General features: G+C 40.0%; 2 protein-coding genes across 2 annotated transcripts; one reads left to right on the top strand and one right to left on the bottom strand.

The window, feature by feature from the left end:
* Positions 1 to 9,129: 9,129 nt before the first annotated feature.
* On the top strand, positions 9,130 to 14,657 carry Ermn (ermin). Its single transcript, XM_032903317.1, has 3 exons — positions 9,130 to 9,393; positions 10,012 to 10,104; positions 13,357 to 14,657. Exons 1-3 carry the CDS (start codon positions 9,162 to 9,164, stop codon positions 13,869 to 13,871), a joined length of 840 nt encoding a protein of 279 aa, XP_032759208.1. The 5' UTR covers positions 9,130 to 9,161; the 3' UTR covers positions 13,872 to 14,657.
* A 7,767-nt stretch (positions 14,658 to 22,424) lies between these two features.
* Positions 22,425 to 63,170, bottom strand: Galnt5 (polypeptide N-acetylgalactosaminyltransferase 5). Its single transcript, XM_032903316.1, has 10 exons — positions 61,237 to 63,170; positions 46,800 to 46,966; positions 44,077 to 44,196; positions 36,435 to 36,570; positions 35,751 to 35,870; positions 35,009 to 35,126; positions 33,368 to 33,691; positions 29,226 to 29,306; positions 26,116 to 26,277; positions 22,425 to 23,426 (listed from the first exon to the last, which is right to left on the bottom strand). Exons 1-10 carry the CDS (start codon positions 62,649 to 62,651, stop codon positions 23,286 to 23,288), a joined length of 2,784 nt encoding a protein of 927 aa, XP_032759207.1. The 5' UTR covers positions 62,652 to 63,170; the 3' UTR covers positions 22,425 to 23,285.
* Between the last annotated feature and the right edge of the window lie 8,919 nt (positions 63,171 to 72,089).

Below are 72,089 nucleotides of genomic sequence, written 5' to 3'. Positions count from 1 at the left end.
TTGCTTCAGGGTCTTGTATCACTTGCATAGTAGTTGTTACTCTGTGTGGGCATAAAAAGCAACACCAGGCACTAACATGGCACAAATGATCGACTTTATGGAAAATATACTGGGGGTAAGAAAGTATTATTATTTGAAGCAAAACCTACATAGTGATTGATATTAAGGATGTAAATTTCTAGGTTTTTGTTACATTCTTCCTAGTTGGGATGTCATTTTATTTTAGAGTTTTAGTTCTTTAAGTAAACAAATCTAGATGGTCATGTCTTCTGAGAGTCATGGAGTTGTATAATCCTCAGAAGTATTACTCAATTTCTTCCAGCAGATTTAATGAGTTATTGGTAGGAGTAGTGACTTTGTTATGTGTCTTCTCCCTGATTTGGCTAAACTACATTTCCCAGAATGTCTTTCCCAAATTTCCAGAAAAAGAAAAATAGGGCAAAAGGAGAGGTTTTTGTATGTGCTTTGTAAAACTGAATTGAAACAACAGCTATATTTGTAGCTCAAAGACTGTGTTGATTTATTGACTCACCGAGCGCATGGCCTATCATCTGTGCCTGCAACCTCTCCACCTTCCTTTGCATCTAACATCCTCATCAATGAGTCCTGGGCTATGATGAGAAGAACCAGATTCACCCAGAGAATATTCATATATCAATGGAGTAAAAACTATCCTGTTGCTCTCTCTTCTATCCTGTTTAACAGAGATCTTCCCTTATACGCTTTCTGAGAAGAAGACTTAAGCTTCTATTAAGATGTGACAATGGACTTAAAGAAGAAATTATTATAATAGCTAACAGATATGAATGCCCACAGTTATGAATTGCCTATGGCATTCCTCAGGCCCCTTCAGATAGGTGACAGTATGTGCATAGGTGGATAGATAAACCAGAGGCTAGTGGCACATTAAGATTTTGTTTGTTTGACTTGTTTCATTGCTTTGGCAAAGTACCTAAGATAATATGAAAGGATAAAAGATGTATTTAGACAAGGATAATCATGGGCATCAGTCCCTGTGACTTAACTTGTGTGCGTGGGCAAAGCATTGTGGCAATAGGAGTGTGTAACAGAGGAGAACTATCTATCCAGCACAGTAAAGAGGAAGTGCTCACACAGTGGGGATTGGGGATCTGGTAAATCTTCAAATCAGACACCCTGTGACTAACTACAGATAGACTCCACCTCCAGAATTCTCTCAGCTAATTTTCAAGAGTTCAAAACAAGACCCTAGGGAGGAACATGTCTTATTAGAACCACAATATTTTTCATCCGACTCTCAATGGTTGATGATTATGCCATATTGAAAAAAAAATAGATCTGATCTGTCTCTGAGAGTTGAGATAATGGTAACAGTTCCTACATTGTTCAAATCTCCAATTTTCCTCTAAGACTCAAGTACAAACCTATGTAAAATGGAAGAAAACTTTCATTTTTTTCCAAGACACAGTAGCACATGCCAAACACTTCTTTTTCATATAAAAGGAGCATAGATATAAGGAATAGGATTAAAACAAGACTTCAACTCAGCAGGGAAAACACTGAGTTCTTTAGCTCCCCTTCTGACATCTAGTACATGTAGTGATAGGATCCTGGTCTCAACTCACTAAAGCAGTTTCATCATTAGGTTATTGCCACCTGGATCCCTCATGGCTTATCTTTTGGTATGGGTTATTCCTTGTCCATGGCATTCCTCAGCAGACATCATGTATTCCTGGAATCTCTCACACTCTAGAGTTTCCATTGCAGCGCAATGTTAATGTTCTCATTAAACAGTTTTATGTATCACCCTTTCAATTGCTGCCTACCAGAATTCTGATACCCCTATGTACTGTCTGCTCTCTTAGGCCTTCATCTGAATCTTGGTGAAGCTTCGATGACTCTGAAGCTCTTACACAATGCATGTCTATAGAATCAGAACCGCATGAACAATGTCAGGTCCTGCTGTCAACTTGAGCAATGTCCAGGCTTTCTTGGATCAGGGCTGCAACTGCTTTTGAATACCTGGGTGACTAAACCCGGGAAAACAGATAGATGTGGGACTGCATGTGAACAGGTGTTCTCAGTGGCTCTCTTCTCAAGGGAAAGTCTTTAAATTTATAGTTCTGAATACAGATGTGGACAGTAGGTAGGGTCAGTCTAATTTCTGTAAGACTGGCAAGGAATTTTTTTCAATTATCCTAGTAGAAAGTACTTAATTCTTTCTAAAAGAAAGAAAGAAAAAAGAAAGGAAGAAATTTGTTTTTATTATTTTAAAATTATAGGTGTATATGTGGTGGTTTGAATAAGAATGGTTCTCACAGGCTCATATATGTAAATCTTCATCATCAGGGAGTGGCTCTAAGTGAGAAAGGTTAGGAGGTGTGACCTTTTTCACCCTTTGCCACTAAGAATAGTAGGGAGCACTTGTTTTTTCCTCGACCCAGTTTGGATCCCCAGGACCCATATTGTTGCTAACAACTGTCTGTAACTTTAGTTCCAGGAGATCTCACACCCTCTTCTTGCCTTCATGGGCACATGAACATGACACACAGAGATGCATACAGGCAAAACCTGCACAAAACACAAACACACAAACACATAAACTAAAACTAAGTAAAACTTTAAAATAAAGATAATAGAGGTAAAGCAAAAACACTCCGAGAGAAATTATATAAGCAAAATCATGTTTCACACAATGAACATTATAGACTAGAATTTGAAAGAATGACCAGTCTTCCCAGCCGACTCCAGATGTTCGGTTGCAGATTGCAGCAGTCAGAATAGTGAGTGATCTGTGTGCCAGCTGAACTGGCCCACTCCCTAGACTCAGTTCCCCAAGGCCCACTCTGCCATTGCCCCCTTCCATCAAACCATTAATCCAATTGTAGCAGTTTTCAGCTGCTCATGAGAAGGTCACAATCAGTCAGAACAGAGACACCATGCTGTCCCAAAATCTAAGTACGTTGGCATATTCCAGCCCTTAATCTGTTGAGAGACACCCTTGTGCTTCAGAGATCCAACAGGTGGCCAGAAATCCAAATCACTGCACCCAAAAGACCAAAGAGGAAACAGAAACCAAGAAACAAAACACCCATCCAACAAAGACAAACTCAGAAATCAGTACCTAGACCTATAATCAACTCAAACTTAGATCGTTACACAGCAGAGTAAGAGCCCAACCAACAACACTGAGAACAAGATGGCACCACAAGAATCCATCTATCCTACTGCAAGATCGAATATTCCAATATGGTTGAAGCCAATAAGAATGACCTTAAAACTTTTTGAAGATGATAGAGGTTCTTAAAGATAAAATGATAAATCCCTTAAAGAAATCAAGGAATAGACAAACAAAAAGTTGGAGAAAGAGGAAGAAATCCCTTAAAGAATGCCAAGAAAGCCAAGAAAAAGCAAACAAGTGAAGGACTGTTTGAGACCTGAAAATGGAAATAGAAGCACTAAGGAAAACAAAGTGAGGGAAATCTGGAATTGAAAAATCTATGTAACCAAACAGAAACAGCATCACTAACAGAATATAAGAGATGAAATGAAGAATTGCAGGAATTGAAGATATGATAGAAAAAATTGATTCATTCATCAAAAACAAACAAAAAACAAACAAACAAACAAACAAAAACCAAACTGTTAAATCTAAAAAGTTCTTGTGACCAAACATTCAGGAAATCTAGAACACTAGGAAAAGACATAACCTAAGAATAATAGTAATAGAAGATGACCCCTAGCTCCAATGCCCCAAAAATATTTTCAGCAAAATCATAGAAGAAAATTTCCCTAACCTCAAGAAAAAGATGCCTATAAAGAAGCTTATAGAACACTAAATAGATTTGTATAGGAGAAACATCCTCCTGCCACATAATAATAAAAACACTAAATTTACCGAACACTGAGAGAATATTAAAAAATGCAAGGGGAAAAGGACAAACAACATAGGCAGACCTATAAGACATCTGACTTCTCAACAGAAATTCTAAAAACCAGAAAGGCCTGGACAGAGATGTTTTGCAGATTCTAAAAGACCGTGGATGCTAGTCCACACTACAATAACCTGCAAAACTTTCAATAACCGTAAAGGGAGAAAATAAGATATTCCATGAAAAAAACAAATTTCAGCAATATATATCTATAAATCTAGTCCTACAGAAGATACCATAAGGAAAATTCTAACCCAAGGAGGTTAATTACACCCAAGAAAATATAAGAAAGGAATAATTCCACATGTGTGCAAAATCAAGAAGAGAAGATAATACACACACACACTCACACACACACACACTACCATCACAACATAAAAATAACAGCCAGCAATTAGCAATCATTGCTCATTAATATCTCTCAACATCAATGGTCTCAATTCCCTAATAAAAAGACACAGACTAACAGAATGGATAAGAAAACAAGATCCAATATTTGACTGCATACGAGAAACACACCTGACCATCAAAGATAAACATTATCTCAGATAAAGAGTTAGCAAAAGATTTTCCAAGTAAATGGACCAAAGAAGCTGGTATAGCTAGTCTAATACCGGAATTGATTTTGAACCGAAATTAATCAGAAGAGATGGAGAGAACACTCCATACTCATCAAAGGAAAAATCTACCAAGATGACATCTCAATTCTGAACAACCCAAATGCAAAGGCCCCAAAATTTGTAAAAGAAATTTTACTAGAGCTTAGATCATACATCAAACACCATGCATTAATAGTGAGAGGTTTCAATACTGCTCATTCACTAATGGACATGCCATCCAGACATAAACAAGACAGAGAAATAATGGAACTAACAAATGTTATGACTCAAACTGACCCAACAGATATCAACAGAACATTCCATCGAAACATCTTCTTCTTAGCAGCTCATGCAACCTTCTCCAATACTGACAAAACATTTTGTTACAAAGCAAGTCTCAACAGATACAAGAAAATTAAAATAGCTTTCTATATCTTATTAGACCACTCTGGATTAAAACTGAACTTAAACAACAGAAAGAGAAAGCCTATAAAATCTTGGAAATTGAACAACTCTCTACTCAGTTACCACTGGATCAATGGAGAAATAAATAAAGAAAATGGGCTGGCATGATGTCTCAGTGGCTGCTCTTCCAGAGCACTGGCTGCTCTTCCAGAGGTCCTGAGTTCAATTTCCAGCAACCACATCGTGGCTCACAACCATCTGTAATGGGGATCTGGTGCCCTCTTCTGGTGAGTCTGAAGACAGCTGCTACAGTGTACTCACATATGTGGAATAAATTAATAAATCTTTAACAAAAATAAAGAAAGAAAGTAACTCCTGGAGTTTAATGAAAATGAATCCACAACATGTGCAAACCTATGGCACACGTGAAAGCAGTGCTAAGAGGAAAGCTCATAGCACTGTGAGGTCTCATATTAGCATCTTAATAGCACACGTGAAACCTCTATAACAAAAAGAAGCAAGCACAACCAATCAAGTAGGCTGGGCCCATAGGTGCTCACACAGAATGAACTGAGAACCAGGAAACCTATATGGGACTGACCTAGGTCCTCCACACGTATGTTACAGCTGTGTAACTTGGTCTTCTTGTGTGACCAAGGGGAAACAGGATCTGGACCTGCCTCTTGCCTGACTTTGAGATCCTTTCTTCCTATTGAGTTGTCTTGTCAAGGCTTAATACCAGAGGAGGTGCCTCGTCTTGTATATGTCATTGCTGGTTGATATCTATAGAGGCTACACATTGTATCCTATTCCCCTGGTATCCATTATTGTGTATGACAATTTATCAAATATTTTCAATAGAAATGAAGTCTGGTCAGCCTAAGTTGACAAAATTCTGTATTAATTTTTCTTTCTACAACCCTGAAATGCTTTAAACTCTACAAATAGTTAAAGCATTCATTAGAAATAAAAACAACCACAGGCAAATAAACTGAATTAAATTAATACAAGGGTACAAGCATATGCTATACTTACTAGAAGTAATAGACACCTAGAAGTAGGAAAGACTGTGTTTAGAATCTGTAAACTTTTCAGTGACTCTGAAATGAGGTCCTTGGCAAAACCCACTGGGAGTAATTGGAGATAGGACCTTTAAAACTAATGTGAGCATTTGTACAACTCTGTTTGCTACTGATTATTGGGTTGAATGAGGGTCACTTCTTTCTCTTAAGGATCTTAGAGTTTAATATGTTCCCATTTGTGCCTGAACTTCAGTTTCAGTTTCCGTATACCCTCGTAGATCTCCTCCAATATTTTCTCCTTTATAGGCTTGCTGGTTATTTCTTGTGAAGACAGATCCTTCAATGTCTCCAGCATCTCTTGCGTGCATCCTGGAAGGGTTGGTACTGCCTTGGGCCTTCTCTTGCCCTCTAGTGGCTATAATTCTCACATATGCCAAGGTGGTTAAGTATCCCTGTGGGAACTGTGGTCAATACAAACATCTGTGTGAAGGCAAGAGATGGCATGTAGCCTCATCTATAATATGCACCCTTAAAAGTGATAAGCATGGGGTTGGGGATTTAGCCCTTAAAGGTGATAAAAAAAAAAGCACAAGAGAGAAACACTCATCCAACAATTTTAGGGGCAGAGACCCTGTGAGTGAACAGTTCTAATTGTTTCTCTTGACTGAAAGCTGGAAATGTGCTCGGTCCTGTCTGCAGTTCTGTCCTCACTGGGGCCAGGCATGCCAGATGGAGTTGTGGTACATAGTTGTTTATTTTTCCCTTGGTCAGCATCTGTGTCTAGAAGGTGAGTGTAAGATATGTCTAAAGGTGAAAGGAGACACATTACATGTTGACCAACTGGACTGAACACCTCCCCTGCCTCACATTAGTTTCTGCACTTAGTTCTGTCAACTGTCCCTAGATTAGCATCTCAATGGTCTTTGCATTTCCTCTTGTTTGAACTCCAGCTACACAGGATCTCACAATGTGGAAATTTTTCTGTGACTGTGAGATTCTGACTGTCTAAGTTAAACCCTTCCTGTGGTGAGATGGTCTCCACTGAACTCAAAGCCCCGCCCCATTACCTTATTTCATCAGTGGGATTACCAACTATATAGCATCCTTCCCATTTAGCAAAGAGTGTTCAAGAGGGGGAAAAGCTGATGATGACAGGAGAGGGGGCCTGCAGTCTCTCCTAGAGTTTTTTCCTGGGACAAGATTAAGCAGATGATGTCACAGCGACATGTTTGGTGTCTCTGACATATAATGAAATGGAGTCATCTTTAGGCACATTGTTAAATTTTTTAAAAAATTAAATTTTAGTTTATGTGTATGGGTGTTTCACTGATTTTTATGTGAGCCATTTCTAGAGCTGCTTCTAGCAGAAGAGTCCGTGGAGTCATCTGAAGCTGGAATTACAGATGTTTGTGAGCAGCTGTGTGGGTGCTAGGAATTGAGCTCAGGTCCTCAGGAAAAACAACCAGTGTTCTTAATCAGTGAGCTGTCTTCTGCCCTCTTAGGCATAATTCTAAAGGTGACAGATTTACAATACCCCCCCCAATTTCTGTTCTTGATTTCCCATAAAAATGCCCTCAAGTGTATTCTCTTGGAGGTAGAGACTTCTTCACTTCTCCACACATAGTTAAATTTTAAAAACTGAATGCCTGTTGCCAGAGTTATTAGGCAGTAATCTCTTCAGTAGACCAACTGAAGAGTCACGTGTGGTAAAGAGCAGAAGAATTATTCAATGTGGGAAGAAAAAAAAGATCCAGTCATCCACTCAAGTTCATCTTGAGGTGCTAACATGACCTATGGGTTAAATGGGAACTCTGTCTAACTGCTGCTATGTTGGCCAATCCATGGTTTTACCTGCCATGGTCATGGTTCCAGTACCCCCTGAAAGGTGGTCTAGTAACTTTACAGAATTGTATGAAAACTTTTCCTGGGTGACAAGTGCCTTTTCTGGCTGGCACCAGGCTTCTCTAGCCATTTTCTCATTCCAACAGGAAAGTCCTGAGGAAGTTCCAGTTCCTTGTGGTCTACTGTCTACTAGTTTGATAATTGAAAGGAAGGGCAAATGCTTCTCTTCAGACTGTCTTCATGACTTCCAGGATGTTTGTCTCTCTAGGTCAAGGTGAGTGGTGCATGCTGAGAACAAAAATAAGTGAGCTTTTTTTACCCTGCTCAGATGAAGTTTAGATTTGAGTTGGTAAAAAGTCATCACTGTAGAATTACTTAATCATAACCAAATAAGGTCTAAAGGGAAAAATGTGGGCTAGGGAAGTATCAAATTACCCAGAAATTGAGGGCTCAGAAATATTGTTTGGACCAAGGACTTGGTCTTGGGAAGGACTGAGTCTTCCAGAAAAGAGAAAGAATGTATTCCTTTAAAGGAGAAAGGGGGAGTGAACAGCAAATTAGTTTTAACCAATCACTGGAGGGCAGACTGCATCACAAATACCAGTATGAAATGCAAAGGATAATTCTGATTGGAGCAAGGGAAAACTTCATGGGAAAATTATACCAGTATTTTAATGGATGGGTTGGGCTTCTGTAGATGTGAAGAAACTGGAAAATCAGCGTCCTGAGAGCACACCGTGAAATCTGTTGCCAAAGTCGTTTACACTCAAGTTGTCATGTTTACAGGTCCTTGAAAAGCTGGTTTTATTCTTTAATAGATGAGAAATGATGCCATTGTCTACTGCAACATAGCTGAGGTTTTCCTCTGAACCAAATCTGTTCGGAAATGTTAAGCTGGTTACACAGAACTAATGTGCCTCAAGGTGGTCATTCTCTCTGGATTAAAGCCTGGGAACAATTGTGACTCCTGTTACAAGGAAAATTACAATGGGCCATTATGGAAAGGGACAAAAATCTCTGTTCCCAGAGGGGGACTGACAAGCGGCAAGTCCCCCTCTGCATGCCAACACAAAAGGCTGATTGCTTCAGATTGCTTGTTTATGCAAATCAAAGGCAACATTAATTCTGAGACTGGAGCTGTGAGGTGGTGGGGATGTTGCTGATTGGCTGGATTTTGTTCCCGGGCTGGTAACCAAACTGACAAACCCTATCATATTCATTCCGAGCCCTGTAAACATTTAGAAAGAATCTTGCTATTGCATGTCAGACTGAGAGTTTAAGGTTAGGTTTTAGAACTGTAGGAACCACAGCATTAGAGCTTATCAAATATTTGCTCCCCTACTTTCTCTGTTGCTTCCTTAAATCAGACCTAAGGGAGCATCATGACAGATACTCCTGTGACACTGAGTGGCTTGGAGTGCAATGGGGACAGACCACCTGAGAATGGCCAGCAGCCTAGCAGTCAAACCAGGAAGACAGCTGATGCAGATGAGACCCAGACATACTACGGGGTTGAACCCAGTCTTCAAGATTTACCTGCAAAAGAAAATCAAGAAGAAAGTGGAAACACTAAAGGGAACGTACTACCCAGAGGGTCGGAAGATGAGAAGATTGGTAAAGTATTCCTTTTTTCTCACTTTATTTTTTTTCTGACTTACAAGCTTCTTGGAAAAAATGTATTAACTAATATTTTATTAATAAGCTAAACCCAAGAAATACAGTCCCTTTTCCCAATGGGGGCTTCCTACCATACTGACTCATAACTTAGGCTTCTCTGATAGCTCGGCAGTCCTGCTGTTTTCTGTTCTGAACCCCTGACTGTTTTCACTAGAAGAAAACTGAATAAAAGTAGCCACCTTTATTGAGCTATTACATAATTTTTAAATAGCAATCCAATGTTAACTACTGCTATAATTGTCAGAAACACAGATCCATTGTTGTTTGAAAAAAGAGAACTCAGAATTGTAAGATCTATATATGTCTAAAGATGTCTTAATCTATCTATCTATCTATCTATCTATCTAGATGTCTCTGTCTATCTATCTATCTATCTATCTATCTATCTATCTATCTATCTATCTATCTATTATATATCAGCTGAGTGGTTATCATTGTGGAAACTAATAATTAAAAAAATGCAATCAAATTTTAAAAGAATCAGAAAAATAGAATGACTTGTGGACCTTTAACCATACGTACTGGAATTGTTACATTGTTTGTGTTTCTCCCTAGAAAACACAGAAGAGAACCTCTTCGTTGTTCACCAGGCCATCCAAGATCTTTCTCTCCAAGAAACAAGTGTAGAAGACACGGTTTTCCAAGAAGGTAATGGGAATCTTAGTCTCCCAGCATAACTGTCTGGCTGGATGTGACATCATTGCATAAGATGTGTGTATTGCATGTGTGCTGTAGAGAAGCAGTCCCAAACAGTGACTTCAAAATCTCCAAGCTGCTAAGGGCAGATACCTAAGTCATGCCTCACTTTACCCAGCTTTCTACATGGCTCATGTCCCGAATTGTATGGGTCAGTCTGACTGGCTGGCATGACAAAGCGATAGCTATACCTTGGTAGGTTAGCCCACTATATCAAGCGTTCTCTTTAATTTGGTGCTCCACATGAGTGTCTGGCAGCTTCTGCAATGGTTAAGAAACAGGTTTAGTCTAAAGTTTCCTATTGACATTCGATCTAAAGTAACTTTATAAAACCAGCTACTATGTGGGAAAATTAGATCTGAAAGAAGTACAGAATAGTTAACTATTTTTTTGTCCAAAACATAGAAAAACAACATGCCCTGGAGTGGTAAGAATCATTTTGTGATCTTTACACAACTGTGGGAGAAAAAGACCAAGGAAGCAGCAATGCCAAATTTCAAGTAGCCAGTAGACCAAGCTACAAAATCCTCTAAACATTTCTTCTAAGGAGATATTTACATTCACCTAATTTCTGAGCTCAGCGCAGGATAGAATTTATTAATTAATCATTCCTTCCCTCTCTAGAAGCTGTAAACAGCTTATCTTCAAATTGAAGCCAGCATGTGGCACCTAACCAATTTAGTTTAGGACCCTACCAGGCAAAACAAGGGGGAACCCCCAAGGGACAAGAGAAGACCAGGTAAATAACAGATGTGAAGAACAGGGCGGTGATTGGGAATTTCAGAGTCTCTCCCCTTGCCTAGACAATTCCCAGACTCTCTGCTGGCCACCATGTAAGCAGTTATAGAAAGCAGTTGCTGGTATCACAGAGGAGTCACAGATAGACCATCTCAGGACAGGCGGAGGGAAAAGTTAAGACCCCACAAAATGAATGACATAATTTAGTTGCCCTGTCTTTCTGTTTTTAATGTGTCTAGTCCATCAAGGCAGGGCTCAGTCATCCACCTATAACTTCTTCATCAGTAATGAGATCCTCTGCAAACAAAGGTTACTAGGACTGTGCCTTTCCATCAAGTGGAGGAGTGGGGCTCTCTTCCTATGTGACATGGTGTCACCAGTGAATTTGCCTCTGCTGGCGCCCTTTCCCTCTTAGCACAGCACACTTCAGCTCTGTGACAGAGGTGCTGTGCCTTTTCCTTTTAAAATGGCAAACAGCTATGCAGTCTACTAAGGAAACATGCCTGCCAAAAATCAGATGCTAAAAATATTGAGGAAAAAAAAACATTAATCAATTTAAATGGAAGGATGATTTTTATGCATGATAGACTTGGGCCTGAGTTTTGAATATGAATAAAAAATCAGTGTGTGTGTGTGTGTGTGTGTGTGTGTCTGTCTGTCTGTCTGTGTGTCTGTGTGTGTGTGCATGTGTTGTTTTGTTTTGTTTTATTGCTGGAAGAACACACCAAAACATAGCCCAGTATCACCCAATTTCCAGTGTACACTTATTTGCAGTGTAGAGACTATCAGGTGGAGGATCGACAGCAGTAGTTTAGGACAAGTGTGAATGGTAACTCATGCTTGTGCCTCTATCATGGTCCATGAGTCCATCTTGGACTCAGAGAGAGAAATAAAAGCTTTTGATAAAAGCAGCCTTACAGGGAGAAGTGTTGGGGGAGAAAGAAGTTGGCAACAGCCGTTCACTTTGTTTATAGGCTTTTGTGGCATAGGAAGAGAATGGTGAAGCCACACACTGTAGCCATGTTCTCTATGCTTTAGGTAACATTTTCCACATCAGCCTGCTATGTGGGCATATTAAGAAAAACTTCTGCTCTCTTGCCATTCATTCTTATACATCAAGAAATGCTAGAGAAATGTGTTAATATGATCCAGCTGCTTAGAAAAAACTATAGTGCTTTAAATCTTCTAAAAGCCACAACATGGGACCAAATAACCTGTTACTCTGCTGTCATTTGGGGCAAAAGAAGAACCTAACATTATATGTGTAAAACATTATATGTGTACGAGCCCAACATAAGCTTTAGATCTGGATCTCTAGAAGTCAGTAGAGATCCTAAGCCATGTCGTGTATGACCCAGTGGCTCACTTATGAATTCATGAGTTCTGAGTACCTAGGGACCTGTGATCTTCTGGATCTTTTTAAAATATTTTATTTTTCTTTTATGTATAATGAGTGTTTTGTCTGCATGTATATTAGTGCCCTCATCTCTCACCTGGTTCCTGGAGACCAGAAGAGGGCATTAGATCCTCCAGAACTAGAGTTACACAGAATTGTAGGCTACTATGTGGGTGTTGGAACCAAACCCGGGTTCCTCTGTAACAGCAAGTTCCTGGAACCACTAAGTTATCTCTCTAGCTTCCCTTTACTCCTTTTAATTTTTTTTTTAAATTTGGTGTTATTTCATGTATATGAATGATTTACATGCATGTGTGTTTGGGTACCATGTGCATGCCTAGTGCCCACAGAAGCCAAAAGAAGGTATTGGATGCCTTGGAACTGGAGTTAGGAATGGTTGCGAGATACCACCACGTGGGTATTGGGACTGAACCCTGGGGCTCTGGAAGAGTAGCCAGTACTCTTAACCATTGAGCCATTTTCTAGCCTCACACAGAGACAGTATCTATGACTGAGTTTGACTAGACATGGGCAGATATCATTTACACACTGGAATAATATGTTTTAGCCTAAGGTATTGATTGCATTGTCCTTGTGGGATCTATTTGTAGACGTGAAGTAAATCCAAACAGTTTTACTGAGTGTGTACATATGTGTGATCTGCATACATACACATATACATAAACACACATATAATTTTTGCAAGAGAAGAATTTTCAGTGTGCCTCAGAGAACATTAATCTTCTAAACACAGCAGTCAATGGCAATAGAATTCCAGTCAAAGGAGGTTGTGTTGTAGATGTTACTGAAAACACATAATACTTGTTGCCATTTTAAAAGCTTAAATGATGAGATAATTATTTAACTATATGAAATGCAGTGTTTTGCAAACACTTTTGACTGTAAAACCTATTTGATTGTCTAGACTTTATCAGGCAACCCCAAGTCACAGTCCAGATGGCACAAGTTGGAATCTCTGTGTCCAGAAGAATGGTTTAGAGTATTACTGAATAGCAGTTAGGCACTCTGAAAGCCCAGCATGTCTCACCCACTAGTTTATTTTGCTGCAGGGCATCCGTGGAAGAAGATTCCTCTGAACAGCCATAACCTGGACATGAGTATACAGAAGGAAAGAATTGTCCAACATCTAGAGCAGAGAGAAGATGAGAGTGCAGCCCACCAGGCAACTGAAATTGAATGGCTGGGGTTCCAGAAATCTAGTCAAGTTGACATATTGCATTCTAAATGCGATGAGGAAGAAGAAGTTTGGAATGAAGAAATAAATGAGGAAGATGTCGATGAGTGTGCTGAGGACGAGGGTGAAGATGAAGTTCGAGTAATAGAATTTAAGAGAAAATACAGAGAAGGTTCTCCACTAAAAGAGGAAAGCCTTGCAAGGGAGGACTCCCCCCTAAGCAGCCCTAGTTCCCAGCCTGGGACCCCCGATGAGCAGCTGGTGTTAGGAAAGAAGGGAGATATCGCCAGGAATTCTTATTCCAGATACAACACAATATCCTATCGGAAAATCAGGAAAGGTAACACCAAACAGAGAATTGATGAGTTTGAGTCAATGATGCACTTATAAACTAACTGGGACTGAGAAATGTCAGGAGCGTTAAAGAGAAGCTAACTTCTAACTTCCTTCCACTGAGATATCTTCCATTGCCTTATTTGCAAGATGTGCAAGCTTAGTATCTTTTTCACCATAAAGCAATGTGGAAATAACCATAGACAAAACGCATTCTGGTAACTTCAAACCGACAAGCTTTAAATTCATTCCTGGGTTTTTGCTTTAAAAAACGCATAACTAATATAGCATCAGGTAAGCATTGTCCCAGAGCCTAGCCTGGTAGAATTTGTCTTTAAAAACAGTAATAGTAAGAGAGGCAGTCAAGGGAACGAGGATAGTAGACGTGATTCTCATAATTCTTTTGGTGTCTTTCTTTCTTCAGGCCAATGAGAAGCCTAACATTAAACCCCACCTCCATTAAACATGGTTTTATAAATCCTATTTTTTTTTTGCTTTTCTATTTATTATAAAAAGTATTGTATCTTAAGTAGGTTTCCTTGGCATCTACTGAGTAAAAATTCAGCAGATCTCCTTTCTAGGTGCAACTGTTCAGTGAATTTCCTCACTAAAAGGCTAAGCAATTGTCAGTCAGAATTCTGTTTGCTGAGTGCTGGTCCCAGCTTTGTGCTTGCAACATGAATTAAACCCATTGCGAAGTTGATCCAGAGAGAGCCTAGATGACTGGTGAGTCACAGATTAGAGATTTCTATTGGATGGTTTTATTTTGTTACTGAAAACAAAGTCTTGTCTAGCACAATGAAATCATTAAAAATAAAAATGGCAATTTTAGCACAACTTTAAGAAAATGCCTTACTTCATTACCGCACTTTCTTGTATTAGGAATATCTTAAAATTGTTTTTATTCTTCTAGAAATGAGAGACATTGGCAGTCATAACTGTACTAGTTACTATGAAAATGGAAAAATAATTATCTTAGACTATTTTAGAAGTAGGGTGTGAGCATATATTTTTAGGGGAAAAGCTGATAGTCATGGGGAATATTTAATTTATTGGACCAAAGCCCAAATCAAGAAGCTTAACACTGCACCTGTGGAGCATCACCCGAGCCAACATGTCAAATAAAGCATTGCATATTTATGACAAGAGTGTATTTATACTCTTGGATAGCTTACTCCACAAATTATCATTTTGTGATTCTGTATATATGGCTCTGAACTTTCTGTGACCACAAATTAAAAATATCTTTTCGTTCCAAATAGGAAGACAATTCCTCATTGTCTGACTGTAATACAGCCTTTATTGTGCTATTCGTCCTTTTGTTTGCTTCGTTCTCAGTTTGTGTAAAACCCTGGGCTGGTCCTGCTTAGGCGATTGCTTATTTATGTGTAACAAATCCCACACATTCTCATGACAACTTCCTTAATTCTTCCTGGTCACATAATATATTTCCATAGTATCATATACTATTATGGAGAATTTAAAAGACTCGCGTTTGAATTAGTCTGCTTCTTTTATTCTTCAAAGCAATCCTTTACAACCCGACCAAGTAAAAGAACTGGTACCCTTAGAGTGTTGAGCCTGCTAAATTCACTTAGGACAAATGTGCATTTTCTGAGTAAAATGAGAGAAATGCTGTCTTCGTTGGCTAGAAGATTGATAGACTGGCTCAGTCTCTCAGTTTTAATTTAGAGCCTTTGATTATTCTATAGAGACAACCTGTATGCTTCCTTGGATTCCTGATGAGTTCTGGCATTTTCTACTTAACCTCAAAGCCCAGTTTTATGTAACAGGACTACGCTGTTGATCTACCCATGTGACAGTTGGTTTGTTAGATGGAGATGATGTGTTATTACAGAGCTTACATGTGATGGATAGTATATTCTTAAAGGTGTGATAAAGCTATTAGCTTCTATGATACTCCATAGCCTAGGATTTTCAGCTGTGTCCTTTTACCACAAAATTTACCAATTGTGAAACATTCTGCCCACAAAGACTGTTTTAAGGAATGTTCAACTGGGATAACATTTACACTCCTGGACGAAGCAATGCAGAATCAGGAGAGCATTGGCAACATTCCTTGGTATTATTATACTTTGCCATATCCTATCACAGTACTGCAGAGCCCGAGTTAACACCTGGATAACATGGTGGTGGTAGGTGGACATTTGGGTCTGTGAAATGTGGAAGAAAACAAAGATCTTGTTTAGATTGCATGGGACATATTAATATAGTTTAAGCTCATCTGGGTCATTATCAATTGATTCCCACTCATGAAGATTTAGCTGAGATTTTGTGATTCAAGTTTCAGGAGTGGGAAGGATTCTGGTACCTGATACCTGATGGGGATTGTGTGACTGCTGGCGTGTCTTAAATGACTTAATCATCTTTTGTTGCCAGATGAATGGGAATTGACAACAGCTTTTTGTCTTTGTGAAAATGAAATTTCCTTTTAATTTAATACTATATTTAAAGACATGAAATTTGTCTGGTTCAGTATCTATCATCTATCTATCTATCTATCTATCTATCTATCTATCTATCTATCTTTCTATCTATCCATCTATCTATCTGCCTACCTATCATCAACCTACCTGCTGTTAAATAAAGAACTTCCTTGTCTGATATCCTTTTAATAAAAGTTTGTGTTCTTTGTTTCAGGGTTTCAGCCTATATTTCTTTAGAATTTAGTGAGAATTTTTTTCATGGAAGCAGCTCTTTAGAGAATCAATCGATTCACTTTACAAAAATCAAGAGAATACCTAACTGAAATTAATGTACATTGTTTGTGTCTAGAAGATCTTCAAATGATTATATGCGAAACTGTGAGCCCTTCTGGTGGCTAGATACATAATGTGCATGAAAATGAGAGTTTGCCTTAGATGCATATTGGCATCAACAATATCAAAAACACACATTTATCGTTGTAGCCCTCAAGGTAATGCGCTTAAGCTCTTCTGACACATTTGTCGTGTTATTTCTGCACTTTACATATGGTACTACTTGTGGTATACCTCCAACTCACATTAAGTGTTTCAAAGTGATCAAGGAGAACATTTAAAATAAGTAATTATTGAGGAGGATGAAATTCTAGAGTATAATAAATAGGAACTATGTTTAATGATATGATAAAAGCAACCACTTCTCTTGAAGCCTGAACTTTCATTGCTTTATAATAACAGGGTTATAAAATCTAATGCCAAATGTTATAGTTTCCCATATTAAAATAGCAGGTCATGATATACTATGAAGAACATAATGTGTGTTCAACTCTTGCAGTACATGGGAAGGCTGAGCCAAGCACACACACACACACACACACACAAACACACACATACACACACATACACACACAAACACACACACACACACACACACACACACACACACACACACACACACACACACACACACACACACACACACACACACACACACACACACACACACACACACACACACACACACACACAAACACACAAACACACACACACACACACACACACAAACACACACACACAAACACACACACACACACACACACAAACACACAAACACACACACACACACACACACAAACACACACAAACACACACACAAACACACACACACACACAAACACACAACACACACAAACACACACACAACAAACACACACACACACACAAACACACACACACATACACACATACATACAAACACACACACAAACACACACACACACACACACAAACATACACACACACACCACGTGTAGTGGGCACCACAAGTCAATCACAAGATAACTGGTAAAACACCAGACAAATTGGTGACAGCTAGTAACTCGCTTCCAGCTCAGGAGAATAATAAAAATGAAGTTTGAATGTAATTTTAATTTTTTCCCCTGTAAAATTAAACTTGTGCATCTGATTCCTTTCCTAGAATAACCTCAGTGTATCAGAGGCAAAAGAAGCAGCTATCTAGAAAAATAAAGTTAACCCAAATATTTCATCTATGTTTTGTTGTTGTGCTTCCATTTACAAACTCATTCAGGAAATCAATAGGAAAAGCATTCCCTTGATCTTCTCTTGCCCCTCTCCCTTCTTTCTTGAATGACCAGTTCCTACAGTTAGTGTATAAACCTAGAAAACCCTTCTCAGTTTTTTTTAAAGAACCCTACAAACTCCATGAATGTAATTTCATGTGACTTTCAATAATGGAGACACTGTGGGCAGAGCAAATCTACTTGAAATTCTTTCTGCAGAGGATCCTGAAGGGAATGCATTTGAGTTCAGAGAGCTCCAGATGCTTGCTTGCTTTGTGCTGTAACAAGAGACCTAAGGATTTTTTAACCCTTCCCAATTTAATGTATGGAATAGATGCACACACACAATGCATGTTTACACACAAGGCATTTGTTCTCTCAACTGCCGTCTTCACATGGTCAAGGAAAGCTTAAAATATTTATTTTATTATGTTATCAAAAGTTTTAACTTCAACATCTAATACAAAGGTTTTATCTGTGAACCTGTAATCAATGTTGTTGAACTGACTAGTTATCTGTCAATATATATTAAATTTATTTACATTCATGTGATGGTGATCACCATTATTGGGAACTCCGCATATTCAAAGTCAGTCTGCATGCTGGAAAATGGCAATTTTCATTTTGTTTCTCCAAGAGAAGACTCACATAAACTTGAAAAGGGATCCTGATGGAGACAGCTACTGCCAGTTAACACCTCAGGCTAAAACAGAGATATTAAATCTGCTTCACCATGGAGTTGATTTACTGTCTTTCATACACAGACAACATTTGAAACACCACCCACCAAGCCTCAGAAAGGACTATAACACTTTATGTGGCTTATGCAAAATGTCCAGGGAATGAGCATTTGTCAAAAAATAAACATTTGCACAATAGCTCTGGTTAGCATTTCTTCTTCGTCTAGGTATCTGGCTTGCAACAATTACCGGATACCCTGTGCAGCTGTTGTAAAATTCTTATGACATAATCTGCAGAGTGAGTTGAAGTTAAAAGCTGTTGTTTTTGTTTTAAATTGAAGGAATTTTTTTTTTAATTTTATTTCCCATCTCTGTTAAACAATGAACCAAGTGTCAGCTTTGCTTAAAGGCTGGAAGGAAGGTTGGTACTGTGATTCATGGAGTAGCAGCTTTCTACATTTCTGTTTGTCACTTTGGTCCAGGAGATGGAAAAGCAAAAGTCCTACCTCACATGAAGGCTGTACACCATTACAAGACCTACGAGTGTTTTCACAGACATCTACACGTCAGCTGCTCATTTAGAAAGGTCCAAGGTTGACTTTCTGCCTATGAAATATTCACGAAAGACGATACAGCTTTTTACCCAAACTCATTTCCTTATTTTTAATCTGTAATCCAGGGTCTTACCTGAGCTCACCTATATTGATAACCTTATCACTTTAAAAAAGAATGATCGTGACATTGTGTAGTGGAAATACTTTTGAAAATATCGGATAGAATGATCATTGGATTTTGTCTATTGTTGATGGGATGATCAAATCTCTTCTTGGTGTAAGGAAGGGACAGATACCTTCCTCATCATGTAGGAGGAAGAAAGATGTATACAAGCCAATAAGACAAGCATGCAGAAAACATAGGAGAGTTTAAGCGTTCAATTATAATTTTTCTTTTATTTTGTATAGTTTTGTGGGTTTTATACAAGTTACTAAGGTCATTGTATGAGATGTGACTTCTTGGCTGTATTCAAAATAAAAGTAGAATTATTTAGCAACAAGAAGCAAGCTGGTGCTCCCTGGCTTGTCTCAACCTCCTTACCTTGCCTGAGCACTCCTTGAAAATCATTGTAAACCATTCGTGAAATCAGGTCAGGCCGGGAATGCTGAAGTCTTATCCACTGTAAGTGATGTCCATGACCCTCTCTAATCCTTAAGCCAACACTAGAAAGAAGGTTTTCTAACATCTACAAGCGTGCTTCCAACGTAATACGGGGGAAGCTAGTGATGCATTGCGATCATGGCACAGGGTGGTTTTGCAGTCCCGTGAATGACAGATAATTGAATGTCAGCAAGCAGAACTGAGAAAATTTGACGCTCGTGATAAAACAGCACTGTAGCAACAACAGCTGTGTCATCCCACGGGAGAGGAAGGGGGGGGAAGCTCTGCATAAGTGGTGAAAGAGAAAGCTGCTGTGTGTGCTGAAGGGTGAGGAAGTACTTCCAGTATTCAGGAAGTAAGTATTTCTTTTTTTTTAATTTTTTATTGGATTATTTTATTTACATTTCAAATGTTATCCCGTTTCCCGGTTTCCTGCCCATAAACCCCCTATCCCATACCCCCGCCCTGACACCCTATGAGGGTGCTCCCCGACCCATCCACCCACCCCTTCCGGCCTCCCTGCCCTGACATTTCCCTACACTGGGGGTGGGGAGGGGTCAAGTCTTGACAGGACGAAGGGCTTCTTCCATTGGTGCCCAACAAAGCCATCCTCTGCTACATGTGTGGCTGGAGCCATAGGTCTGTCCATGTGTACTCTTTAGATGGTGGTTTAGTCCCTGGGAGCTCTGGTTGATTGGTATTATTCTTCTTATGGGGTTGCAAACCCCTTCAGCTCCTACCATTCTATCTCTAACACCTTAGTATTTCCATCAGATTAGTTCTGTCAAATATTAGCAAGGCTACCCTGTCTTCAAGTTGACAAGACACATAGGCACATTTCTAAGAAAGGCAATAGTTTAAGCCAAGTCAAGGAAACGTAAAGCCCCATCTTTCTACCAAAGTATTCTCTTGGACCACAGGGTGTTCCATGAAAGCTTAGTCATTATATTAAAGGATGCTGTAGTAGAATTTTTATATTCATTTTGATCTTCAAAATATTGGGGGGACAGTGCTTCTTAAAAAATATTGGGGTATCAAGTCTCTATAGCATTAGGCATATCCTCTCCCACTGAGTCCAGACAAGGCAGTCCTCTGCTACATATATGCTGGGACTTCAGACCAGCCTGTGTATAATTTTGGTGGTGGCTTAGTCCAAGGAGGAGGGATACCCCAGGAGATACCTTCTCGGAGGCAAATTGGGGGAATAGGGGAAGAACTCTATGGGGGGAGGGCAGGAAGGGACAACATTTGGGATGTAAATAAATAAAATAATTCATTAATAGTAATTTTTAAAACGTTGGCAGTGGATTTGTGGATCAGAATACTGGGTCGAATGGTCACTGGGTTTCATGCATTGTTGATGATGATGATAAGATGAGCACACGCAAACCCCAGAAGGATGTAAGCACCCAGTAACATTTACTTTATCTCCCTCTTTTCCCTCATTTTTTTGTAGCTTTGTCGTTTTATCCACATTGTACAAACTTTCTCTCAAGACTAGGCCCACAGAGATTGGTAACTCATGAATAATTCCTTGCATCTTTGGGTAAGTGGGAAAATGTATGGTGGAAAGTTTGGTACAATTTTACTTCCAAATAGATACACAATGTTACAAATAAAGTCTTTGTTCTATGGGTAGTCCTCAGAGGTAGCTTTATATAACAAATACTTCAAGGTACAGTTAGACAGTACGCAGAGTAGAGGAGACAGAAGGCTCTCTTGTGGGGAAATGACATTTACTTTCCTCACATCCAAGGGTGGATCTAACCAAAGAATGACTCATCTTTTGCTAAAAAGACTTTTCTTTGAGGAAACTGTTCTTGGACAAAATACATACTCTGCAGACCAATGGACAGGGGAATATTCAAGGTATCTCAGTCATATGAAAGTGACATGGTCCACTAAGTACTGTCTGGTCAATTCAGTTAGTCCATTGGCAAAGAATTGTGGCTTTTTTCTCTCCATAAGACTGTTTTGGTAAGAATTATCTCATTTTCAAATTATTCTCTAATCATCCCTCTAATCATCAGTTACTGGAATGAGGCCTCTTAGATATGCTGCATATGCTATAAATGGTAAAGGGAAAATGTTTCCTTTTCCTTTATTCACAGAGTCATTCTTGTTTGTAATTAGTTGGAGGATAACATGTCAAATAGGAAAACAGACAGAAAATGCTTATTTTTCATGGGAGTGAATATTTAAACCCACCAGCAAGCATAAGCAAGGCCATGCTGCAAGGCACAGCTTCAGTAAGGAGGTTGGTTCATGTCCTTTGAAGACCTCTATGGGCAAACTAAGAGCCACAGTGCACATAATAGAGTCACACCCAGAGATCTGAATTCTTGCCCTGTTACCCACAACTGGCCTGTGAGAGTTATCAGATAGGCAATTGGTTTCCTAACATCTGGTTCCTTACCAAAAGGATTACAACAGACCCTGGTCTCTAAGCGTTCTTCAGCAATTCCTAAGGATTGGTGTACTTAACATGAGAGATCCGTTCGGATGTGGAAACATCCAGCTTCCCACAACAGGCCTAGGTTATCCTCAGGTCCATGTAAGTAAGGGTTGTGCTCTGTCTTTCCCAATCAGAAGCACTGTATCCCCTGTCTTCTTCTGTCAGGTCTCGGACAAGCCTTCACTCATCTCTCCCCTCCACGTTGCTTATATCACTTTCCTCCTTTTAAATCGGTGTCTGCTTTGGCATGTTTTAGAATCTATTTCTTAGAATGCTTCATCCAAATGACTATTGCCAAATCTAAAGTAGCATTTTTATTGTTTTCATATTTTTAATTTCTGTCTCATTTTTCAGTATCACTTCTGCTGTAATTATATCGACTCCTCTCATTTAACTCTGTGTGGGAATGTTCAATGGCTAGGTGCAATTCTTTGCTAATACAGTGCAATGAGACCCAACAGCTTCTCATTTACCTTAAAAACACAGAAATCTAAGAGATTATTGCTATGATCGGGTTTTTAAAACTGTAGCATTATGAAAGAGGACAAAGTGAGCTGAAACAATACATAGAATTAAGTACATTAAGGCTTCTTCCTTTTTGATTAAATCCCCCCAATAGCTTCAAATTAAGAAAACATTCAGATCAAGACCCCCTATTAGGAGGGGTCATGGAGACCTGAGCAGACTGCTATACACTGCCAGGTAAACATGGAGCTCTTTCAACAAAGTGGTGTCTCTGTGCAGCTAGCTATGTCTTCCAGGTGTGGGAATCCATGCAGATGAATTTGGTGAAATCAGAATGTGGTTGGGTTTAGCTCCATTCATGGGCCATGACAGCAGTCATGGGCATGACATCCTTCTTTGTTTTCAATTCTGGTTACCTGTGAGAATCCAGAAGGAAGACTTGCAGTATGCACCCCAACACAGGTTGGGACACAGACACTTCCAAAGGCCACCCAGAGCTGAAGAACAGCAGCCCAATGGCAACTTCTTTCCCTGAGTTATTGTTTGATGATTCAAATGTAGTCATTTTCAAAAGCCTTCCCTTCAAATGCTATTAAAATGGAATTTAAACTACTATGGAGAGAAATACAGTCACCAAGTTTTTGTGTTATTTTCACAGAATCTAGTGGTTTAACTAGATAAAGTATTTCTCATTAGACATCGTAGTATTTTTCAAATTTCCACTTTTGTTGTGGTTCCATTGGGTTACAAGCAGCCAGTTTCAGGGTCTTCTGAGAGAAATTCCCTTCCATACATAATAACTGCTGATAGTTTTCAAAAACAATGTGGTCCACCTGAGGAGAAAGAGGACATGGGAATGAGCTACAGACTAAACTTGGCAACAGAGATATGAAGATCTAATAAGCAAATTATATTTCCAGTCCCCCAGGAACTCTTGTGAATTAAATTAGTGACATGAGCAGAAGCTTGGGAAGACATTAAATTTGTCTCTGTCTCAAACTAAGTGATCCAACTTCTCTGCACTGTAACGCTTTCCTTCATCAGAAAGTGAATGGTGATATGGCTGATAACTACATTATTTAAAGGAAAAAGTTTGATTGTTACTTAGTGTATTGGGTGGCTACTTCATGGATGGTGGCAAAGAAAAAAAAACCATGTAGTGTGACAGAGAGCAAGCTTGTTAATTTATTAATCCCACCCATGTCTTAGAATGTACATTGGTATTGGCAAATGCTAGAAATGACACATTTTGTTTGTGAGCTCCTTATCTGGTAATATAGAGCGCCAAATGTCCAGTGCTCAGAATTAGTTAGAAATAGAGAAGGGTATTCAGATGACCTTAATATTGTTCTATATTTATTAAAAGTGAGAGATAGTCTACTTAGAACCAACATGGCTTTGTGGTTTTTAACTTGTAAATCACAATTTCACATAAATATGACCGTGATCATTGCAGTTATTAATAAATTAGTTTAATATAATTTATTAAGCTAGTTTAATATAATATATAATAATGTGATTAATTTTTTACCCCAAAAGGGAATGCTTTTATGCTAAAGCATTTTAAATATGTTTCCATAAAATATTATGACTCTTACAAAACCTTGGAAATATGACTCTTGTATTATATTTAAGGTTGTGTAAAGTAGGTAGCCTTGAAGCAAGTCATTCATTATTCTCTAGACAGTGTTCTGTGGTGAATGACAAAGGTAACTAAATCATTTCTTCCCCATCAAAAGACACATAAGGACCAGTGATAGGGAGGACTATTATGCTCCAAATCTGGCACTGGAATGAGAGGCAAAGTCCAGAATATCAGGGGAGGACTGACGTAGGGAGCACTTAAAACACAAATTTAGATGTGTGGAATTTTAACTAGTCACTGCTATCTAGAGTCAAACTCTGAAAAGGAAGACCTTGTTTTCCACAGTCCCTTCCCATTTCTCTTCTTCTTTAAGGCTTACATATCTTAGGGACTGCTTTAGCTGTGTCCTGAATGCTATTCTCCAAGACTGATGGATTAAAGACATGTTCCCCAGGGTGGAACTATTGGGAGATGGTTAAGTATTTGAGAAATGAGGCTTCCTGGCAGATCCACAGAGCTGATTCCAACCTCTCTCCTTTAATTATTTAAGGTATTTTTCTGAAGTGATAGTAAGGGGCTTAAGAGAATTTGTATGATAATTATCAAAAGAAAAAAGAAAAGGAGAGACAGACAGACAGACACACATACACACATACACACACGGTGGGGGAGGAGAGAGAGAGAGAGAGAGAGAGAGAGAGAGAGAGAGAGAGAGAGAGAGAGCAAAAAAAAATGTCTGAATCAAAGGAAGGACACCCTAACCAATGGGGACACCCCTCAAATAAAATGAGTTTCTGTTAGGGTCAGCTCTGGACAGAATCATGACTTCTATATTGCCTGGAGACTTAGTTTCTTTTCTCTTGCTATGATAAAATACCAATAAAAACAACTTGAGGGACAACAGTTTACTTCAGCTCACAGTTCATGTTGATATTCCACCATGGGTGGGGAGTTTTCCAGTGACGGGAGTTTTGTGGATCTAGTCATATTTCATGAAGAGAGATTAGGAGTTCAATCCTATATAGTTCTTAGCTCATTTTACTACTAAGGAATAGTCCTACTCACGAGGAAGCTAGGTCTACTCACGCCAATTAACATAATCAAACAGTCTTCCCTAGGCATGCTCAGGAGCTAACTGTAACCACAACACACGTGCCTGCAAGACATCCCATGACTGCAGGCTAGTGAGAAGGCAGGAATTTGAGAAGACAGTCTTGAGGCTATTCCTAGCATCTCAAGATTCTGAGACAAAGCTTATGACCTTGAGCCTACTTTGAACAGGACAGAGAAAAATGGAATGGATTTGAGATTGAACGCAGCAGCACTGGGGTAGCTTGTTTAGAGAACCACTGTGGTGCAGACATTCTCAGCACCAAATGCAAAGCTGGCAACAGACACACGGTCACCTTCCCTTATTTGGTCCCTGCAGTGCCTGGAGAATCTTATCTGTGGATCCACACAGGTGAGGAAAAGACTCCTTTCATGGAACGAGGGCAGAGAGAGGAACCGGAATCATTCTAGACACCAAATTTTGTAGGAAGCTTACAGTTTCTTGCATTCTTTTTCCATGTATCCCCCCTCTAGACTTTTCTGGTAACCCATGGGAATAAGTTTCAGCAATACGCATGACATTGTTGTTTGATTGAAACAAATTTTAGAATCTAGGATAATGGTACCAATATGGTGGAAAAAAATGGGTGCCTGTAATTTGAACCACTCAGTTGAAAGACATTTTGGGAAAAAAAAAAAGAGCAAACAAACTTAAATTAAAATGTGGCAAAATGGTCTTTATGCCCCTGAATGAAACTTCACAGCGTCCCTATTGTTACACACAGCGTTTAAGGCTTCCAGCTGAGGAGGTTGATAGTGAGAGTTTTATGTCCCCTTTGACTGAAAGTTGACTTTGTGGTAAAGGATGGCGCAGGTATTTTGCTTACCAGTTCTGGATGAAAGGCGGATGCTGATCTGTGCAGCCATTTAAGCCGGTTGTTTCTGTTGTCACAAGGGTACAGCGTCACGGATCCTTTATCAGGGATGGGCGCCACACACCACTCTCCATGCTTAATAAGTCTTACCCAGGTGTAATTAAATTGTTGAAGCTGTAGGGAATGGGAACAGGAAAGGCCATTCCGTTAGCAAGAAGAGGCAGAGGAGGTTGCCAAATTGACAATAGGTGAGACCATTGATCTCACTTTGATCCAACAAGATAGGTGCATTATTTTACCTGCCCACTGTCATATTTTTCATTGTTATGTTGGAGAGCAAGACTATCTCTGTTGGTTTCAGTAATGATTTGTCACGATGTCTCAATAAATATTACCGGAAGTGGCGTGTGTTGTTAGTACACTAAGTATATCTCTGAATATGGATGTTATTTCCAGTGTTGTGAATTACAGGTAATCAGGGGGCAGAGTATTACACTGTGTAAATCTCTATTCATCAGTGGTATTATGTGGCTCAAAGCCCAGCTATAGATTTCTTGAGGGAAAATTATCATATCTTCTTTTTTCATACTCTCATTTGGACTCAAGTTGATTTACTCTAATGGATGGAAAGTTATTGAAGTGTGTCTTTGTCACCATGTAACATCTCCCAATTCATAGGATCAGCTCCTAGAGTAAGTCCAGATTGGAGGAGTTGACAGTGTCTAAAATAAATATGGCTTCAGGTAATTGAAGAGTGTTTGTAATCCTTAAAAATAAGTTGACAGCTATTTAAAAATAATTTAAGGTTGGTTGATTCATTTATTCTAAACCTTTGGTCCTTGTGAAATTTGCCATGGAGGGAGCAAGGAAGTACAGGACAGAAAAAAATATTGAAGTGTTTTTCCTCTATGAATCATTTATAATATAAGTGGAGTATCTTTTATTTGCAGAACTAAACATTGAACCAAGGACTTTACACAGGATAGGACTGAGCTACACGTCCTATCTTTTTGGTATAATTTGTTTTGAGATAAAGTTTACCAAGTAGCCCACGATTGCCTTGCATTTTTTAATGTAGTCTGGGAAATCCCTAAAATCTTTCTTTTCTTGACTCAGCACCTCTAACAGCTGGAATTATAGGCCTGTGTCACTCTGACTGGCTTCAAGTTAAGATTTAACTTAGACTAAAGGCTATATTTAAGAAATGGTAGCATGTCTTGCCACTCAAAGAATAGTCCCTGAATCAACATCTTGTCACCCAGACACTAGTTAGAAATGCTGGAACTCAGACCATTATGGACCTTGGAAGTCACACTCACCTAACAAACTACCAAGGGTATCAGTGTCTGAGAAGTATGGAGAGACAACAGACTAAGTTATATAGTCACTAAGATAAACTGAGCATTACTGTAGAAAGAGTTCAAAGTAAAAATGTAAGAAGACTTGCAGTTAAAGTAAGGGGCAGGAATTGAGGGTGAAGCTAAGTATTTCATTTCTTCTGAGTCATTTTAGATGAATACAAGTCTGGTATTAAATCCTATCAATTTTGACCCAATCAAACTAACTTCCTTTACATTCCTATCCCTTTTATGATTCAAACAAAGCACTGGTAAGAGAATCTCAAAAGGTTCAAGGGGGTCAAAGTGTGATGGAGTTTTCTGGCAGGAGGTGACTCTATTACTCATACTTTGGTTTCCCTTTCCCAACTCATTGGTATTCAAGAACAGAAGTTAGGTTTTTAGTGAAATACTGATTTTACAGGTATGCTAAGTTCCTACAGTGATAGTTATTAAATTATTAAATATTTTAATATAGTTTAGACTAACTCTGTAGTTGTTTTTTCTATAATTTATGACTTTCTCCTGTTTGAACTGTTAATAAGCAAAAAGTTATTTCTTCCAGTTGATTCTTTAAATTCATCATCTTCTCCATTTTCTAATTATGAAAATGTTTCCTTAGTGTCAGGTTTACAATCCACAGAAGATTTATTTACACTGGCAGATATGCCTTCTCTCTAAGGGCAACTTGGGAATAAGTTGCAGAGACAAGATGTGCTTGAAAGGAAAAACCCCAAGGCTTTAATCAGGACAAAGAAATAATTCAGCAAGCCAAGGACATCACTGTGAAAGGATCGGTCTACCAAGGTGTGATCTTCAACCTGGGAGAAGGGGTGATTTGTACACGTGAATCAGTGTTCCCATGAGTCCTAGTTAGCATCTGAAGCAGATACCATTCTCAACTGGGGTGCAGGCGCTGGAGAGGGAGGTGTAATCATTGGAGCTTGCCTACAGCACAGAAGTAGTCCTTTTCCGTTCCCCCTGGCCCCACACCTCTCCCATTCATGGTGCTCTGATTTATGTAGTCATTTTATTGAAAGAGCTTTTCCATCAGGGATCATGGGATGTCCCCAACTCCTTTAATATCCGGAAGAAGGAGAGAAGGTGGGGAGAGGACTGGAATCAGAGAATAAAGCGGACTCCTCAGGATGACTGCTCAGAAACATGGTTTCTATATTATCTGTGGATAAACTTTTAAATGTATTATCATTAGTTGTATGTACGTGTGTGAATATGTGAGGCATAGGCATATATGCTACAGCTGGTGTGTGGAGGTCAGAGGAGTACCGTGGAATTGATTCTGTCGGTACACCTTCGTGTGGGTCTCAGGGATTGAACTCACATTGTGTAGCAAGCTCCTTTACCCCCTGAGCCATTTTGCCAGGTGTATTTTGGACATTGTCATCTTCATCACTACATCCAGTATCACCAGAGTGCCTATCACCGTTAGGTTGCGCTTCTCAGTCCTTGTGTGTTGAGGATTCATTTCAGTTTTAGAGATAGGCACTATCTTTGCTGCCTCTTACAAAAGAGTTTAAGACTTTGTGTATGTTGAGCTAGTTTTATAAGAAAAAAAAAAGCCAACAATAAACCCACCATGGAGCAAGGGCTTCAGTAACAACAACTTTGTCCATTACTGCTTCCCTGTTGAGTGGCACTTCCTAATACCAGACTATTAATTCCGTTGGCATTGAGAAATCTGGATTTCTCCAGGATGGAGGTCAATGGTCACGTGACCAACAAGCGTGTCAATCACTATTCATGGTGAACCCAGGCTGAGCCTACCTCGCTGCTCCCATCGCAGTCCTCCAGGACAGCTGTGATATTTTTGATAGAAACACACTTGCCCAAGGCCAGATTAATAAGCTAGGAAGGAAAATACAAAATGAGCATTAAGGGCTGTCATTTCTTTAATATACAACAAAACATTCAGACACATTTAGGAAATAGAAAGTAGAAGACCATAAGATTAAAAGATAGTCACTAGATTAGCAAAAGTCTGCACTGCGTGATTTTCTTAGTCACTTCTCTAACAAAGACACAGTGTGACCCTGTCCCAGCAGAGCTGTCAGTTTAAGCCTGTGATTCAGCCACAGTGGCAAGGAACATTAGGGTATCCTTAACTCTTTGCTGGAATGCTGAATGCAAGTGAGCAAAAGTTGGAATAGATAGTAGGGATTTCGGAGGGGGAAGGCTTGCATTTATCGCAATGCATATTTTAAAAGTCCATACTTTGAATTTCAAGCCAAGAGTTACAGGCTGTGCTCCTCGGCTGACCTCTCTGAGTTATCTGATCGCTTAGGTACTGAATCATAGATAAATTGAGTCCTTCAGAGAACAGCAGATTCCAGCTAATTCCCTGGCAGACTCTTTCTAATGACTCAGTCAAGCTACGACTCATTACAGGAAAGTCACGAAAGCTAAAACAGAGCCAAACATGAAGGCCCTTTCTGGCAGACTGGAGCTTTTAATGGATTTACAGGGTCAAATATGGAGGAAGGTTTCTCTCAGTCACCGTTTAATGCAGACAGGGTTGATTCCTTTAGCGTGCTGGGCAGGACTAACAAGATGGTAGGTTAATAATGCAATTTATTATCTGGTTTTTAATTTACTGGGGGTAGAAAGGCGAAATTATATGCATTCCACGAAAACCGGATAAACTTGGGGGGTTTAGTGAGCGTGTTTGTGCTCTTTCAGCTTTTAGGGTGCTCGATACGGAGCTCCTGTTCTGGGGTGCCACAATATTAGAGGCCACATTGGCCACAGGGGCATCCGATTTTGTAGCAGGGTGTCTAGTGGGTTAGTGTGTACTTGTGAATGCATAGCTGAGCTCGAAAATAAGTAGGGAGTCGTTTGTGGGGTCATAAATGCAGAGAGAAGCCCCGAGAAGGATTACTGCGATCTTGGTAAGTAGGAAGAATGTCCCCACAGAAACATATGGGGATGGGTGTGGGCATGTGGGGTGCGTGGGGTGCGGGTATGAGCAAGTCAGATCCGAGTCTGAGCTGTTCCACACAAGACCACCCTTCCGCCAGTGGGTTCTAGGAAAAGGGATTGACCCACTAGCACAGGGAGAAAGCATGGAAGCTAGACTCTCTCTGGGAATCTAAAACCTCACACTGACCGTTGTTTGGGTTTGAAATGAAACTGTAGTCTATCTGGTAGGGGTGGGAGCCCTCACAGACCTTCAGAGAATATAAGCGAACATCGGCAGTTTTATTGGTTGGACATTTCTACAGTGTCTGACACAGGAGAACACGAAGTGATTCTAGGAGGACAACTCTCCATTTCAAAACAAAACTCTTCAAAATGTTCTGTTCACAGATCAAAATGACAAATACATACACATTTACCATCAGGAGGAGGTCTGAGCAGGGGTAGCATAGAAAACGGAGCAATGGCGCTCTAAGTTCAGGGAGCATGAGCAGACACACAAGGCATAGAACAATTCTGCAGCTCAAAGAAGAAAATCAAAACCCTAATTGTTCTTTGAATCCAAACAGAGAACTGAGTTCCATGTCCTCACGTCTCATTTGAGAATCCTACCACAAAATAAGTTCGGAAAACTCTGCCTCCAACACAGCTAAACAAGTTGCCTATTCTAGAACTTCTTAGAATCTTCCAGAACGGAGTTTTTGGCTCAGGTCAGTGTTTCCTTTCCCAGATCTACTGACTCCCGGCTGTACAACTATCATTATGCAGAGTGTGGTTTGGGAAGGCTTAGTTTGTCCAGTTTTGTCGTTTCCATTCTTTTGTTTTGATTTTAAACTGTTCCTTCCTGCAGGCCTTGGAAGGCACTCCAGGCTGAGGGAAAATATCTCCTACCTGGCCCTTCACGCAAACTATTTTACTTCAAGTAAAAATAAAAAAAATCAAGTATTGAGTAGATTTTATACTTTCTGTGTTGAATTATTTCATTTTCCAAATGTCAAAGGTAGAGATTTCCAACACTTACTTACTTAATCATTAAATCTCAGGATTAGGTTGTTTGCTAACGATATACTCTAATTTAAAAAAAACCCAGTGATGATGAGGGTATTTATTGATTGAAAATATTATTGACTTTATGAGAAATCCCTTACAATAAAAATAACATTAATTGGACATACATTTTCAAGGTGTACAGGTTAAATGATTGGAAAATCAAGAAACAAGTAGATTTTATTTTTTGAACCTTTTTTCCTGATTGCCACAGTCTGCTGAATTATATTCAGTTTTAATTGGGGAAAAAAAAATGCCCTCAAAATTGTAAAATGCTAATTACACGATTGTCAGAAGAGGAAACGGTATCTTCCTTAATATTTGTCTGCATGAGGCAGGAAAGAGAAGGGAAACACACAAAAAGGGTCTGGCGAAATCTGGTGAAATATATACACCGCATTTTCATACATTGGGGTGCAGGCATCTGCAGGCGAATTCTTTTGAGCAGAGCTTTTCAAAGATCGGTGGCAATTTACAGAGGAATCCAACGGTAGTTCGACTGCACCCTCTGGTGGCTATAGTTTAGTAATGCTACTGCTCAGATTCTCTGGAGAAATTTATTGAGCCTTTTGGTGGTCATCCTTGTTTGGGGGATGGAATTTGAAGATGTAAGTGATGTGTTTGATGTGTCTAAGGCCAATATGTCCTTTCTGTTTAGTTATCTAGAGTGGCTGATGTCTACTTTGACCTACCCCAAATCCTGCTGAACTGTTGGGAACTGTTCACAACACTGTGTTATAAACAAACCAGGTAACATGTATTTATTGGCTAAATTTTATAAAATCAGAACAACTATTCAGAATGCTCTCCTGTTTTTAATACCCTCCCTGGATTCCCATAGCAGGGACAACAGCATCAATGTTTTTAGCGAGTCCTCGTTATCAGGAGATTTGACAGGCTGGAAGGGGGCTGGATTTCCACATTTATTTCCTAGGAAGAGACAGAGACCAGTGTTCTACTGACGATCAAGTTAGAGATCTTCTTGAACATGGGGGCAGGGAGATGAATGAAAATGTAAAAAAGTGAACTAAGAGACTAAACACAAGCATAAAGATGAGCTCAAGCGGAAGACTAGCTTGTCACAGGCTTACAGGAAACTGCACTCCTGGGTGCACAGCAGGCTTTCTTTGCCCCAGGGTCTCAGCTTCTTAGAGTTTCCCTTTGCACTGTGTTCCATTCAAACTGTTTGCTTCACTTTACCCTTTGTGAAAGAAACCTCCTTTCGTAACTTGACTATTTATATTATTTCCAACATCTCTACAAAAGTTTGTTAGATCCCAATTAAAGCTTCTATTTCCCCCACATTTAAAGCTTGCGTTCAACCCTGTCAAAGAAGGAGGGCAATATAGAAAGAAAATTACCCACAAGGATCTACATGAACTGATTCTCGCTTCTCTACCTATGTTTCGCCATTTATCCCCTGACAGCATCCTTCACCTTGCCAGATCTTGATTGCCACAGACTGTACTGAGTTGTGTAGGGGTTGTACCTCTACCTTTACTCTCTCAGAGATGGCTGGACCCTGTGTCATAGACCTGGCTTCTCATCTTCTGACAGGATTTCTTGACAGCATGCATTTAAAAGCCATCAGCACTGCTGGCCTGGTCCTTCATGAGAGCCATCATACTTTCACTTTACCCTTTGTGTATCCATACTTTGCTTTCGTATTACCCTTGTTCTCTAGTCAGTGTCAAATTCTGAAGGAAGAGATGAAGCCTACATCCTGACATACGGCCTGGTCTCTTGTGTGCAGTGTAGGTATGTGATAGTTATCAGTCATCATGACATATGACAGATTTCCTCAGATTTACCTCTAACAACTCTCATCCATCTATACTCTCTCTTAGTGGTACTTGTGCCTGCTGGTTAGAGGACAATATGTCATTCTTTTCTAAGCATGCTTGAAGGAGTTTCTGTTATCTCAGCAAATGGCCACGGCAACTTACCACACCACTAGCTCTTACAACAGGCGCCTTCAAGTCGGGAAAGACATTGTCCAAGTACCACTTGAAACTTTGGCACTTCAGCTTCTTCCGCAACTCCCTTTGCTGGGTGAGGTTGCCCACATCCAGCCCTTGGTCTATGAGGTGATCCCCGTGGCCATAGAAGAGTTCCTTGTACTCATCGAGCCAGACCTCAGCAACCCGCACCAGATTCCGTTCCACCGTCTTCATGCGGTCCTTGGGGAAGGAGTAGGGATTGTCATTTCTGAATATGTGGCCCACTCTGGAACAGGGAATGATCTCGATTTCACCACCACACATCCAGACCTGGAAAGGAGTCAGTGAAAAGCACTGATTATCAAGTGATGGGTCACAAATCACAGGCAATTAACAATGCTACAGAACTATCTGGAGATACTCCATCCCCATACCCACACCCTGTCTGCTAAGTAGTACTTGCTACTTAGAAAAGCATTTTCACAAAAGAAAAGAAAATCCAGCAGGCTTATTTAATTTTGTATATGGTGAACTGCTTTCTGATCCATAAAGTAGACTATTTCCCTTTCCTGAGCACCTAAGCAAAATTCTCTTTATCTCTTTTCTAAAGAACTCTTTATAGAACCCCAATATATAAAATATATCACATTGCTTCTGTTTGGATTGAATCAGGGAATGGTTATGGATATCTATTTGTTCACCTTCCCCTTCCTAGGGAGACCAGTAGGCTCTTGATAACCAATTCAAAATGGTTCTTGGTCAAGACCTCCAAAGTTACACCCATTTGAAGACAGACTACCCAGCCCCATTGAAAAGCTGCTGTAGAGTTCTATTGTTCCTGTTAAGGCTTCCCTGACAAGAGTCAATGATGCTGTAAGTCATTGCATACACAGTCTCCAAAGAGGTTATAGCACACACTTAATTTGCTGGTGGTCTGCACTAGAGGGATTCTTCCTCATTTGTATTAATTAATATTACCCATTGCATGTATTTCTATGGCTTCCAGTGTATTAGAGAGCTATTCCAAGAGAGCCACTGTATGTCACAGATGAACCCCAGAGTAACTTCTATTAAGTAAGAATCCCATAGCTTTTATGCAGAAAAAGAAATTTCCCATGATTAGACATAAAAACACTTTTGTGAAATATTAATTTCAGTAGTTTTACAACAGTGGTTGATTCTTCCAAGTTAAGTCTGGGAAATGAACCACTCAATCTGTAGAACCTGTGCTATGGTGAAGTTTCTTCTCAGTGGCAGTCAGATGTATGACTGTACTGATAAAGTGAAGCCACTTGAGAATCATAAACGGTGAGTGTGTGTGTTTGTACGTGCATGCGTGCATATGTGTGTGTATACCTGTGTGTATCTGTATGTCTGTATGTGGTGATGTTTGGGTTTACATATATGCGAAGTGCACAGGGTAACAAAAGGTATCTTCTTTAATTGCTCTCCACTTTCATTTTTAAACACTTTCTTCAACTGAATGGGGAACTCACTGATTACACAGATCACCCTTGGCTTACTACCTGAGAGCTGAACTCAGATCTTCATGCTTGTGAGCCAATCTCCTTAGCAACTAAGTAAACTAGAATGGTAAACTTAAAAAAAAAAACACAACAACAAGGAGAAACAATCAGTAGTGGATACCTTGAATGATAGCTCCATATTTTCTCCACCCCAAACATCAAGACCAGGGTCATAAGTTCCAAGTTCATAAAAGTAACTTTTGTCAATGGAAAATAATCCACCTGCCATGACTGGGCACCTACAACCAAAAAGGATTGTGTTAAACTTTTATCCCATGCAACTTAACTTCTAGAGTCGGGTTCTCTGTGTGGCTATGTGAGAGTTTGGGGACTTTTCTGGATAGGTGCAGGGAAGTCTTAGAATGTTTTCTGAAGTTTGGCTTCAGTAAAATGCTTTTGGTTCATGGGGATTAAGCCTGATTAGGACTGCAAAGGACATGGGCAGAAGTATGATTCTTATTTCTCAAGTATATTCTGACTCAACCCCTGGGGCTGTTGTGGATTTCTCTGGGTCAGGGCTAAACTGGATACATTATTGAATTGAAGGGTGGGGGTAGCAAACTAGCTTCTCAGGAAACTTTGCTCGCTTTGATAATGTCTTGAATAGAGCTATAATTTTTTATATTGTTTTTCGAGACAGCATCTCACTACTGTAGTCTAGATTATCCTTAAACTTGCCACCCTCCTGCTTCTGCTTCTGGCTTCTAGTGCTAAGATTATAGGTGTGTACCATCATGTCTAATTGATTCCTATAATTCTTGCTGGTTTTCAGAACAATAGAGTATAATTGTTTTAAAAACTTATTTTCCGTCTTTCCAAAAGAACTTGGGACTGCTGTCTCATCTTCAGTTTCACCCACTTACCTTATTATATCTGTTTCTTTAATTCCATTTTTTGCAACAACATCTGGAGGGATTGTTCTCCAGCCAAAGTTCATGGGCCAGGTGAAGACACCTCTTTGGAAGTTGTCCACTGTCATGTAACTAATTCAGAACACACCAAACAAATGAAATTTGCAAATGCACTTTTCAAGATTATTTGTGTCTCTATTGACTTCACTAACACAGCTTGGTGACCAGTTCAGGTATGAAACACTTGATGATACCTATATGATTCTGCATCATCACCTCTTATAGATATGATCCACATGAGTGACTGGCTGGTAAGATCAATTGTTTCAACTTGAAATCATATCTCAGTCTATAATGGCCATTTAAGAAGAAGAAATAGCAGCTTAGAATAACATGTAGACTTTGCATAAAGTCTATGTGGGTTTGACTAGAAACCTGAGAAAAATAAATATTTGGGAGTTTGACTGACTAGCAAATGGGATGAATATGATGATGATCAGCTGGATTTATTATCAGGTAGGTAGGTATTGGTGTATTGGTCAGATAGATTACTGAATTGATAGATTCTGAACCCAAGATATTGATCATGTCTTTTCACTTCTTTGTATGAATAGGTCATGCTTCTTAGGTTCTAACATAGCACACGTGAGGGCCATCACTCCGCTACTCTCTGTTGTTAAGGGATGGTAGTGTTACCTCATGTCCTTGTCATTGATGACTTCAATTACTGGACAGGCGACTTTCTTTCTATTTAAATAAACTCTCTCCAGAAGGGGTTCCAGCCAGCCCACATTACATTCCACATGGGAGTCTAGGAATGTCAGCACATCACCTGTAGAGTTAAAAAAAAAACATTGGAAAAATCCAGTATGATATGGCAAGTGAATACACTTCATCATGAAAGGTGTGAGGGATTGTTCAACAGGCATGACTTTGAACATGGGTGCCTTCTGTTCTCACTGAGTTCCTGAGTTAAGGGATAGAGATTCTGTGGAATCATGACTAGCAACAATGGACAAGCTAGTGACACTCTTGCTTCTTTGTTACTATAATATATGATGACTAAAGCATCTTAGGCAGGAGACAGTTGATTCGGTTTAAATGATGCAATTACCACCCACTATTGATGGAAGCCAAGGCCTGCTCAGCCTGCTTCCCTATACAACTTGGACTGGTGCCCAGGGATGGCACCACTGGTTCCTCCCACATTAATCATTACTTTTTTAAAAAAATGCTGCACAGACATGCCCACAGGCCAGTCTGAGAGACACTTCTTCCTTTGAAGTTCCCTTCATTCTCATTACTGTTTTCACTGACCACTCCGGGACATGAGTGCTCAGTTAGCAGGTCTTACCAGGTCTTACCATGTCTTACCATGTCTTGCCATGCAGTGCCTCTGCTCTGCCAGGTGGTCTTATCTGTTTCCTGCTACAAATGTGAAGTATAGATGGATTATAATTCCCACTTAAGAGATAAAGATTGGAGGAACAAATAGCTAGGGCACCGTTCCAAAGTAATTTACCTCGGGTGCCATGTAATAGTATAAAACAACTCATTACATAGCTCACGATGGGGCTCCAAATCTGCATTCCCTCCCCACATGGCCCAGATCCTACCTAGTTGATATTCTCATTCATCTGTTGCCAGAACCTGAGGGAAATAGCACCTGCCTAAAACATATTTTGGAATTTTATATTGCTTTATTTGGGGGAAGAGGAGACTCTCCTACGCACGGATACCACTGCTCTACTTTCCGATACTTTATTTTAAGATAAAATCTCAGGATTGCGTTAGAGAAGAAAGTAAGGCGTTCGTTCTATGCATAGCTGGCTCCCGGTAGTGTTTCTAATTGTGGTGGGATCGTCACATGTGAGGCTGTGCTGATGCAGAGAGGCTGAAGGGCATGAGGGAATGGGGAGAGGGGTGAAGTACACACAAATAATAATAATAAAAAAAAATCTCTTTGAGCTTTACCCTACTATGTGTTTCTACAATCTACCCAATACTCACTCTTAACAAATGGCTAGTGCTCCTTACTGTGTTTTTGATGAATTGTTTAAACTCAAATTCAGACTAATTTAACTCAGTCTTGGTTTTAACCTGGCATAATTTTCTGGTTTCTGGAGCTGCATACTGGTAATTCTGGTTTGTTTGGAGATTGAGTTTATGAACAATGGCAGCAGTTAGAAGGAGGAGGAGGAGGAGGAGAAGGAGGAGGAGGAGGAGGAGGAGGAAGAGGAGGAGGACAACAACAACAACAACAACAACAACAACAACAAGAAAAACAAGGAGAAAAAGAAGAGCAAGAAGAACAACAAGAAGAAGAAGGACAAGAGGAAAATTTAAAAATGGCCAAATTCAAGTTACTCAATGTGCCAAATACCCTTACTCCTTTGTGACCATGGTATTCCATCCCATGCATGGACTCTGTTGTATCATCAAGTTGTTAGTGCTAGACCATTGTATTTATGGTTTCTAGATGAACATGGGCCTGGCTTTCTATTTAATTTTACATAATGGTTTTGAAGTAATACTGAGGCATTTTAAACCTGCAGCAGGAACAGCCTGGAATGTGTAGAATGATGCCCACTCATGCTTTTCAGGAAATCTCGAAGGTCAAGAGTTTGACTTTTCTTGTTGGATAGTTACTTGAAGTAGCTAACGGAGTCTAGGAATGCTAATGGCAATGTTGAGAATTTTGCTGAGGGACCTATCATGGAGTGATTGAGAATCTGACATGGGACTCTCACTGAGGATTTTCCCTGCGCTATGCCCAACCTTTCTTTGGTGAATAATTCTTAGTAATACATTGTTGCTCTCCTACCCATAGAATCTTGACATCCAGGTTGTTCCTTGGGAAATCTCATGCAGTCAGCATCTAACTGATATAACCTTTGTATGTGCACTAGACTTAAAACCTGAGCTCAGAGGGCACCATTGTTGTCACTAATGGTAACTGGTTAGCTCTTGAGTATTTTGGAGATGATCCTTTCAGATTCCAAAAGTAGCTAGTTAATCCTTCAGGGAAAACAGTCTGGATTTTATCGTTCTGTGTCCTTGACTGTCTAGCCCCATCCATGTAAGATGCATGCCTTTTTTTTCCTGGGTGAATAATTTGAGGACAGACATGGCCATGTAGACACAGAACTCAAATTCTCAATTTTTAGCTCTTTGTTTGTCTGAAGCATTTCTGAGAATATTTCTGCTTAGCATCTTGGCTAATCTCTGGTTTTTAAGCAGTCTTCAGGTTTTACTACAGTTTCCAACTCATGGCTGCTCACAGGCCTGGAGAACACTCAGGGTAATGAGAAAGATATACTGAGTAGGCTAGCCCATCTTAATCAAAGACAATCCCTGAAGTATATTCTTGATGAAACAGCATGAGTCAGGCTTGCTTCCAGAAGCAAGGATACATCCTTAACCAGGATGCTGCCAACACTCATGACATAACCTTCTGCTTTTCTCTATGTCCTCAGATATTAGCCATCCAATAATGCTACACAAAGCATCATACTCAAATCATGCATTCTACAGGAGGTAGGAACATAGAATGAAAATCAATGTTCTCATTCTTTAGATCGATTTGATAATTTATGAATTATTTACTGTTTAAAATATTCAGTGATCTCTAGTATTCACAAGGCATAACACCATTCTCGGGTGTTGAAATTGGTTATTTATATATAATAGTGTAATATTTCCTGCATATTTTCAACGATCCCTGGATCACTTATAATACCTAATCTTATGTAAATAGTTGTGATTGCGAGCCATCTGGAGAATAATAACAAGAAAAACCACTCTGAGTGTGTTTAGTATAGATGATTTTTTTTTAAATATTTTAATCCAAAATTGGTTGAATCCATGGATACATAAGGAGGGCTTGTTGTACACATGTATATACATATGTTATTATTTTGTGTTAAAATGAACCTGTGGTTTTCTATATCATTTAAATTTTTTATCTGAAGTAAATTTGTTTAACTGTGATTTATGATGGGGTGGTCCTACAAAACTTGATGACAAAAGTGTCCTCTTTTGGTTCCTTGGGCAGAACTTCTTACTAGGAGCAGAGAGGAGTGAAGATAACACATAGCCTGGGTTATCCAGATGGAGGTCTGGGAACATTAGGGAAGCACTCAGTAGGTATGGTAGGACTGTTCAGTAACATAGATAGGGAGATAGAATGTACTGCAAATGCTATTTGAGGAGGTTTCTTCTGTGGTCACACATGTATTTGCACATGTGTCTAGATTGTAATGTAAATTGTCTATTTCTTAACAGAAACCTTTGTCAAAGAGTGTGACAATTACCACATCGGCACTGAGTTCGTGTTCTCAAGGGTATGGATGAATGTGGGACACAAACTTTAAATTTTTACATTTGGATTCACTAAACTCAAAGGCAGTATTTTATGGCGAGAACTGTAACCAATCGCCACTGTTCCTAACCAAGTTCACTGAAAGAGAGTGCCCCACCCCATACCACTGTCTAATAGTTGGACTAGTTAGGAGGTTAATGCCAGCAAACTTTGTTCTTTGTGTGGGATGGGAGAGACCTCATGGATAAGCATAATGGTTTTCACTCTGTAGTCATTAGGTTTCTCCTCATGGGTGTCTAATTTTCATTTTAAAGTCAATGCGGGGTACAAAGAACTCACTGTAGTGCCAGACCTTCTCCTCCAGTTATGGCCCCACGATCCATCAAGTTGCTTTGACTCCAGTTCAAGGCATTTTATTGTTGTTGTTGCTGTTGTGTTTTTTGTTTGTTTGTTTGTTTTGTTTTTGTTTTTTAAAATTTTTCTCATTTCCCTCTAATCATGGCTTATCTGATGGTGCCTCCTGTAGCCTCCATGCCCAGTGCAAATTATGAATCTGACTCTTCTTCCAGCCGCCCTTGCTCCTCTCTGGTACAGGACAACTGTAATAGCCTCCTAACTGAATTGTCTACTTGGTTCCTCTCATCTCTCTCCTATCCATTTTGTATATGGAGGCAGCCTGAGCTTTTAAAATGCAAATCAGACAATTTAGCTTCTCTTCACTGACCTTCGCTGGTTTTCCAGCCTGGCATACAGAACTGTACAGAAGTTTTATGTTTGCCTTTTCCTCCAAATGAAGCTCTTACCATTCACCTCTCTGGTCAGTTCTCATCAGGACATATGAACTCCTTCTTTGCTTTGGAAGTGTCCAACTCATATCTGTGCTCAGCACTTGCACATGGGAATATTTTTCAGCCACATGTCAGCCGATAAGTTTCTTTTCTAAATTTTATTTCTTAACTATCATAGTTTTACATTATTCATAGATTTACTTTACTAAGGAAATTAATCTTGGAGGGGCATTTAAATTTTCAGTCTGTCAGGTGCAGATTTTGAGGGATAAGCAATATTGGTATAAGTGATATACATGCGTAGAATTTCATAATGAAATATTATTTTGTCCAATGAACGCATGGTAAAAACTAAAGTTACTGCTGGGCACAGAGCTCATTGGAAACCCATGTACTGCCATGTATAAGACCTTGGGTTTAATACTTAATATCATAATTGATAAATGAGAGTAATACAAATATAAAATATCTTAGTTACCACCAATGTTGCTGTGATCCAGTTGTTATTCACTGACAGTTTCTAATATAAAGTGTGATGGTTAAACTTAGTTGGTAACTTGACTGGATCAAAAATCACCCAAAAGGCAATCAGCTAGGTATGTTGTTAGGCAATTTCTTTATCAAGTTAATCAACGTGGGAAGATTGACCCTATATGGGCAAACAGTTTCCAGGGAAGCCCACATAAAAGGAAGAGAAGAAGGGAGCTTGGTTTTTGCCTGCTCACTCCACTCTTGTTAGCAAGGTTGTCTACTCTGCTGCTTTATTTCTTTGCTAATATCAGGACCTAGCTTCTGAGTGTAGACCACTCTTGTGTAGCAGTTTCCTTTGATATTAAAACCTTCCATCTTGAAGGGAAACTTCTTAAGAGAGGATGTTACAGGGAGGTAAAATAGTGGTGTTCTAGTTGGGGGGGGGTTCTTAAAATACTGTAGGAAAGTTTTTTAAGACAGGAATTAAACAACTCAAAAAGCTTCAGGAAGTACTTGAAATTGATTAGATTCACTAGGCCCCTCCCCATCTGTATACCAAAGTATAAAGATAGAAAAGACTGCAAAGTGGAGACTCAGACAAATCCAGCTGCCTGGAAAAAGCAGAGGCCAAGTGAACTGTCTAAAAGAGACAAAGGCCAGCTGTGCTGCCTGAAGAGGCTCAGATCAATTGAGCCACCACAAAAGGCCACTCTCCAATCTGTTAAGTTCCCTGCAGGCTGTTCAGTGTGCTCCAAGTTCCTAGCTTTTGTCAGCCATCCCTCATGCTGGGTTGAGCTTTGGTGATACAACTTTCTTTGAGGGTTTTCTGCTCCTGTAAGTAAACTCTTATCTCAAACCTGTAAATAACAATGATAAAACTCATAGGTTCATAAACTTGGATTTCGATAGTATCCATCCTTCATGATCTCCCTATCTGAGGTGAGTAGAGTTGGTGTTTTATCTTAGTAATAGTAATACAACAGTAAAAGTAATACAACAACAAACCACTCTTCAGGAATTCTCTAGACATTCAGTGGCAGACTGGGATCATTGAAACGGTCAGCCTCATGAACTGTGTTCTGAGACTCTTCTGTGTGTGTCAGCCATTGTTGGACTACCCAGACTGTGTTGTATAAGACAGCCTAAAATCTCCCTTTACTAGACATTCACTCTACCAGTTTTTGTCATCTAGAGAACCCAGACTAATACACAAAGGGATCAGCACTGTTAGCAAACCAATGGGATGATAAGAACACTTTTGGGGTCTAGTTACAAGAAAATAAGACTCTCATCAAAATGTATTTTCTCCAAGCTGATAGAGACAGGCAGTGCCAGAGTTTCCAGAGGGAGAGTAGTCACTAAATGCTCATAAGCAATATAGATAGAGTATAGTAAATGAAAATGCAGACTCTGGACTCGGGTGTCTGGGTGCAGCTACCTACATTCCCACTGACCAGCCTGAGAGAATGAGAGGACCAGAACCAGAGTTTCAGGGGCATCTGAAGGGTAGAGAAGGTTAGGGGAGGGGTAGGAGGAGAGGTGGAAAGAAAAGAAGAAAGATGAGGGAAAGAGATGGGATCTGAATAAGATCTCTGTACTACACACCAATGGCAGCTTAAAAAAGAAGCAATAGAGAAAAGCAGTTTTATAGGCCCTCATTCTAATAATTGGTACAAGCAAGGAACAATAGTGTATATTAAATCCCTGTGTAAAATGTGTGAGCATTAGGTTAATCTTCTGAAACACAGGATTAGCCCACAAGTTACTTCCACCTCCCAAAGGAGAGGTCTAGTTGTTAGTATCTTAACTCAGTGTAACCAAATAGTGGAACTGTCTAACAGTATAGGAGAAAGCAAGAAACAGGCAACTGTTGTGACCTGAGGATGGATATATATATATATATATATATATATATATATATATATCTCACATGCAAATCATTTATTTATCTTATAGGTAACATGAGAACTAAAAATTCAAAACATGGTCAAGTTTACAAATATATTGCCTGAAATATTAAAATAATGCAACAATATGTCAATGCAAGGTGTGAGGTAACTAGACTGGGAAATTAAAATAACTAAAATAACCAATAGCTGAAATAACCAAGAACGTGAAATATAAAAAGATCTTGAATTGAAAAACACTGGGAATGAGCTGGAGAGATGGCTCAGAAGATAATAGCACTGATGGTTCTTCCAGAGGTCCTGAGTTCAATTCCCAGCAACCACATGGTGGCTCACAACCAACTGAAATGGGATCTGATGCCCTCTTCTGATGTGGTACAATGTACTTATATACATAAAATAAATAAATAATCCCTTAAAAAGGTAAAAAAAAAAAGAAAAATACTGGGAATAGTGAGAAAAGTTGACAAGAACATTCATAAGTATTTGCTGTTTTTCAATATAAAAGTATTTAAGAGAATCTCCCTACCATTTTCTGTAACATCCAGGAAAAACTCAAGTATATAGTGCCATGGTGTTATGCTCTCTCCATATCCCTTTTGAAAGGCTCAGAAAAAGCAATTAATGTAATCTCTCTCTCTCTCTCTCTCTCTCTCTCTCTCTCTCTCTCTCTCTCTCTCTCTGTATCTGTGTGTATCTGTGAAATTTCATGTCACAGGGCTAGAAATTAATATTCACATAAGAAGAACATGTGGATATACATTCTTTCATATTCTGTGTTTGTTTGGAAAACATTATAAATTAAAGCAAAATTGTGATGAATGCAATATGGGCTCGGGACAGTTTCTTACCTGTTGCATTCTGCGCCCCAGCCAGCCTTGCTCTGATCAAGCCATGTCTCTCCTTGAGGCGAAGAATCCGAACTTTTGGAAACTGAGACATGTATTTATCCAAATTAGCTTTCAGGTAGTCTGTATCAGGGTAAGAAGAAACCCAAAGTACTTTAATTGACTGGGTTTACCAGGAGCATTTTCGCAATTTCAACTCCAAAACTATGCTGTCACTCTCGTCAAATTTTAACTTTGAGCTCATAATTTTATTTGATGTCATCTTACTGAAAATATTTTCCATGGGTTCAATATTCTAAACAAACCAATTTCTCAAATCCAAGATAGAAAGCTGCCTGACTTGAGTGTATAAATTTGAAAATTTGTAAGAAGACAGTACACATTTGGTTGGTTAGGAACTACTGTCCCCGCTGACAAGTCTCAGTGATGAAAGAGTTAATGAGTACATTTAAGGATCATTAGACAGAGCGGCAACTAGAGCCGGTTTGAAGAACTTGCTTGGTTGAGTGACTGTGTCTGTGGGCTGTTTCCCGGCATGTAATTCTCACCATGGGAAGGAAACCAGCCCTGACTGGCTTGTGTTCAGCTCGAAGAGATCAGCCTGAGGTGTGGTGTGACTGCGGTTATACAACTCTGCCTTGCTCTTAGGAACAGGCCTGCCTAATCAAATTTCAGTCCTGGCCCACAAGAGATTTAGTCATAGGACTTAGGACTTCGCCTCATCTTAGAACATCTTTGCTTCTTAGTGGGGTGCAGAGGGGCTCAGCTAAGGAACATTATAGAGATGTTTAAGGATAGAGGTACAGTCACTTCTGTGGCTATTGACAACTATACCAGGTAGGAATGGCTTCCATATTTTCTTTCTTTTTTTGAGACTGAATTTCACAATAAACTCCAGGCAAAAGTTGAATTCTTGATTCTCCCACTCCTGCCCCTAGGTACTATGATTACAGATGTGTGCCACTATACTGATTTTCCTGGAATATATTTACAGCATATTTCTTTCTTTTTTTTTTTTAACTTGAGTATTTCTTATGTACATTTTGAGTGTTATTCCTTTCCGGTTTCGGGCAAACATCCCTTCCCTCCCCCCTTCCTTATGGGTGTTCCTCCCCACCCTCCCCCATTGCCACCTCCCCCGACAGTCTAGTTCACTGGGGGTTCAGTCTTAGCAGGACCCAGGGCTTCCCCTTCCACTGGTGCTCTTACTAGGATATTCATTGCTACCTATGAGGTCAGAGTCCAGGGTCAGTCCATGTATAGTCTTTAGGTAGTGGCTTAGTCCCTGGAAGCTCTGGTTGCTTGGCATTGTTGTTCATATGGGGTCTCAAGCCCCTTCAAGCTCTTCAGTTCTTTCTCTGATTCCTTCAAGGGGGGGTCCCGTTCTCAGTTCAGTGGTTTGCTGCTGGCATTCGCCTCTGTATTTGAAATGTTTACAACGCATATTTCTTACAAATTGTGTATGTGGGGTGTGTGTGTCGGGTGTGTGTGTGTGTGTGTGTGTGTGTGTGTGTGTGCACGCGCGTGTGTGTGTTTCTTAAAGAGGACCCAGAAATTGTACAAGACTCAGGTTCCACAATAACAAACAAAAATAAACCATGAAAACAAAAACTGGCTGTGCTCCTCATCAAAGGGCTTTCTTGCTTGGTGGCTCGCTGCTACTTCTGTGTATGGTATCCCAATCACTTAGCATTCTTAATTCTCTTCTGGCATCCTCCTGCTGCATGAGTTCACTGTGGCTATGGTGGTAACAACTGGGCAAAGACAGCACGCACATTATCATGCCTACAGATCTAGGTTTGGTTGTCTCTAACATCATCTCCCATGTGCTGTTTTTACTATGTCCCATGTGGGACATTTTGGGAATTCACATTGTGGTCTTGCTGGGCCTAGAAGACTTCCTACACACAGAGATCCTTGGGTAATGCAAAGAGCAAAAGTCTTCACTATAACAAATGAATATAAATGGAATCTTAAACACTGGGGAAGCTTCTGCTTCCAGCCTTCTCTAGAATGGCTATCTCTTTGAGCCTTTGAAAATGTGTCCTCTCCAAGCTTTACTGCACACACATCTTCCTTCCTCTTTAGAGGCAGCTGAGGGATTTCCATTTCTTTGCTTTCCACAGAGTTTAACTTTGGTTATTGACTAGAAAAATAATTCTGTGAAGAGGGTGGAATTTGCTTGTTATAGTCCATGAAAAATGAATTGTCCATCACCTTCTGGACTCACATGACCACCTCAGGGAGTGGCAGGATGAAAATGACTCCTGGGAAGCAGGTAGGTCCTGATGGGAATGGCTAAAACATTCAGCACCACAGACCCCCAGATTAGCAGTGATAATCTTAAAAGTAGATATGTGGTATGTTCAAATGTTTTGCCTCCATGTACATCTATGCACGGTAAGCATGCATTGCCTGTTAAGGCCAGAAAAGGGTGTTGGATCCCCCTTGGAGCCACAGTTACAAATAGTTTTGAGTGTGTCAGTGCAGTGAGTTGAACCGGGAATCTTCTAGAAGAAGAGTCAGTGCTCTTAACCGCTGAGTCATCCCTCTTGCTTCAATTAGTAATACACGCGTGGTGCTTAGATTCATACTTTAATGGCTGCAATGAAACAGTAGCTTGGTTCTTATAAAGCCAGCTTCGTTAAATAGCCTGATAAACAAAAGTGCTCTCGCCTACCATAAAGCTTTAGCTTTTCAGGAAGAATCCAAGAAGGTTTTCTTACCTTTGGTGCTGAAATCATCCACCAGCAGAATCTCCTTGATGAGGTGCGGAGGGGAGCGGTTGAGGACACTGTGCACAGACCTCAGGAGAGCAGACCACACCTCATCCACGAAGCACATGATGATGCTGGTGGTTGGGAGGTCGTTGTGAACTAGTTGCTCTGCACACCTGGGCCAGGATATAAGCACAGTGCAAGAGATGTGCCACAGAGATCACAAAGGGGCCCGACTCATCTGTACACACAGCATGCACACACGCACACACACACTCAAATATCTACAAGTCCCCTGTTTATATGAGCACCATGTTCATTTTGTTGTAGGCGTGGGCAATAGCATTTGCTGAAAGAACCATCATGGCAGATGTGAGGCCTCCTGAGGAGGGATAACACTGTAGTAAAAAGGATGGGGTCTTGTAGGTTAGACTACTTTAATTCCATGACCAAGAAATTAAGTTCAATAACTTACCATGCCTCAGTTTTCACATCTGTCAAACAAGATAATGCTCCTCTTAGAGTTTCAGAGCCCAGCGATCTTCATAGAAACCATTTAGTACAGTTCCAGGCACAGACATTTACAGAACAGGAGCTCTTACTATCATTATTAAATTCTATACCAGAAGAGAGCATTCTGTGTTATTTAGTGTCACTAAGTAGCTTATGATTGCCTGTATCAATAACCATCTGCCAAATGGCAAGAGAGATATCCTTCACTCACTCAGCATATGAAAGTATTTTTTTTTGCACAATGCACATACACCAAATCATTGCACCCCTTCCCACTTCTCTGTTTGAACGTCTCTTGCTGTGACTGCTGTGGAGAAGCTATACTTGAAGTCATTTTGTTGGCATGGAAATGGTAGCCAGGCTAGGAGGGAGCAGGTGCTTGGTGGGCTGCTCCTGGCCATGGTCTCCTACAGGCTCTGCAGCTCATGACTACCTCATTGTGGCATTTTCTGTACCTGGCTGTTTCACTGTCACAGGGCAGCTCTTTGTGAGACTGTCCAAATTGTATTTACCCTTTTGCGAACACACCTCCTTTTAGTAAAGGAATAATCAGTGGTGCGTGTGAATAAATACTTAAGTACTCTACCTTATTTCAGTGCAAAACTCTGACCTCTTTCCCTTTTCAGGATGAATGGCTGAAGTCTTGGACAGACTGGCTCTTGGTTATGTTGTTAGTAAGTTCCAGATCTGGGACTGAAGCTCTGGTCTAACCTGGCCTCTAGAAGTAGCCATAGAAGTTTAGATCCCTGGAATAAACATAGCTAGCCGCAGATGTAGCATTGGTGGAAACCAGAGCATCTGTCAAGTACCATGGCTCATTTTTGTTACTTTAACGAATAAGACATAGATAAAAGTAAATGCTATACTTAAACCAACAATATTTGCTTGTTCTTTGTTTATGGTTGTCAATGTACTGCTGTGAACATAATTTAATTCAATACCATGGCAATTGCTTGAGGTGCAGTTGTGTAATATATTATCAAATACTTCTTTAAATGATGCAAAATGAAGCACAAGATGATCAGTGACTCACCCAGCATCATTTCCCTGGTTACCACGTCCATGAGACTGCAAAATGATGTAGTTTTCATTTTTTTGGTCTATGGTGATTTTCTGTACTAATAGAGTTTGTAGAGTTTGGATTGGGAAGCAAATAAACATATGGTTGCATATCACTTAATTACTGGCTTGAAGAAATTGCATAACTTCTTTGACCTTTTATTTGCCAACTACAAAGCATGGATTAAAAACTTGTCTTGATTAAATATATATCTGATACAGAGCTTGATAATAAGAAGAACAAGCAAACTTACTAAGGGTCTCTAATTTCAGTCATTTTTAAAAGTGATTGGTTAACAAAATGTACAAAGGCTTTGGAAAACCACACCCAACTTCAACCCCAGAAAACAGATGCAGAAAGTTTGCATGGAAATTAAGATTCTTTGTCATAAACAAGAAACCAAAGAATAACTCACAGTTCATTGACCCATCTGTTTGGGAATGTAAGTTCCTACAGTAAAGCTAATTTGGTCTCCTCATAATATGTGATTTTAACTTAAAAAAATATTAGAGGGCTAAAATGAACGTGTGCTACATTTTCAGGTGCTGTAAAGTCAAAATAACACATTTCAATCAGATGTCTTAATCTGATTCTAATGTTAATGTAAAATAACAGGCTGCCTAAATTAATCTTATTCTGTACAAAGAGCACCTGCATTGGAATTTCTGTAAAGTCTGAGCATTCCTGACTATATTTAAGGATTATATTAATTACCTGTGGTTGCTATAACACCTAGGATTTCTGCTCCAAAGTTTCTCCTAATGTATCTGTCTTCTCTTGCATTTTACTACGAGTAGAATAAAGATACCCGGTCACACCTTCAATGCTGTGCTTGCTACATTCCTTAGCAGATGTCCAAGTTCATCACCTCCAATTTCTGTTCATTTTAATGTGTTATAAGACACAATTTAGTTAAGCTCTCTGGCACTCTGTGACACACATAATCCTCTTCTCCGGTTCCCAATCACCTGATACTGAACCCCTGCAAGCAGTCAGGAGAAACAATCCAAGCCCACGTTTTTTAGTGATATCTTTTGATGACAACATAAATGTCCACAGGAGTGATAGAAACATTCTCTGCAGAGTGCCTCACTTTTTTCTGACCCTCACAAGTATCCTTAGTGTCCACATTGTTTCCATTGACATCTTCAAGACAAATATTTCAGGCGTTTCTATCATGATTGCCCAAATTCTGCCAGCCTCTGCCTTATATTTAACAATTACAGGTTTTGCTACACAAAATTCACGTTTTTGTTATGTAAGGAATTGTTGCAGACTGGGAAATAGGAAGTAAATACATCTTTGAAGGGATATGTTCATCAGATCACCCCACGAGCTTAACAACTCAGAGGAGGAAATAGCCGTTCTTTTGGAGGGCAACATATCTCTGTGGTTTAAATGGGGGACTCCCTCTCCCCCTAACTCAAAAGTAGGCCTAGTTATAACTCAGAGAAATGCTATGTTAGCCATTTACTCTCTTGTTTCTTTCTCTCCTTCTTTCAAAATCCATCTTTGGAGCTTTTTATGTTTACAATTTTTGCAGAAATCCATAAAACATTAATTGTAATAACTTTCCATGAATTAAATGTTGTTAATAATAAAATCTAGAAAAGAATTAGAACAAGGAAAGTCACCAATTGTAGGCTTGTCAAGGTTTAATAAATATTGCAGTTGGTTGTATAATCAGTAACAGTTGAAGGACAATTTGGGAAACAGAAAAGGTAAATTCTGAAATGTATTTTATACATTTATATAAGGCAGCTTATATTTCACTTCTCAGAAGCTGTGTTGCTGAGCAGTGAAGACTGGTGTGAAGAGACTATGGTCCACTGAGAAGGGACAGGGTGAGTCTATTATTGGGATAATTAGTCCAAGTCAGATGCAGGAACAGACAGAGCTTTGGGACTATTTTGTACGAAATCTTAAAAAAAAAAAAAAAGACAGCAAACTAGCTAGGTGGGAAGGGGGCAAATTCGTCAGCCTCTTCTCCCTTTCCTGAGGGATGGAGTCATATTTGTGGGTGTAAGGGATGGCTCAGATAGAACTAGGAGCTGGCAAGCATGTCAATGACTGTTAAAATTACCAAGGGGCAGTTTCTCCTTGCAATGATCAACCTTACTGACATGTACTATCTCTTTAAGTCCATCTCGGTATCTTCCCCGTCTCCTGAGATTTCAGACTCTTGTAATATTCAGCCTTTGCCCAGTGGCTGTTTCCCTTCCATTTCTTTCTTAGCTCACCCCTGGTTCTTCATGACCACTAAGCAGGTGATTCCGAGAGCTGGGTCTGCAGCTTTGTCTCACCAGTGAGCCCCAATCCCCAGGCACTTGTGGATGGCTGCATCGGGTCATTTGGGCATTAGATTCAATGTTGCCTGCCCAGAGCTTTTGTCAGTTGCCCTGCCACTGTTCTCTCATTCTGTTAGCTACCTGAATTTCTTCCACAGCATCCATTTGTCAATTCTATTTCCTTCTCTTCTACATCCAGAATTCTGGAATGTATGTCAAATGCTTTGCTCCTGTATCACCACAAGCTCCTAAGAGTCTTGCACACAATAAATTTTTAATAACATATTGAATGGATGGATGAGAGGACCGAGATTTGGAGTAGAACTTAAATTTAAAGCTTGAGTGGCAAGAGAGAATGTATTTTCCTTTGAGACAGGGTGGCGGTGCAATAACAAATACAGGTAACTTTGTGTGGAAGGATTAAAACCTACATTTTTGTTGGGTGATTATTGCACAGGACTTGTAGATTCTAAACTGTTTATTATGATTTTTTAATGCATGGATATTTGTCTGCAAGTATGTCTGCTTACCACATGTACAAAGTACCTGTGAAAGTCAGAAGAGCATGACAGTAACTCTGCGAGCAAAGTTACTGGTGGTGGTCCGCTGCCACTATGGATGCTGAGAATAGAATTACATCTTGGTCCTCTGGGAGATGAGTCATCTCTCCAGCCCCTGGACCTATAGATTCTCAATACCTAATTTGTGTAATATAGTCATGTAGAATCAATATATAATTTCTTTACCTCCCAAAAATGTATTTCTATTCGAAAATGTTAAACTTTAGTTGTGATCCCTTCTCCTATGATGTAACTGGAATCAAGGTTTCCAATGGGGAAACAGCAACAGGTAATTTGCTTTGCTTTATTGGTATAAGATAACTCAGAATTTTCTGGAATTCAAAGGAGGACTCTCTCCTAGATATACATTTGGAAAGCATTCTTGTGCTTAACACTGGGCAGTGTTAGGTCACACACCCTTTTAGAAACCCGATCTTCTATATCAGTAAACAGATTAAACATGTGACAAGTGTGTAACAAACCAGATTTGTTTGTTTGTTTATTCACAGGCATAACAGGTCAAACCAGACAGCTCTCGGCATTACTAACACTTAATCCAGGTATAAGTAGTGACAGCCATCCAACTTCATCTAGATTCTATAGGTTGTAGAACCTATTCAAATTCCTCTCCATTGGCCCAAGTAAAGTGAATTATCTTTGCTTCTGAGTTTTTCAGAGTCTTGATTTCTGATACTTTTGTAGGAGAGGGAATTGCTAATGAAGTCTCACATCTTCATGATATTTAGTTTTGGGAACTTTTTTGAGATTAAGAATTTATGACTTATTTTCTAAATGATCATTTATTATACAAACTGTGTGTTTAGAATCTACAAGTCTGGTTCTCTGCTTAAAATTATGTAAGTTCTTTTGCTTAGGGGAGTCTTGGTTTGAACCACTATAGCAATCCAAAGACTCCAGATTATGTGGAACTCAAATGTGAGGAATTTCATCATCCTGGAAGAGGTGGTGCATAACCATGGTAGAACAAAGGCTCTGGATGGGAAAGGACAAGGAAGTTTAGTCCTCTGTGGCACTGACTGGCTGCCTGAGCATCAGCATAACGCTTAATCTTCATCATTTCAGATCATTCACTTCTAGGATGAAGACAATGATGCTTGCACCATAGAACATCGATGCATGTCTCATGAAACAATGGATATAAAAATACCAGGCAAGCCTCATGCTGAAAAGTCTGTGTGAGAGCTCGAAATATCTATCTTGACTCAGGTTCTGACTTGAAGCACTGGCCAGTCCCAGACAGTATTTGATCTGAATCTACCAAATGCTTGCTCATTTATCAAGAGACTCCAGTGCTGATGGTTTACCTCCTCAGCTTCTGTGTGCTCAGTCCTTGGCCACTGACTTGATTTGAATGGAGTCTATCAAATAGAGAGGCCTTCAAATCAGAACACTGAGGGGGTGATAACATTCTTTCATTTCTATGAATTTTTCATTTTATTCCAGCAGAGGCAAAACACATCATGAAGGTCAAATCTCAGTCTTTATGGGTTTGAACAGAAGAATATGTTTCAATGTCTATTTGCAATTCAACGACAGCTTCCATGGGAGCCTTGAGCGCCCTTCACTCTGTACACTCTGATATCTCCAGGAGCATCAGGAGAATCAAGTGACCAGCTGAGGTGCTCTGTCTGGAATCATATTCTTTCCTAAGACCTTCAAATTATTTGGGCCTCTTTGCCTCCCGCTGATAAGAAGGTATAGGGATATGAGGATTTTACTTTTGTGATTTGTTCTTTTATAGGGTAAATGATCCTTGACATTTGCTTCAAACCACCTGACTGAGAATGTTCACTGCCGCTCCCCCACTTTCCACTAAAGCCTTTAGCCTGGCGATGCTGCAGTTGCAGAGGCAAGAATGTGTCATGAGAATGAACGGACTCAGGCTCACAAATACATCCCACCAGCACCAACACTGCCATGTTAACAATAGTCTATTTTGAGCAGGCAGCTGTCAGGGTGAAACTGGGATAGAGGCAGGAGTTAAGATGATGGAGTTCTAGGATAAAAATAATCCAGGGGAAGAGCAGAGCATCTGTGGGTCATGTTTCTTGCCTGCTCTACTGTGTGTAACCTTGGTCAAGTCACTCCTCACAACTGCTCTGGAATATAGGTTGTTATACGGTGTGTAACCTTGGGCTCTTCGCCCTTTGTCATTATTTCCTGAGATTTTCCTTCTCACCTCTGACCTATACATGAAGAGAGTGAGGCCTAAATTTTTCCAAAACTCATGACTATAAGGAATCAAAAAAAGGAGGTTATGGAGCCCGTGGAAAGAACCCTCAATGAGAAGCTGGAGAGTCTGCATCTCAAAGCTGCTAGCTGTTTCCTTTATACAGAGTCACTATTCTCATCACTAAAGCATTCAGGGCAGGTTCCTATCCTTAGTGTTGCTCTGAAGCACCTATTATCAAACAGACAAGCACATATAGCATACATAAACATACGTGTATCACTGTCTAATAGAGTAAGCATATCTTAAGAATCTCAACAAGACACAGTCTTCCCTTCACGAAGAACCTTGACAAACCAAGGAGGCCTAGGCACATCATTATGAGGTAGAGTAGCTGGGTTCAGAAAGAACTTGACTGATGAAGCACAATTAGTACTTAGTGATGGCAAGACTAAGCATTGGTATTCAACCCATCATTTCTGAATTGTGAGCCCTTGTCTTTCCTTCTCTCTCTCTCTCTCTCTCTCTCTCTCTCTCTCTCTCTCTCTCTCTCTCTCGCACACACACACACACATGTATGCATTTATTTATTTACATTTCAAATGTTATTCCCTTTCCTGTTTCCTGTCCATAAACCCCCTATCCCTTTCCCTCCCCTTCTTCTATAAGGGCGTTCCCCTCTCCATCCCCTCCCCATCCACTCTCCCTTACTCTCCCCCCTCCTTGACAATTTCCTACACTGGGAGTCTAACATTGGCAGGACCAAGGGATTCTCCTTCCATTGGTGCCCAACAAGGCCATCCTCTGCTACATCTGCAGCTGGAGCCATGAGTCTGTCCATGTATACTCTTTAGATGGTGGTTTAGTCCCTGGGAGCTCTAGTTGGTTGGCATTGTTGTTCTTATGGGGGGTGCAAGACCCTTCACCTCTTTCAATCCTGCATTTATTTCTTTATTTGTTAATAAGGAGATGTAATACTTTATCAGTCTGTCATGGCTGTTGTAGCAGTCACATGAGATAACATGCATGAAAGATAAAGGGTACCAGCTGCCTGGCCTGACTTGCTGACTCTTGATGAACAATAAAGTGTGGTATGCAATGTGCAATGCAGTCAATGGCCACGGCTGAATTACCACCATAATGTGAGCAACCCCGCTTCTCTGTAGATAATGCTGGGGTGATGGTGACCATAACAACCTTGAATTATTTTTCTTAGGACAACTAAGAGTTCAAGTGGCAAGAACTTTGCAAATGTCCAGTTCTCCATCTCAACTCTTTCTCATGGCCAGTTTGGCACATTTGAAAGGCAAGCCCATATAAAGGTACTGGAGTTTGCCATGATATCCCATAATTCTGATGTTTTTTCCAGGGAAGTCTAAATGTCTCTGTTTAGTTTTGAAAGAAAACAAAACAAGGCCTGTAACCATTGCTATTTTTCCTAAGATTTCTTCACCTTGTTGGGGGAGGCATGGTGACTCGTTCTTCTCTTTGGAAAGCTCTTTTGGAAGAGGTCAGCCAGGGAGGACAACAGGAAATTATGTCCTGGGACAGGGGGACCCAGGGCAAATATTACATCGCGAGTTTGATAAAATGAGACTGGTGGTTGAATTTGGCCCTGGCTGAGACGTCTAAGCAATTGGTGTGAATAGGTTCAAAGTGCTGAACCTACTCGTATGCTCTCTCAAGTGTACTTCCAGCTCCTGGGCAGCATTTGGGAGGATGTGGGAGGATGCGTCCTGACCTGCTTTAACTTCCTCAGTGTTAGGTTAATTAAGACCCATGGGACATTTCTTTGCTTCGAATTAATGGCTGAAATGCAATTTATATTTTCCTCCTCTGGTAGTCTTTCTCTTTCAAGTGTAGTTCTGTGACAAAGGAGGACATATGAAGGTTTCAGAATTATTTCTCAGCCATATTTAACCATTGCTGTTATGATCTAGCTTCTGCTTTTTAAACATTTTCATATATATATGATATATATGATGCATATGATGTATAGGTATATGCATATATATGATGTATATGTATTTCATATATATTATATATAAATATATACATCCATCCTCCTCAAATTGTGGAACAGAGTGCATGTGTGCATGTACAGATACACATGCAGCTGAAGAAACACAGTTGAGTGCTTTCACCTCCACATGTGAAATCAGGAGGGAGTCCTTTGAGGTGCTGTTTTTCCTTATCTCTGATGGGTTCTTTCCTCTCTGGGACACATCACAGCTTCTCCCATTTTGCCAGATAATGTTCTCCAGTCACTATTAGTCATAGAATCACCCCAAAACACCAAGACAAATATTCATCATAATGAAAATAAAATCAAATTGTATTTGATTTAACCTTTTATTTTCTTTCAGTATAATAATGTTCAAGAAGCCTCAGGATGTGGAGAATGTATGATTAGCTACTGTCCTCCTCCCCATCTTCCTTTTATTTTAACTGCAGCTTTTTTCAGCTTCCCACAGTCAACATTAAGATTCCAGAAACTTTTCCCTTAGTAATTTTGGCAGTTTCATAGGAAATGCCCAGTGCAATCTTTTGCTTCTCATGTTTGCCAAAAAGTATTATTGGTTAACAGTCCTTGCTCTGAACTAAGGTAGCAAAGACATAATGGCCTTATGGGAGAATTTGACAGAATTCTGTAGGAACAGCCAGCATTATGGTAGGCTGTTGAGCACTGTTACAATATAGCAGACATGAGTGCATTGTGACTCATAGATTTTCTAAAATGATTATTCAAATTTTGCTTTATGTGTATGAGTGTTTTGTCTATGTACACATGCACGTGTGTGTGTGTGTGTGTGTATACCATGTGTGTACCTGATGCCCCTGTATGTCAAAAGAGGGCATCAACTCCTCAGGACCTGAGTTATAAATGATTGTTAGTCACTGTGTGGTGCTAGATTTTTGATCTGGGTCTTCTACAAGAACAGTAAGTAGTCTTCCTTGCTAAGACATCTCTCCAGCCCCTATTCTTATTGAAATTTGAAAACTATTAGGGAAAAATTCTTTTAAATATTTCTTTCTCCAAGTACAGATTCAGGAAGTGCACTCTTAAAATAAGTTCATTTTTGCAGTTCTATTTTAACCATAGGTTCAGGCATAAAAACAGACTTCTTCAAGTAGAATGGATTTTTGAGAGGAAAGGACCTCAGCTCAGCAACAGGTGTGTGTGTGTGTGTGTGTGTGTGTGTGTGTGTGTGTGTGTGTGTGCTGTATGTGGTATATGTGCATGTGAAATACATATGAATGTTGATCAGTGCTGATGTAAACACCTTCAAGAACTAAAAGCAAAGACTTCAATGATTAGATTTTTACCTTTAAAGGATTAAATATGGTAGATTAAAGTAACTGTCAAAAGAACACTTGGTTTTTGGTATCTTTTATATGTAAGTATTCTAGGTAGAAATAAAATTCTATCTTATGGGTTGGGATTTGGCTCAGTGGTAGGCGCTTGCCTAGCAAGCGCAAGGCCCTGGGTTCAGTCCCCAGCTCGAAAAAAAGAATAGAAACAAAAAAAAGAAATAAAAAAAAATTCTATCTTATTTCTTGAATGAAAAAAATCTAAACAAGAGCAATTCCCTTGCTTCAAAGTCAAAACATTGAGACTGAAACTAAGAGAATAAAAATATGGACTAATGAATCAATTAATAACTCAGCATAAAACAGGACATAGATACCTTAAGCTAAATGATAATACTCTACATATTCAACACGAGAAATCAAGACACAGTTAGAAATTTATGAGATGACTTATTATAAGCTTCGTTTGAACTGATAACCTGTCATGGATTTATTGTTTAACAGTAGCATTAGTTTTCAAGACCCATGTCAGAGAAATATGCTTATAAAGTGTGTATTATGCCAGCTTTTATCTTTGGAATGTGAAGCTCCATGCTGTACCCTCAGGGAGTATGAAGTAAAATTGAAAAAAGTTTCTGCAGAAGCCTGGAACATCACAAAAAATATGCTCAAGGCTCTTTTTCACTGAGGAACCAAAGTGATTCAGTGGAAAGAAGGCTGCATACATTGAATGCTGTTGGAATTTAATGGTTGTAGCTATGTCATGGCCCAGGACAAGGTATACTACTACATGGGGATTCTGAGTAATATTGGATTAGCACATGAGGATAAAAATGGTGAGATCACGTAAGCAGGTTGCAGAGGAAATCAACTAATAAACAGGTGATAGTCAGGAGCATCACATATAGAAAACATAGTCATGTGAGCTGGCTCAACAGGTGAAGAAGTTACTATGCGAGCATGTGGATGATGGAATCCAGCAAGTGATGGCTGCCTAGGATCTCAGTACTGAGGAAGCAGAAATGGTGGAAACAAGCTGTCCACCTGGGTCAGTAAGCTGTAGGTTCCACAAGGTACCCTAATTCAATAAATGAAGTAGAGAGTAATGGAAGACACACAAGGTTAACTACAAGCCTACACACACACACACACACACACACACACACACACACACACACACACACACACTCACTCATGTCAATATACATACACACACATACATATCAACTACAAACATTTCTTACAATGTTATGAGACTGACTCCTCAATGCTGAGGGACTTGAGAGACTCTAAAGATGTCTTAGGAAACACAACATGTGAACCACAATAGATATCTACTACCAGTAAGAGAATTGTAGACAGCCCTGAGGACACAATTTGAACAATGCTGGTAGCAGAGAGGGGTCCTTTGTTTTGGATAAGACTCTGAGATAGAGTAATAACTGTTTCTCTGGGTTATGGAAGGAAGGAGTTGTAAGAGGTGGTTTGAAAAAGAGATTCTGACTTTAAGGCTAAAGTAGGAGGTGTTGTCCTGGCAACCCTGTCTCTTCTCGATGTCAATCTTGTCCTAGCATATCAGTCAATTTAGCTGTAAGAAGTTAACTAGAAACTAGTCATTATCTGGCCTAAGGGAAATGAAATCAAAATGAATCTTGCAAATCCCAGCTTTTAATCCCTTTTCAATCTGTATTCAGCAGAAAGTTATAATATGGTACTCACTCTGTAATCTATAGGAGCAGTTTTATTTTAAAATATAAACATCTGGAAGCTATTCCTAAAGTTTTGAAATCTAAAGATTATGGTAGTCTGCACTTCAGCTAATTATGATGCCTGGTTCTTAGAGCACCCTACCTACATACACATGCAAGTAAGTACATATTTTATTACTATATTTTATACTAATTTTCTCTAAGATGACTAAAATTTATTACCTTAAACCCTATTATATGCATGAGTAAGACATTTCAGATAATTTTGACCAAAGCTGAAGAAAAATAATATCAAGCGTTAAAAACACTACAACAAAATACCCTTCCTCCGAATCCTGCCCACCTAAAAAATATACCACATATTTTATTTGTATTTTCGTCTAAACATATTCATGGGCACACATAATTTGCAAGTGTGAGGAAAATAAAAGAAAAATGAATTATTCTCCTTTAAGGAAGAACACCACAAAAGGACCAAAAATCCTTTGAGGGTTTCACACGTAAGCATTCTGATGCCTAACATCTTCATCTGACTGGGGTTGGAGTGGAACATCAGCCAGCCACACACACACACACACACACACACACACACACACACACACACACACCTATATTTATCCAAGGTGGTTTGTGTGGCAAGAGGGAGGGGACTTGCCTGTGTGTTCTCTGACTCATCATCTCAAGCACACGTGTCAGTTTCAGAAACAGCAGCTGGACAATCTCCTGCAGAAGACAGAGTCCAATTGTAACCTTCCTAGCCTGCAGGACTCCAGTTCCTCAAACAAAATTATAAATTAACAAGCTCTGGAAGGCAAGGAGCCTTCAATAAATCAGCTGGGTGATAGCATTAGTGTTTGTTCTAGCCTCATACACTGATCCTTGTTTTTCCACTTAGAGCTGTATCCTGTGCTCCTGTACCTCGCTTGATTCTTTCCCAGGCTGGGAGCAACCTGCTGGACACCAAGGGCTCACTTAAACAAAGCTGCCTAAAAAGAGACTTTTTTCCTGAAATCCTTGTGGAATATTATAGCTAGTGCTCAATACTGTGACACGTAGGATTTCGGGGGATAGCTGGTCTAACATTTTAGAATTCTTTTTGGAAGATAATACACAGGAGACAGGAGAGAGAAAGAGAATTTTGAACGTGAATTTTGTTCTCTTCTCTACAAAGAACTAGGTCAGTGATCTGAGACGTTTAAGTTCCTAGGACCTCAGTTTCCTTCTCTGGGAATATTGTGTTCTTTTCATGGGAGTATGGGTGGCACAGTGCCAACAGTACATGGCTAATTGCTCTGTATCAATGGTTAAGAGACTGTCTTCTTTGACACTGGCATCATAATGAATACACTTCTTTTGATACCATGAGTAAAGGTTCATCTGTACACGTCTTCTTTCTGAGAACCCTGTCTAAAACCTTGCCCCAATTGCCTAGCTTCAAAATATTTTCTGAAGAAGCCAAAGAAAGCCATTGTTTATGTACTGCACATGCTCAAAGTCTCAGTCTCGCTGTTGGTGGCTTCTCCCCTCCAGGCTGGCTTAGCTTGGAGAGCGGAGCATCAAGTGTGATCAGAGCTGTATTATTAATTAGTGGGTAGTGAACACATGGCTACAAGTATCCTCACTTGTAAATACACCAAAGAGAGCCTGAACCTGCACTGGAATCATTTCTCTGTCTCCACCTTGCAGTGAGGGAGGTAAAGAGTCTCATTGTTTAAAGAACTGAATGCGAGGTCCGTTGGGAAACTCAGAGGCATACTACTGTGGGCAAGTGATACACATCTAATATAAAGTATTAGGAAGACACTAATTACACAAGCGCCCTCATCTAATAAATCAGGGTAGAAAGCCCGCCCCCTCCTCTCTCAGGCTCACAAAGTCCACATTCATATTTGTAGATTCCTGTAATGCAGAAACTCTGCAAGCAGATTCATAGGTAGCGTGCTCCTGAAGTTCCTGCAGGTGTTTGCTTGTTGATGATGGACTTTTCCCACCATTACTGCTCCACGTGGCAGAATACACAAATGTGTATTATTCTCACCACCAGAAGGGCTTTTACCTTTAGAGAACAATCGTCTCTTCTCTTGTCCCAGTCACTATTACTTATGGTTTTTCTAAGATTTAACTGCAGGGAGACTTAGGAGGCTGCTTCTCCGTGTACAGACCAACATTTCCTAGATACACTTCCTGAGCTTGAAAACAACGAAACTTTCACTCTTGCTGTTATAATGGAATTGTGCTTTACATTTTATTACTTAGCTATAGATTATCACAAATTGGGTCACTACCATGAGCAAAGGTTCTTTCTGAGAGCCCTGTTGAAAACCTGCCCCAACTACCTACTTACCAAAGAAACATTTTCTGAAGAAGTTAAAAAAAAAAAACAAAACACAAAAAACAAACAACAACAAACAAAAAACCCCAGTCATTGTTTATGTACTACACATGTTCAAATTGACATTCAGAATCCTGCTTCCAGGCTGGCTTGGCTTACGGAACTGAACATCAAGTTGTAATTAGAGCTACATTACTAATGGATAGTGAACACATGTCATTGAGGCAGTTTTTTTTTTTTTTCAAATGGAAGAAACTGAAAGCTTAAGAAAGGAGTTGAGATGTGATTGTATAAAGAGAGCGCAGGACATTTCGGATAGCAGAACTTTTCTCTGTGCGCAGGGTAAACTATTTGGTTAACCATCAAATAATTACTGTCAAATGAATTCCTAGGTGGCCAAAATTCACACAAAATTAAATTGCAATAAAACCCTTCTGTTCATAAGCAAAGCTCAAGAAAAGAGAAGAGAAATGGGCCTTACCCAGCAGGCCTTGTGTCTTCAATGGCTCTGTCCACTGGAATCAAGTCGCTAAGGTAGACATTGAAGTTTCCTTCCTTCCATCTCTGTTCAGCCTCCTTCTTCTTTCCAGGGGGAACCACTACAGGGCGCCCGAACTGACCTGGAGCATTGAGATCTCTTGGAGAGAGGGTCACATCGATTCTGAGCACGTGATGCTTTCCAGGGTTTTCAGAGATATTTACATGGCTTTGCTGGTGTCCTAGAGTTGTGGCCTTGGCAGTCCAGTTGCTTCTTGCTGTATGGAGTTCCTCAGCTAAGGTGGGCTTCGACTGAGACACAGCTCTCTTTAGAGCTAATGGAGAGGACAAGGTCTGGCTCTGACTCCTGGGGATATGTTTTCCTTGGCTTCCACCCAGTAATTTAGGGAAGACAGTTTGGGTTTTAGAATTAGGTACCTCTTTGGTGTCTGTCTTTGGGCCTTCCTCTTTAGTTATAATCACAATCTGACTTTCAGAGAAATTAAGTTTCTTCCCTGGCGCCACTTTGGCCCCATCGGCTTCTGGCAATACTCCCAATCGCGTCTCATTTGTAGATTGTTTCTTTAAGTGACCCACATCGGCAGTGAACTTAAGAAGAGGGAGCGCTTTATGGGCTTCATATTTTAGGTCTTTGCCCTGAGCCTCAGTTTTCTTTGTGACCGTGACTTCCTCGGGTTTCAGGATTGGTAGGCTGGCAAATTGTATGCTTGATTTTGTTACTGTCTGTGATTGCCACTTTGATCTGTCAGTCCTGACACTGATGGTCACATTCAGGGCCCTCTGAGAGGCTTGCTTTGATGTATCACTGCTGAGATTATAATTCTCTGGGGCCTCTTGTTTTTTATCCAAGGTTTCTGTATGTTCTGCTGTTTTGTTCAATGGAACTCCTCTTGACGCTGTGAAGGAGTCCTTCTCAGACCCTAACACTGTTGTCTGCATGGGCAAGGAGGAGACTTCAGGCTTGCTGTCTCTCCCCTGGGTCTTCTGCATGGGGAGTGTCACTGGGAGGGTTTGCACATGTGCACGATGCCACAAAGACACAGCCTTCCCCCTTCCCAGGAGGAACTGCATTTTCCCTTTCCTCTGGACTTGGTCCACATTCTCCTCAACCTTGAGTACACGGTTCTCAGCCTTTCTAAAGCTCTCATTGCCTCCCACTCCATTCCGGGGCGGCCTCATCCCTCTGCTGCTGGGGGAAAGGATCTTCATTTGGTCTGCCTCAATTCTGAATCCTGTCTGTTCCCTCCTCATGATATCTTCTTTGAGTATCCCTGTGTTGATCTCACTGAATGAGAGGCGGAGAGCTGCCATATCAAAGAGCAGCCAGATGACAGAAGCTACAAATATAAATGCCAAGACTCGCCCACTTCCTCGGAAAAACTTTCGGATCTTGTTCATCGTACAAAGGCTTGCCTTGCAGCTTGCCCTCTGCTTACCTGGAGTAGAGAGAGAGTTGAGGTAGCAACAGTAGCAGCAGCAGCAGCAGCAGTAGCAGCAGCAGGAGCAAGGCCCCTCTCTTCGGAACCTAGCAGGAAACAGCCGTCCAAAGGGGGAACGCTCAGCTCTTACTGACTGCCTGTCACTCTCTGCCTGCGTGGCATTTCACAGCAAAGCATGTGTGCCCGCTCCCTGGCTCTGGCTAAACCCTAGTACACACTGGCTCCAGGTGACTCCCAGAGCAATCAGCTGCAGCTGCAGGATAGTTCACCGCATCTTGTCTCGGACGGCCCTTGTCCATCTTCCTTCAAGGCCAAGAAAACAAGAGAACGTGGGGCTAGGATGGGGCTGCCGGCAGCAGCTTCTCTCCTCCCAGTTGGCTGCATGCTGTAACTCAACACCATGTCTCAGAAGGAAAACCTTTCAAGCCATTACCCAGCAAAGTTCATTCAGCTCTCACCTTCTGTGCTATGTGAGAGAGTATGTGTTTTAAGGGCAATTAAACGGAAAGCAAACTAACTTAGAGGACATGTGTTCCTGGTTTGTAACCCCTCCTACCCCACTCCTACTCATTAACCCTGTGGTACCCAGATGCTTGCGTGCTTAGTTGGAACAATTAGTTCTTGACCTTAACGTTTCAGTTCTAAGAGGTAAATGGCTTAAAGAAGAGAGCAACTTATAGCCTAATCACCAGAGAGGGGTGTTTAGTTATTTAGGAAACTTGCACCAACAGGTACAGAAATCTTTCTACGTAAGTATGGCAGCCAGTCTTTTTACACTAGTCCATCTTTTTTGTCCCCATTCTTAGCCTTAATAGACTGAAAAAATTTGTCATATTCCTATAAAAAGTTCAGGACACTTTGCTATGATCTGAACGTTTGTGTCCCCCGTCAAATTCAATGTGATATTAGCAATTAAAGCCTTTTGAATGTGCTGAGATAAGAGAGAAGCAGCCCTTATATATTAGATTAATGTCCTTACAAAAGAGCTCAGTGAGCTGCCTTGTCCCCTTCACCATGTGAGGGCCCATCAAGAGGGACTGTTGAAGGAAACCAGTGATAAGGCCTTCCATGACACCATGTCTGTTCATTTTGAATGTCTTAGCCTCCAGAACTGTGAGAAATTAATTCATATTGAGTATAGACTGCTCAGTCTATGGTAATTTTAAATTGAAACTTGAATGAATTAGGACATACTCCTAATTTGCTAAGTCGTGGACCAGTAATAGCTTGACTATTGTGCCAAGACTTTCACTGGACTCTGAGTAACCTTGGGAATTGGAAAGGCCAATAGTTTCTGAGTGACCTTAAAAATCACTCAGAAGTCCTCCTCTATGGATTGTTTCATCTTGTTGCTGTCGTCTGACAGAAGTAGTTTAAGGAAAAATGGGTTATTTTGGCTTCCAGTTGGAGAGTGCAATCCACTATGGTGGGTAAATCATGGTGCAGCAGATTGAGTCTGGTGGTCACAATGTATCATCTGCAGTCAGGAAGCAGAGAGAAAGATCCGTGGTGGTATTAGCTTGCTTTCTTTGTTGTTGTTCTTATATCCCTGTTTACTGGATTATAGAGTTAGACCACCCATGTTCAAGATGGGTCTTCCCAGTTTAGTTATTCCAAGCTAGAAAATTCCTCAGAGACATGCCTCATTTCTGAGTTAATCTAGATCCTATCAGGTTGACAGTATTAATTACCACTGCCCCAAATTCTGAATACCTGAGAAGCAGGAAGTAGAAATGATTTATTGTCATGTAGTATGTCTTTTAAAAATTCACAGGTCTTTTCGATGTAAAGTCAAACTTGTAACACACTGGTCTACTATAAATCCACGCCCCCCACCTCTTCCAGGCTGGCTTTGAGTACTGTCCCAATGATGGTTAATTTCAGATGTCACCCTGGATAGCTTAAAACATAGATAGCTGATAAAGCATCACTTCTGTGTGTTTCAGTAAGGATGCTTCTAGAATGAATTGGCATTTGAGCCGGTGAACTGAATAAAAAAGACAAGAACAGGTGTCAAAAATTCAGAGAAGGAAAATTTACTCTTCTTCGTTTAGGGACAGGATAACTCATGAACTCAGTTATCAGATCTTCAAGTTCTCTGGCCTTTGGTCTCTAGGACTTACACCAGCAGCCTCCTCATTTCTCAGTCCCTTAAGTCTAGACTGGCAACGACATCATTGGCCTCATCTGCCTCTGGGGCTTTCTAACTTGGATGGTACCACACTGTCAACCCTGTAGTTTTCTAGCAATGACAAACATACTGTGGGACTGGGTCTCGGCATCCATAATTGTGAGACAATACTTCTACTGTATCCCTTGTCATCTATTGTCTGTCTCTCACGTGTCTGTCTATTTATTGCTTCTGTTTCTCTGGGTTACTCTGACTGTAGCCTTACGATACTCAATGCTACGTGTTAACTTAGGAAAAACACTAGAATTCTCTGGGCAACAGGCCTCTGACTGGTTTTATGAGAGATTTTCTTAATGTAGTGAACTGTGGTGAGAAGACCCACTGTGTTTGTGGGTAGTATCAGTTTGTGGGCTGGCTGAATGAAAAGGGGATCGGATCGTGGACTTCGTGCTGGCATTTGTGCATTAATTTACTACTCTTCAACCTTGAGTGAAGATGGAGTGCGACCAGCCATGTTGAATTCCAGACAATGGCGAGATTCACTGGAATGGTAAGCCAAGCAAACCCTTTTCTCCCTTAGGTTGTTTGGTTGGTGTATTTTGTCATAGCAATGGGAAATGAAACCAGGATACAACCGCATCATTTTGTAAAATTGCTTCTCTGAGAAATACCTAATAAAAGCTATGTTTCACAAAACAACTGACTCGGGCTGTGCACCTTGTCATTACTAGTTATAAATCCTGAGCATCCGGTCTGAAATTACTGTGCAGGAGTGGTTTTCTGAGAAACCCTGAGATCATATGACGTTCCCTTACTCCAGAAAGTCAATAATCTATCTTTTGAGGTAAACACGGTGTGGAGGGGACTCTGAATTCCTAATTCTTAGTCATTGCCTTCTATAGTGGTTTAGAAGGTTTTACTTTGCTCAGGAGAGAACACGGATGTGAAATATTTTTTAGCCCCTGACTCTCCTCCTTGTTTGATACCTGCCTTCCTATTCTGGGTTGCATTATCCAAACAGCTGATAGCGTTAGAGTTCAGCTCTTTCTTCTGCACATATCTGCCTTTATTTATTTGTCCTTTTAATGGAGCCTGGGTCCTAGGTAAGATACTGAATAAAAGCACACAATTGCTAACGTTAAGGACATCATAGGTTCTAGTGGACATAGAAAGATAAGCACATTTGGGGTATTAATCTACAACATGTAGCATGAAAAACAACTTGGATTTTGTGGTGACATAGTTCAGTAAATATGGATCTTCTTTTAAGAGTCTATTTATAAACTTGAAGACTAAAATAAGAACACACTGATATCATCTGGTTATATTGTAGCCCAGAGGAGAAAGACTAGTTGAACCATAAAATACTGGAGAATTAACAGGTGCATAGATGTGGAGATAGGCCGCTGTGGCTTTAGTGGAAGGACGGCGTTTGCAAACAGCACTCAGGCTCTGGCTTGAGCGTGTGTGTTTCCCACATTGTGTGCCAAAGCATTTCACTCAGCTCTTCCCTTCGAGCATCGCATTCAGTCCTCACAATAATAGCACATGAGAAAGATAAAATTACAATGCTTGTTCTGTAGACAGGAAATGAAAATGAAGAGAAGCAACGTGCTGTACAGCAGGGCTTGGAAGAGTAGGCTCTTGAATAAAAAGGAGCATCACTGTGTGACACTGCTCCGTGTAGTTAAATGTTGCGGAGAGCTGTCCCTGGGACTCAGAGCTTCTTAAATTCTTCACCAAAGAAAAATTTATGTGTCTGGGCATATAAATTAGAGCAATACATTTGAAAGCAATTCTTTGATATGCATATAATTATACTATTTATTAAAGACAAAAGCAAATTCACATACTAGTGAAGTAGGTGTACTTATTTTATCTTAAATAATTAAATTTTGGCTGAATTCCTGATACTATTATATGAATAGCAACTTCAGCATTTTAGGGCTTATAAGTATTTTGGCTTCATAATTATTAGTGTTAATTTATAGTATAAAACAGTAAGGTATATTGTGCTAGTTATTTTTATCTACTTGACATAATCTAGAGTCAGCATGGGAAGAGAACCTCAGTTCAGGTGACTAGTATGATTCCGGTAATGAGTGAGAAGTTTAGAGTATTTTGTCTTATTCTGACTATTTTATTGCATTTTATTTTCGTGTTTTAACTTATTTTATGCAAATAAGTGTGTGGCAATCTCTCTCTCTATATATATATCTACATCTATATATCTATATCTATATCTATATCTATTTCAGAGAGCAAGGAAATATTAACCAAACCTGACAGAACGAAATGTAGACTTGGAACATTCCTGAAGCATTAGCTTGGCTGGGGACAATCACAAAAGAATGGCTTTGTCACACACCTAAGTGCTCTGTGGGGATAGCAGAAGCTGATTAAATGTAATTCCACTGTCTCAATATTGCAGGTGCTCAGGTATCCGGTAATAGTTTCTGTCAATCCTACCAGCTATGCAACTCTTATTCATTTCTTTCCAGGACATATTTGATTACTTTTTCTTTTTACTTTGGACCCATGATGACTAAGAGTAGGTAAAATGTAAGATAAGAAAAGGAAATTTGAAAATTCTGTCTTAAGTAGGAAAAATTCCGTCTTGAGTAGGAGTCGGTACATACACTGCTCAGTAGATAGGCTTTGTGTGTGTTCTTGTTTTTAATCTAGTTAGTTTGAAATTCATGTTATGAGCTCAAAGCTGATAATGTTAAGGTTCTTCACTGAGGTAACTATAACTGGAAAGCAAAGCTGGTTGGTCCTGGGAGGTTTGATCCTCTGATTTCTCAAAGTTCCGTGCATATTTATTTGGAGTAGAGGTCAGTATAAATGCATGTAATTATATCAATGATTCTTGGGCAGTTTCTGGGAACGTTGTTCCAATTTTTCATAGGGTTAGAACTATGTATTTAGAAGTAACATTTTATTTTAGCTTCTGTCTGACAGGTATAAATGAGCAGAATAGAAGACACACTGACCCCCAAATCTCCTGTAGCTTCGTCTAAATATACACCCTTAACAAGAACTATCTACTGAGAACTTCCTGAGCATTCACCGCTAGGCTGACCTCTTGATGCTGGAACCCACAGCATTCGATTTTTCCAGGCCAGAACAAGAGTCTCTAGGGTGACTCCCTGTAACTAAAATAGAGCATGATTCCTTGTTCTATGTCCACAGTGAGTGTCACAGGGCCACCTTTACAGTCAGTCAGTGTGAACATGGCAAATCTAGCTTTCTCTCTAGCCTCAAACCTTCAATGAGTTTCAGCATCTTAGAAATATTAGTACCAGTCTTTCTGGCTTCCCATCTATGGTGGTTTGAATGAGAATGGGCCCTACACGCTCATATGTTTGAATGCTTGGTGTCTTAGTCAGGGTTTCTATTCCTGCACAAAACACCATGACCAAGAAGCAAGTTGGGGAGGAAAGGGTTTATTCAGCTTACACTTCCACATTGCTGTTCATCACCAAAGGAAGTCAGGACTGGAACTCACACCAGGAAGGAACTTGGAGTCAGCAGCTGATGCAAAGGCCACGAAAGGCTGCTGCTTACTGGATTGCTTCCCCTGGCTTGCTCAGCTTGCTTTCCTATAGAACCCAGGACTGTCAACCTAAGGATGGCACCACCCATAATGGACCTTCCCACCCTTGATCACTAATTGAGAAAATGCCTTACAGCTGGATCTCACGGACACATTTCCTCAAGGGAGGCTTCTTTCTCTGTGATAATACAGCTGTGATACACAAAACCAGCTGTACATTTGGTAACCCCATTGGTGGAACTATTTGGGAAGAATTAGAAGGTATAACCCTGAGGGAAAGAATGTATTACTGGGGATGGCATTTCTGTTTCAAAACTCCATGCCAAAAGTTCCCACTAGCACTCTTTGTCCTATGCTTTCGGATCAAATGGAAACTCTCAGCTACTGTTCCAGCACCAACCCTGCCTGCTTGCTGCCATGCTCCCTGCTATGATGGTCATGGACTTTAATACTCAGAAATAGTGAGACCCAAGTTAAATGCCTTCATTTACAAGTTGCCCTGTCATGCCCCAACATACAACAAAGAGTCATGCTCCACTATATTCATAGCAGCCTTATTTATAATAGCCAGAAGCAGGAAAGAACCCAGATGCCCTTCAACAGAGGAATGGATACAGAAAATGTGGTACATCTACACAATGGAATATTACTTAGCTATCAAAAGCAATGACTTTATGAAATTCATAGGCAAATGGATGGAACTGGAAAATATCATCCTGAGTGAGGTAACCCAATCACAGAAAAACACACATGGTATGCACTCATTGATAAGTGGCTATTAGCCCAAATGCTCGAATTACCCTAGATGCACAGAGCACATGAAACTCAAGACGGATGATCAAAATGTGAATGCTTCACTCCTTCTTTAAAAGGGGAACAAGAGTACCCTTGGGAGGGAATAGGGAGGCAAAGTTTAGAACAGAGGCTGAAGGAACACCATTCAGAGCCTGCCCCACATGTGGCCCATACATATACAGCCACCAAACTAGATAAGATGGATGAAGCAAGGAAGTGCAGGCTGACAGGAACCAGATGTAGATCTCTCCTGAGAGACACAGCCAGAATACAGCAAATACATAGGCGAATGCCAGCAGCAAACCACTGAACTGCGAACGGGAACCCCATTGAAGGATTCAGAGAAAAAACTGAAAGAGCTTGAAGGGGCTTGAGAACCCATATGAACAACAATGTCAACCAACCAGAGCTTCCAGGGACTAAGCCACTACCCAAAGACTATACATGGACTGACCCTGGGCTCCAACCTCATAGGTAGTAATGAATATCCTAGTAAGAGCACCAGTGGAAGGGGAAGCCCTTGGTCTTGCCAAGACTGAACCCTCAGTGAACGTGATTGTTGGGGGAGGGCAGTAAAGGGGGGGAGGATGGGGAGGGGAACACCCATATAGAAGGGGAGGGGGAGGGGTTAGAGGGATGTTGGCCTGGAAACTGGGAAAGGGAATAACAATTGAAATGTAAATAAAAAATACCCAATTTAATAAAGATGGAGGGAAAAAAAAGTTGCCCTGTCATGGCGTATCTTCTTAGTAATAGAAAAGTAACTAAGAAACTGTCCAAGTCAGTCTTTCAGGGAATTGGTTGTCTCCTGAATATTAGGGCATATCTTGGTAACTAATTTGATTACAAATATTTATCCTACTATTCAACCCTAATTATAACTCTATAAAGGAGAATATATTCATTTATTTTATAGAAAATTTTTATCTATAGATGAACCACTGAAATTATTTCTCTAGCTTTATAAGAAAATTGCATATTGGTATGTGGATGCTTTGACATAGATTGTGAAGTGATGAACTCACTGGTGCTATCTTCTATACCCATCCCTCCCTCGTTACTTTTGTATGGGTACAGAGAGCACTGACGGTCTCTAAGAATGATCACACTGTGTTTCAGTACCCCATCATTATTCATGCTCCACTGCTTCAAGTACAATTCATGCTACAAAAATGAAACTTTATACTCTTCAAACATGTTCCTATTTTTCTCTGAGCCTCTGGAAATCACCATTGAATTCTTTGCTGACTTTGTCTTTTAGAGTTCATATGTGTGATTATGCAGCACTAATCTGATTTTTTTCTGCCTTGTTGCACTCAGTGTAATGTCTTCCATATTCATCCACATAGGTATGAATGGTAAGATGTCCTTGGCTTTGAAATCAGAATAATAGTACTTGCTGTATTTTCTTTATTCATTCATAGAATGACGGATTCTTAGTTTGATTCTAGGTAGAATTGCAAAGAACCTGAGGATACAGATTTTTTTAAGGCTGATTCTAATTTCCTTTAAAGATATACATCCAGAAATGAAACTGGGTTATACAGTAATTCTATTTTTTCAGGAACCTACATTAAGTGTTTTCTACAACTAATCTACCACTTTACACTTCTACAAACAATATACATGAGTACCCTTCTCTCTTCATTCTCATAGATATCTACCTTTTATTTTTATAACAACTGCTCTAATAGGTATGAGAAAACATTAATTATGGGTTTGCATTGCTTTGTATGTTGGTTATATTGAGTAGCGTCTTAGACATCTTCTGGCTGATTGGAAATATCCCTTGAGATATATTTCTTTAGGTCCTTTACCTGTGATTCTGTAGGGGGATATTTGTTTACTTGTTGAGTAGTTTGAGTACTTTCTTTATAGTACTTAAGAGGAAATTATAAAGGAACCTGTTTGCAAGCAAGTAAAGATGAGCAGAGATAAAAGGAAGGAATGTTAAGTGTTTGTATCTGATGACTTTTTTTCTTTTCTCTTCCTTCCTTCCTTCCTTCCTTCCTTCCTTCCTTCCTTCTTTCCTTCCTTCCTTTCTGTCTGTCTTTCTTTTTCCCTTTATAGAACAGGTACACCAATTACAAACATGGAAGAGTTATAGATGATGCTATCAAAATGCAAGATTTCATTAAATCTGAAAATTGAATTGGCATATACTAATGATTATTACATGATACAGTATCTCCTCCAGAAATTTAGGGATGGTGTCTGTGACAGCTATCCTTGGTTTTCACCTTGACTCCATCTGGAATTACCTGAAAACCAAATGATTGTGTACACCTGGGGGGGGGTAGTTCATTAAAAAAATCATTTAAAATGTGAAGACCCATTTGTAATCTAAGTCTCTTGAGGTGGGAATATATAAGGCTGGGCCACATCTTCTTCTGGCATCCTGTATAAAGGACAGAAGGTGGAAGCTTTCTCGCCTGGCCTGCTTGCTCCCACTCTGACTCTCAGTAGTAAGCCCATTCATCCATTAGCACTAGAGCCTACCTCTTCAGGATTCTAGTGTGCACTGAAGACCAGCTGAGACAGCCAGCCTTGTGGACTGATGAACTGCTGGAGTCATGGATCTTCTGTTGGTAGACAGTCACTATTGGACTACCTGGACCATAGTCATTATAATAAATCTCTCTCTCTCTCTCTCTCTCTCTCTCTCTCTCTCTCTCTCTCTCTCTCTGTCTCTTCATTCTCTAAGTTCTGTTCCTCTAAAGACACATGACAAATGCAGTGTTTCAGTGGGCATGAGAGAGTAGTGTGTTTTATTAGACAATTTGAGCAGGTACAAAGAAATCCTCTAATGCCAGTAGCATGCGGATTAGCAGAGGTGTGATTCTTCTACTATCTTTTTAGGGTTCTAGATTATTTAGGCTGAATCTTGCCTGTTGACAATTTGCCTGCTCCAATTC

The sequence above is a fragment of the Rattus rattus genome, chromosome 5, assembly GCF_011064425.1.
Source record: "Rattus rattus isolate New Zealand chromosome 5, Rrattus_CSIRO_v1, whole genome shotgun sequence".
Taxonomy (NCBI): domain Eukaryota; kingdom Metazoa; phylum Chordata; class Mammalia; order Rodentia; family Muridae; genus Rattus; species Rattus rattus.
Note: the sequence above shows the minus strand (reverse complement) of the source record. Positions and strands in the feature narration are given on the sequence as shown.

Excerpts from the sequence above, each read along its gene's own strand:
- Ermn (XM_032903317.1), top strand. The coding sequence starts at position 9,162 with ATGACAGATACTCCTGTGACACTGAGTGGCTTGGAGTGCAATGGGGAC. Across the intron at positions 9,394-10,011 it reads GTCGGAAGATGAGAAGATTG|AAAACACAGAAGAGAACCTC; the intron begins GTAAAGTATTCC and ends GTTTCTCCCTAG. Across the intron at positions 10,105-13,356 it reads AGACACGGTTTTCCAAGAAG|GGCATCCGTGGAAGAAGATT; the intron begins GTAATGGGAATC and ends ATTTTGCTGCAG.
- Galnt5 (XM_032903316.1), bottom strand. The coding sequence starts at position 62,651 with ATGAACAAGATCCGAAAGTTTTTCCGAGGAAGTGGGCGAGTCTTGGCA. Across the intron at positions 33,692-35,008 it reads ATATGGAGCTATCATTCAAG|GTCTGGATGTGTGGTGGTGA; the intron begins GTATCCACTACT and ends ACTCCTTTCCAG. Across the intron at positions 29,307-33,367 it reads TTGTAAGAGCTAGTGGTGTG|CTTATTAATCTGGCCTTGGG; the intron begins GTAAGTTGCCGT and ends TTTCCTTCCTAG.